This window comes from Malus domestica, chromosome 06, assembly GCF_042453785.1.
Source record: "Malus domestica chromosome 06, GDT2T_hap1".
In the NCBI taxonomy this organism is placed as follows: Eukaryota; Viridiplantae; Streptophyta; class Magnoliopsida; order Rosales; family Rosaceae; genus Malus; species Malus domestica.
Genome location: NC_091666.1, coordinates 18,815,600 through 18,885,819, shown reverse-complemented (window position 1 = coordinate 18,885,819; position 70,220 = coordinate 18,815,600). Strand labels below are relative to the sequence as shown.

Genomic DNA, 70,220 nt, shown 5'->3' with positions numbered 1-70,220 from the left:
GAATAGTAACATGATTGACTTTTTAGGGTAAAAATATGATTTTTCGTTAAAGTGAACAGTACCGGATGCTTTTCGTTAAAATTCTCTATTTTATAAGGACTCGCCTCCTCTTTCTATTCCCTTCCATCTTTCTCTCACATTTTTTATTTTATTCTCTTATTATAAAATATTAATATAAAATATTAATATTGTATAATCGTGACTGTTCAAATAAAAGAGAAAAAAAAAAAAAACAAAGAAAAAAAAAAAGAATCCTACTCCATTTTATAAAGGAATGGGAAACAAGTGACGTAAGGGGGAATCATTGGGGTGTGACTTTGGAATGATTGGTCCCTCCCCTAGGTATTTACTGTTTTACACCCCCGGATGGACTAGGGATTTGCTTCCTTTGGGGCTTCGGTCCAAACTTTGGTTTACAAACTTCTAGCAACCTGGAAGATCTTGTTAAGGGTATCTTGGCCCCAAGAGTTTCTAGTGCTCTCATACAAAACTTAATATTACGGGACGGTTTGGAAATACCTATTTAGAAAACACTTTTACTCATAAACGCTTTTCAGACAGACGTTAATGTGGAGTAAAAAATAATCTCAAAAATCATGAAGCTGACACGTGGATTAATTCTCAAGAAAGACAAGACTGCCCCTATTAAATGAGCAGAAAGCAATCTCATTCACCACTCGCAGCTGAGGTAAAGCATGCAGAGATCAATGATTGCTCAAGGCACCCCTCCTCGTGGGAAAAGTCAAAGGTATTTATGAAAGAATAATCCCTGATTCTTATCATAAATACATTCCTAATAAGAGAAAACATCTTTCAAGTAAGTAATTCTAATTCCATTTATTTAAAATATTTACCTAATTACTCCAAGATATTTATTTACACAAATATCTTGTAATTTTCTCACCCAAAATACCACATAGGGCCGACCACCCCTAAACCCTAGAGGGCCGGCCCATTTCCTCCTTTTTTTCCCTATAAATACACACTTTATTTCCAAAATTCTAACTTTAGCATCGGAGATTCTTCAGCCAAAGCGCCATTCTCCCCTAATTCATCGTGGCCGCGTGAGACTTTTGGCCTTAATCTTGCAGGTACTGATTCGTCAATCAAAGGAAGGCGAAATTTGCATCCATAAATTAGTGCTTTCATTGAGGGCTCTGGTTCGAAGACTCGAAGAAGACTCTTGCTTTCAACTTTTTTCCTTCATAGATCCACAACTACGATGGCAGGAAATTCATAAACTACAACCAATGGGACCCCTTATGTTGAGGGACATGGACCAACCGATTAAGATTGCAACTTGGCTCCATGTCGTCACTCTTCGAGGCTTACCACAATAAGGACGTCTCATTTGCCTTCTCTAGGAGGTACTGTGGCCATGCCAGTAGAGGTAGTTGCCGTTATAGTAGCCCATGGAGCAGCCTCCACTCAATGTGAAGAAACCTTAGGGCAGGAGGCCCATGGCGTAAGCAGCCAACAACCCTTAACCTATTACCTTCATTTGGAAGTGAGCTACACAGACTGAGGCAGTCCAAGCAGCACTAACCACAGCGTAAGTCTAACGTGGCTTCAGCTTAAGGCCAAGCAGGACGAAATGAGGTGGCCTAACACCCATAAGCCCAACTTGCTCCTGCAGCCCTCCAAACGGTCCAGCACGGTCCCATACTAATTCAACCAACCCAAATCTAGATTTTGATGCCAATGGTTGAACTAAAGGTATTTTTCACCTTACCTTACTGCCGATCTGACCCATCCTGGCTCAAGCTTTGCACCCGGAGTCCATATCATTTCCACTACTCAAGAATATGTCTACCGTCCCAACTCTTCTACTCCAAATGGTGAACAACACCTATCCCAACAGGTCGTCGAACTGACAAGCATTCTTGCGCAGCAGACTACCTTGGTGAATCAGCTCCTGCAGTGTGCCCTAGATGAGGTGTCTCAAAATAGAACAAGAGCGGGCGATGATGTTTCTCTCCAGTATCGTCTAGGTAAGCAGACCCTAAACCAGCCACGAACCGAAAGTTCTGACAGTGTACACTCCCGATTTGGCCCCCGAGATAGTGTATAGTTTCGTCTTAATGCACGGAGGAGCGTGCATTCTCGATTTGGCCCCCGGACAAGCATACATTCATGGTTGGGGCCACACTTCGATAATAAATATGGATAACTTTCCAGGTGAAAGGTTCATTTGTGGCTAAGCTTGTAAAGAGCATCATCCACCTCACATCGGAGTAGGCAACACGACGGACAGAGAGAAGCAGCTGCTCAATTTGGCTTAAGTTCAACTGGAAGCCTATGAGTAATCTGCTCGCCTACCAGGAACGTACCACATGCACTGTAATTACGGACGAGCCGAGCATAGGAAAAAGCAGCCGAGACCAGCAAGTCATAACAAGTGGCAACCGGAAGCCCCACTGCCCCGATAGAGGCAAATTCAAGAAAAAGTATAAAGGCTTCTAACTGAGTGATTACGCAGATTCCAATGCATTGAGACCACGAACAAGGCCCTTTGTGAAGACGTGGTACACATAGGCAGATCACCCTTTACGGACTAGATCGAGCAGACAGAGCCCCCCGCGTAAGTTCAAAACACTGCATTTCACTTTATTTAAAAGAGACAGAGACCCGAAAAGGCATTTGAAGCACTACCACAGCGTGATGATCCTCTACATAGCCAACGACGCTTTAATGTGCAAGATATTCACCACTACTTTGCAGGGCAAGGTGCAAGATTCGTTCCATACTATGCCTCCACAATCCATTTGGAGTTTTGACGAGCTTTCTGTAGTTTTCACTAAGGAGTGCTCATCCTACTGCTCGATTAAGAAAAAGTACAATAATCTTTTCAACATAAAAAAGAATCTGAATGAGTCACTTCGCGACTATCTGAAGAGGTTCAAGGCAAAGAAAGTGAAGATAGTCGACTGTAACGACTCGATCGCCAGTGCAGCCTTCCAAAAGGGACTCCCAACAGATTATCCCTTATTCAAAGAATTGATCATGAAAGAAGACCTAACTTTAGCAGACTCATTCGTTATAGCAAAGAAGTATGAGCTTTGGGATGATGATCAATGAGTAAGCAAAGCACCTAAGTAGCCTCAAAATGAGTCCAAGACAGCTCATAATAAGGTGGACAAGAAGCAGTCCAACGACCGAAGTAGGCAAGGGCCAAGCATAGAGACCGATCCTCAGCAAAAGGAGGTCAGGCTACCAAGAACTATACCAAGTTCTCGACCTTGATCAACCAGATCCTTCACAACCTCAAGAATGAGCCTTGGTTCAAGCTACCAAGATAATCCAAATGAGACACCTCCAAGCTTGATCACACAAGTACTACGTGTTCCACTAATGTCTTGGTCACATGACCATCAACTACTATACCTGGAGAGACTACCTAGATAAGCTGGTGAAAGAAGGTAAATGCGATAAATACCTGGACAAGCCAACTATGCGGCCTAAGAGGAACACATACGCAGACGAGAAGCCATCTGCTAAGACCATCAAAATCAACGACATCTTCGCCAAGTCCGAGTACTTGAGAGCCACAAACAACTCCAAGAAGAGGAAGATCTAGCAGGCTATAACAATCTTCCAAGTTTAGGCAGCCGACGCCAAACCTGGGCCCATCGTTGGTTTCACCGAGCAGGATACTAAGGGAGTTAACTTATCACATGACGATGCTCTGGTAGTGTCCGTTCAACTAGCACACGCTATAGTCGATAAAAGTGATGATGGATAACGGCAATTCAATAAATCTACTTGAGTTATCTGTCATTCAAAAGATGGGTCTGGAAAGCACGATAATACACCAAGCAGAGGTACTCACTGATTTCAATGTATACACCTCAACTGTTATTGGTAACATAACACTCGATGTGAGAACACCATTAGTAGTTTAAAAGTAAACGTTTATTATAGTCAACGACCCGTCTCCCTATAACGGGATTCTAGGAAGACCTTGGCCAGTGGAACTAGGCGCCGTAACCTGGGTCGAGTGCCAAAAAATCTGATTCTGCATCCTGGGAGGATATGTCAAAGAGATCAAGTCTAACCATATCACATCCCGACAATGCACAGTGAAAATGTTGAAGCAGTCAAAGAAGAAATATTTCACCCCCGTAGAAGCTATTGAGGTTCAAAAGGATAAGTTTGCTACCAAATAACAACCACAGCAAGCGGATCAAGATTATAATATTCAGAAGGACACACCGATAGAAGAAAAATGATGGAAGCTAGAAAATGACGTATGAATACATCATTATTGATCCCAAGTTACCGAAGAAAACAGCTAGAATCGACTCACAATTGAGCCCAGTCTCACTCAACTGTTTCCTTTCGTGCTCAACCAATCGATGCAAGCCATTTTTCAAGACCATCAAGAAGGCACAAATAGACAATCGGGACGACGGGTGCAAGAAAGCATTTCAAGACTTAGGCTTGGTTCTCATCACTCCAGACAACTTAATGCTCGAGCAGGCAATCACTTTAGGCTTCAAGGCATCAAACAATGAAGCAGAGTATGAGGCTTTATTAGCAGACCTCCGAATGGCGTAAAATCTGGCAGTCAAGAAGCTCGTGATCCATTCTGATTCTCAGCTCATTACTAGCCAGACTACCGGGAAGTATGCAGCAAAGCATCCAAAGATGGCATTATACCTCAAGAAGGTACGAAAGCATTTCAGGCATTTCAAACTTACACTCTCACATAAGTGCCACAGGCAGACAACACTCATACAAACGCCCTGGCAGCCTTAGGCTCTGCTTTGGACTAGCAGTTCAGACGCTCCATCCCGATCAACTATTTGGGAAAACCAAGCATAAAAGAAGAACCAGCATTCAAGGTGTTACAAGTTAATATAACCTCAAGTTAGCAAGATCCCATCATCGACTACCTAATCAATATGATACTTCCAGCAGAAAGATTGGAAGATAGGAAGCTCCAGATAAAGGAGACACGCTACTACATGTCTCCCCTTCTAGTGCTTCTCGATGAATTGAAAGTTTTAAGCTCGATCCACAAAGGCGTTTGTGGGAACCACTCAGGATGTTGATCCTTAGCACAGAAGGTCTTTAACATTGGCTACTACTAGCTTACCATGCATCAACACTGTCTGCCAGAGAGCTCCACCTACAGATAAGCCTATGGCCATTCATGCAGTAGGAATCAACTTGGTATGGTCCATGCCACTTGCTATTGAGGCAGGGGCATAATGACCGTAGCTACCGACTACTTCACCAAGTGGGTAAAAGCCGAGCCTATGACTACCACTACTTAATCAGACATAGAGCGCTTCATATGAAGGAACATCATCTTCTGGTTCAGCATCCTTCAATCTGCCATCACCGACAACGGTCAGCAATTCATGGGCAAAGACTTGGCGAAGTTCTTCCAGAAATATGGAATCAAGCAGCACATGTCCACGCCTAGATATCCTAAAGGCAATAGGCAGGTGGAGGCATTCAACAAGATAATTGTAGACTGTCTCAAGAAATCCCTCACAAACAAGCAGGGGAAGTAGCCAAACGAACTTCCCGGTGTCCTATGGGCATATCGCACAACCAAACAACGAGCAACCGGTGAATGCAAGAAAATCATCACCCATATTATAGCCTACTAGCAGTAGCTCCTCTTCAGCTACAACAAAAAGGCAAAGACAGTTTCAGCCTGAAGCTCTAGTCCTAAGAAAAACATTCATCATTGCCTAAAGAGAAGGCTACAAGAAGATGAATCCTATATGGGAAGGTCCATACAACGTCAGTAGAGCAGATGGCAAGGGTAACTACACCCTCACCACCATGAACGACAAAGAGATCAATAAGCAGTGGAATGCCTATAACTTGCAGAAGTATTACACATGAGCTCCCACTTCTCTTTAAGCCATGCTCGAACAAAATAAAGCTCGAAGACTTAAGCAACTCGATGAGCACTACCCTGCAAGCCGACGACTATCCAGTTATTACGCAGTTTCTACCTTTTAGCTAAGTTCCATATCCTTCTTCTCATTTTTTTTAATAAAGATTGTTGAAGTTATTCATCACTTGGCTCGATTGCGTATCTGTAACAAATGTATACTCTTTCTCTCATTGAAGATAGCGCCCAATCAGGGACCTATCGTAGGAATTGCGCCCCTTATGGACCAACCATGTTCTCCCCTATGAGAAGGTAGAACTACGCACTCCAAGTATGCAGACATGGATGGGTCGAGCTGCCCTGGTGTAACTAGAGCATGATGGTCTTTTTCAAGGCTTAGCTAAATTGAAGGATTTTAGGCCTTTGGTTTGATCTGCGAAGACTCGAGCCTTAGAGACAAAGGAGGCACATTGCGCAGCTCGCCCTTTGGATGGCTGCCCATGAAGATGGACCGCAGTTGAGCATCATTGATGTGACTAGCTGCTGGTAACCCCTGACTGAGCATTTTGTATGTGACCAACTAGCGATCTTTGTGTTACGAAATAGTATTTCATCTACCTGTTAGAGGAACATCCCTTTTGAGCATCCATGATGTGACCTGCTAGTATTCACAACTGAGCATCCCTGGTGCAATACATAGGTGATCTTTACGAGGATACGAAATTCTAGCTTTGGCTAAACACACGATATTCACACGGTTAAGCATCCTTAATGTGACCAGCTGGCGTAAGTAGTTGATCATCTTTTATGTGACCAACTAACATCTTTGCATATCCCTGGGAACTTAAAACCGCCGCCTATTCAACGAGTAGCCTACAGTTTCTAGAAGATCCCTAGGGACCTAAAACCGCTGCCAATTCAACGAGTAGCCTACATTTTCTAGAAGACTGCCTACGGTACACCCTTTAAGCAATTAGCCACATAAACCTATACAACCACACAATCTTGTGAAAGGTTAATAGGTTAACGCGCATATGCACTACCTAGCGTAGAACAACCCCTTGGGTTTACACTGATTCCTAAAATGTTGTGCTACTTGCTCGCAGCCTTACATAAAGTGCAATGTGTTCTTTCGAACCACTGTCCACAAAATTCCATAGAACCATGTACTTTTGATGGAATAGGGTAGCAAACTTCATGTCCCAGCAATCTTTAGTATGTTGTGATGTAGGCCACGTAACTCAAATGGTTGGAGAAATGATGACTAGCTAGGTAGCCAATGGACATTGTGGATGCAAATTTCTTCCTCCTTGTTCTTGGAAAAAATTGCACCTACAAAACAAATAACACATTTGGTCAAGGCCAAGAGCCTCACGCGCCCACGATGAATATGGGGCTTTGGCCGAAGAAACTCTTATGCCAAAGTTAAAATTTTGAGGAAAAAGTGTTTGGAGAATTTAGCAAAAGTGTTGAATTTAGGTTTTTAGAGAAAATGGGGTAGTACATATAAGGCATGGCTGGCCCCCTTTGGAGAGATGGTAACCGGCCCTTTGTGGCATTTTTGGGTGTAATTGGTAGTTAATTAGCCAATTAATAGATTTATTAGGTAATAAATCAATTAATTAGCTAATCAATATAATTTGAAATGAATGTTTTGGGGGTTACCTTGTTAAGAAGAATTGATGAGGTTGGATGAAATAGGTTTTGAATAAATACCTATTTTGGCACTTTTGACTTGATTGTGGGATGATTGTCCACTGCTCGTGCATAAGAATTCCAGTGTTCCTCAAGGGTAATTTTGTCCTTTTTACCCTAGAATCCACGTGTCGTCTCTTGATTATTTTTGTCTCCACAAATGCCCCCACACTTGTTAAGCTACTCGTAGAAAAGGGCAACAAGTGTAGAGATTTTCTTGCTTTAGGAAACTTAGGCTTGTTTCCTATTTTGATGTAGATTCCCTCTTTAATAGGAAATTAGATCATTCTAGAAAAAGGAAATAAATTTCTCTCAAAGCCTATTTAAGTCCACCTTAAGTGGGTTATTAAATCAACTTTGGAGAGCGATTTATTCTACCCTACAAGAGAGAGAGAGAGCTAGAGGATATTTGCTCCCCTTCCCTAGCAATCTTCTACACTTGCCCGTGCAAATGACCGTCTTTCGTTGGTTTCTTCGTCTTCTCCGCGCCACACCGAGGTAAGAAAAATTTAATTTTTCTCGTCTTCTTCTTTGATGGTGCTGTCATAGGGCAGCCATCGGAATGGGGTAGCACATCTGCTGGCAGGGGCCAGAAGTTGGCTCGACATAGGTCGATGAGGTGTTGTGGTAAGGGCCACTGCTTGAGCTGCTTAGTTTGGCTAAAACCAAAGGCAGCTTATGCGGCTGGGGCCGCTGATTGAGGCGCTGGGCTGCAGTGCTAGGTGAGCCACATGGCTCATGTCCTTTGGGCTCTTAGACTTGACGTGGGCCAGGCTGACAATTGAGAGAAATGAGAAGGTCGCGAGCCTTATAGGCTGCTAGAATGTTGGGCATATAGGCCTCTTGCCTACTGGAATGCCAGGTTGAGCTCCCCTGCTGAGTATTGTGAATGGCATTGGCTGGTTAATCCTCTTTGCCAGGAGAAAGGTGGGCTATTCCTAAAAAATGAGGTAAAAAGCTTCAAGGTGGATGCATTGGCTCGTTTGATCGTTGTCGTGGAGCTTACTATGAATGAAAATGGAAAGAAAAAATATTCCTCGCCTGCTCAAGAGATGTTGGTTGAGAACAAACTGAAGACTTCATCTGCTGCTCGTGAGGGTCTGTCTGCTGCCAAGAAGCCTGTGATTGACATGACTTTTTCCAATGGGAAGAAAAATAAGGCAGCTAAATCTGAGCTTGTGGTGCCTACCATGTCAAGAATGGCTAGTACGATTGCTGATAGGATTACTCAGCATAAAGGTCATATCATGCCCCAATGCTAAAGTCTGTACCAAGATGTTTGTTGGAAGCTCCTTTGGAGATGCTTGTTATTATGAAGAGCGATAAGGTGGATTCTATTGCTAAAGTGGCGTTAAGGCCTACTCTCTCTGTTGCTGAGACTGATTCACATATTGGGAAGGAGGAAACTGCTTGCATGAGCAGCTGTGAGAAATCCACTAAGCCTGCTTCTGGGGAGGTTGTTGGGATCTGTGTGCTTTTGAAACCAAATGGACATGCCAAGTTTATCAATGGTGTTAGAAAGGTTGTTTGCCCTTCCTTTGCGAAGCATACGACCCAATATAGAATGACTGCTCTGTTTGCTATGATGTAGATATAGCAAAAATGCCAATGAGGTGGCAAAGACTATGGCAGCTGAAGCTTATTCCTCGACCGAAGAGATCAAGAGGTTGAATTATGAGCTCGTTGCTTTGAAGAGGTCTAATATTTCTGCCCCCACTTCTCTATAGTTTGAGACCGCTCGCCAACAGATCGTTGACTTGAAGACTAGGCTTGACGCAATCCAAGTTAAGTATGAAAGTGCAGAGAATAAGATTGGATGTTACTACCTCAGATTCAAGATCTTGAGTTTGCAGTTTCTATGCTTCATTTTGCTGCTTATGCAAAGGATGAAGAGTCGATTGCTGCTTATAATCAAGTGATCCACTTCAAAAGAATCGTCAATAGGCTTAAACCCTAAGTGTTGGAACTTCAAGGTGTGCTGAAGATAAAAAAAAGTCTAAAGAAGGAAGTGGATGGGCTGCAGTCCATCTGTATTGGTTTGCTCGAGAAAAACAAGCAGCTGAAGGGTGAAAATGCTGGGTTAGAGGTTTCGAGACCTTCTCTATTTCTTCGGAATATTTGCTTGCTTTTACTTTTGAGGTTTCCATTGGTGAAGTAGTTGGAGAAATTAGTACCCAGGCTGGGGCAGCCGGGGGTGAAGCGCTGGATGATGTTGCAAGAGCGTCACAGCTGCTGAAGGTGCGGCGACCGAGTGGTCATGGGATGTTCAAGTTGCTGAAATGTAGTTTTCTAGGTAGCCTTTAGGATTTTCTTTGTTTTCATTATAGCTCTTGTTTTGCTTGAACTCTTTCGGCCTTTGCTAGTCGTTTATAGACATATTTCCTGCTCTTTTCTTCATCTTCGTTTCTTTTGTTCATGCCCTAACCTTTAGACTTTATAGACCAGTGCCAGGCGTGCTATTTTTCTATAAGCAGACAGGCCTGCGTAGCCTATGCAACCGTAGGCGCTGGTGTAGAACTTTGCAAAGTTATTAGTCATAGCGTTGGCATCTGGATGCCTTACTTACAGAAGCAGACAAGTCCGTGTAACCAATAGGCTATTAACCTTGGCTAGCAAGTATCACAACACTTTAGGACTTGGTGTAGGTTGTTCCGCGCTTGATAGAGGTGAAGTTTATTGACTACGTAGTAGTAGATAAAGCTTTATATATGCATGCTAGCTTGTATAAGTCTAGCGCAGGTTTACTGCTCGAATGGCAAGCCATAGGCAATCTTCCAGAAACTGTAGGCCATCTTAATGCACTCGGTAGCAACTTTAGGGTTCCAGGGCAACCGTCTATGAGGCGTACTGCGCAATGTGCCTCATCCGTCTTTGAGGCCCGGTTCCCGGTGGATTAGGCCAAAATACCCAAAATCCTTCAGTTAGCTAAGCCTTGAAAAAGACTTCTAGGAATCCCGGTGCAAGCCATCATGCATCTAGTTATACCAAGGCAGGCTGACTCATCCACATCTGGATATTCAGAGTGGAAAGTTTATCTTTCCGCCTTGGAGAGCAAACCCATATGGGTGTTAGGGAATTGGTTTACCCTCCCACACTGGAAAGCAATTAGTTTATCCTCTCGCACTGGAAAGCAGACCCAGTTGGGTGTTGGGGAATTGGTTTACCTTCTCGCACTGGAGAGCATGGTTGGTCCCTAAGGGGGGGCGCAATTCCTACGATGAAGTTGCAGTCTACTTTTGAAGTGCATGAGTGATTAGTTGTTGTAAGCATGTAGCCGAGCCATGTTGTAGATTACTTCTGAATTCCTCATTAAAAAACAAGTGAAACGAATGAGAACGTAGCCGTACGGTAAGAACTATATAACAACTGGATAATCCTCGACTTGTGAAGTGGTGCCCGTTGAGCTGCTTGAGTCTTCGAACTTTGATCTAGTGGGAGGTCACACATGGTACTTCTTCAAATTGTAGGTTTTCCATTGCTTTTCGATCTCTTTATCGTTCATAGTGGCGAAGGTGTAATTACCTTTATCGTATACTCTGTTGATCTTGTATGAACCTTTCTAGATGGGATCCATCTTTTTAGAGCCTTCTTTGTGGGCAGTGATGAATGCTTTACTTAGGTCTAGATCTTCGGGTTGGAACTACCAGATCTTGCCTTTTTTGTTGTAATTGGAGATAAGCAGCTACTGGTAGGCTGCGATGCAGGTGATAGTCTACTCGTGCTTCTTCTCTGCCAAATCTATGCTTGTGGCCATCTCCTTACTGTTCAGTTGCTCATTTTTTGGTGGTGTGATATGCCCATAAACATCTGGGGAGTTCGTCTAGTCATTTTCCCTTCTTGTTGGAAAGGGATTTCTTGAGGCAGTCGATGATCATCTTGTTGGATGCTTTAACTTGCCCATTACCTTAAGCATATCTCGGTGTGGACATGTGCTACTTTATGCTATACTTTTGGAAGAACTTCGCCAAATCTTAGTCCACAAACTGCTGGCCATTGTCGGTGACGATGGATTGAGGGAATTAAATCAACAAATGACGTTCCTCCATATGAAGCACTCTATGTCTGTCTGTGTTGTGGTTCCATAGGCTCTACTTCTACTCATTTGGTGAAGTAATCGGTTGTCATGATCGTCATGCATTTGCCCTTCGTAGCTAGCAGCATTTGCCTTACCAAGTCAATTGCCCACTGCATGAACAACCAAGGACTCATTTGCAGGTGTAATTTACTGGCAGGCAATGCTAGTACAAGCTTGTTGCATTGGCAGCGATCGTACTTTTGTACTAACTCCTTAACATCTTGGTGCATGGTTGTCCAGTAGTATCCTGCATTTAGAGCCTTATATGCTAAGGATTGGCCTCCAGAGTGATTTCCACAAACGCCTTCATGGATTGAGCTTAGAACCTTTAGGTCGTCGGGATGTGCTAGGCAGCGGAGATGCGGTCTAATATAGGATCTTCGGACGAGAATGTCCTTCCACATACAGCAGCGTGCTGCCTTTATTTAGAGCTTTCTAGACTCTAATCTTTCCATGGAGAGTGTGCCATTAACCAGGTAGTCTATAATGGAATATTGCTAGTTTGGAGTTGTACTAACCTATGACACCTCGATTGCTGGCTCCGCCTTTATGCTTGACTTGTCTAAATACTCCACCGAAATAGAGCATTTAAGTTGGTGGTCGAGGGTAGAGCCTAGGCCGGCTAATGCATTCGTGTGAGCATTATCTACCCACGGAACTTAAGTGAAGGTGTAAGTTTGAAACCCCTTAAATAGTATGGCTAGTGATTAACTGGGAATCAAAATGAATTGCGAGCTTTTTCACCTCCAAGTCTTTTGCCATTCGGATGTGCATCATACTCTGCTTCGTTGTTGAATGCTTTGAAGCCTAGAGTGATTGGCTTCTCTAGCATCGAACCATCTGGGGTGACAAGGACCACGTCTAGTCCCAAACCTTGGTAGTTGGATGCGTCGTCGACATGCAAATGCCAGAAGTCTCTATCGGTGGAGTAGGCGCTACTAGAGCGTGCTCGACTACCTCTAGGGTGTCGTTGGGCCGCTCTGTTTTGTCACCTAGGCTCGACGTTAAGGCGTAATATGGAGCGGTGGAGCCGTCGTTGGGTTACCTTGTTGCATTGTAAAGGCGTGGTAGGGAGCTGTGGCAGCAGGAGATGCTCAACTACCGGTATTAGGCCACTCTAGAGTTGAATTATGGAGTAAGGGTTGGCTGGGGCCGTATGACACGTATCAGGAGGTGGTGTTCAACTGCCGATGCATGTTGCTCCTATGTACAATCTTTTGGGGTGACAAGGATAAAACTTGCTTCCAAGTGTGTCTTTCTAGTGTTCGTCTGCCCTTGGTGTGCCTTTTGGGCCGAGTTGCTGCGTTTGTCAGAAAACTTTGCATCTGTCAATGTCTACACCTTTATCATCGTGAGTCTAAATTAAGCGGAATTATGCGTCATGAGGATGACTGCGTGCGTTTGAAAGTAAAACTTAAGCTTCTGGGTTGCAACAACTATCGCCAAAGTTAGCTTTTGAATTTCTGGTAGCATCAAGGAAAGCTTTTGAACTGTGAAATATAGGTAGTCGGGCCTCCAGCTCTTCTCGTATGATGGTAGAGCTTGTTGCTACTTTAGATATGGCTGTTTGTCCAATCAGACCTTGAATTCCTTTAGAGTGGTAGGGGACTTCATATTCAAGATCGCTCGGATTTGCCTTGAATTTGCATCGGCGAACCTCATCCTAAAGTGCATGCTTCTTTGCCATAGTGAAAAAGTTTTCCAGAGTTAGATCTTCTTTCTTGATCAATTCTCCGAACATCGGGTGGTCTGTTGGGAGTTCTTTTTGGAAGGCTGTTCTAGCTATCGAGTCGTTGCATCCAACTATCTTTGCTTTCTCTGCTTTGAACCTCTTCACATAGTCACGAAGCGACTCCTTTGGGTTCTTCTTGACGTTGAACAAGTGGTAGCAGTTTTTCATGATCGAGCGATAGGATGAATATTCTTTGGTAAAAATCAAAGAAAATTCGTCAAAACTCTAGATGGATTGTGGTGACAGGGTATAGAACCAATCTTGCGCCTCACCTTGTAAAGTGGTAGCAAATATCTTGCATATGAGATCGTCGTTGTTTTGATAGAGGATCATTATGCTTCAATAGTGCTTTAGGTGTCTCTCTAGGTCTCTATCCCTTTTGAAGGATGTGAAATGTGGCATGCTTTAGGTGTCTCTCTAGGTCTCTATCCCCTTCGATAGTGCCTCTTCAATGACCTCGTTGCGTTGGAAATCACGCAATCACTTGGTTAAGAGTCTCTCTACTTCTTCCTGAATTTGCCTTTGATAGGGTAACGGAACTCTCAGCTGCCTCCAGTCGTGACCTGCTGGTCTAGGCTGCTCTTCCATTTGTTTGGCTCGTCTATGCCGCGACTACGGTGCATGTGGTGTGTTCCTAACAGGCGAGCAAGTTCTTCACATGCTGCTAGTTAAACTTGAGCCAAATTTAGTAACTATTTCTCTTCATCTGTCATGCTGCCGATTTCGATATGAGGTGGAGGATGCTCCTTGCGGACCTAGTCGCGAATGAACATTTTTCCTAGAAGGTTTCTCATGTTGATTATCAGAGTGTGACCCCAACTGTGAGTATATGCTCGTTCGTGGGCTTGACTGAGAGTGCACGCTCATCTGCACTCTAAAACAGGAGTATACGCTATCTCGATGGCCTAATCAGGAGTGTACACTGCCCGAACGCTCGATTCGTGGCTGTCAAGTGGCTGCTTGCCGGGATGCTGCTGGAAAGGTTCTTCGTCTACCCTTGTCCTACTTTGGGACACCTCGTCTGGGGCACGTTGCATCTCGGTGTGCTGCAAGAGCTGATTCACCAAGGTCGTTTGTTGTGCAAAGGTGCTTGTCAATTCTATGACTTGTCGAGACAAGTCTTGTTCTCCATCTGGATTGGAAGAGCTTAGAATGAATACGTCTCTTTTAGCAATGGAAGTATGGTAGACTCTGTACGCAAGATTTGAGTTGGGAAATGTCTAATTAGCGGGGAGAAATATGGTGAAAATGCCCCCGGTTTAACCATAGGCCCGGAAATTTGAAGTCAAGATGGTTGACCTAATCTTGGACCGATTTGGGCTGCTTAGAAGGCCAGGAGAGCAAGATGGGTCGCAGGAGCAGACTGGGTCACGAAAGCAGGCTGGGCCACAAGAGCAGGCTGGGCCACAGGAGCAAGTTGGGCCGCTGGAGCAGACTAGGCAGCGGGAACAAGCTGGGCTGTGGGAACAAGTTAGGTCGTGGGAGCAGGCTGGGTCATGAGAGTAGGCTTCTCGGCGTGTAGTGCACGTGGGTGCGAGGCTAGGGCTTGGTTTGGCAACGCACTAGGCTCGCGTTAGATTTGGGCAGCACAAGCCTGCTCGGCTAGGGCTTGGGCCCTTGAAGGTTGAAATGGCATGGCTTGGGCTATGGCTTTGGAGCCATGGGTTTTGCCAAGGGTGGTTGCCGTTGTGGCCACCGTGGTGGTTGCCATGGTGGTGCCTTGTAAGGGTGCCGCTCCACTCACCGATACGTTGAGCTTTGTAGATCACCACGGTCCTAATCCTTAAACATTGGAATTTCCGTTTGTCGAGGTTTCTGAATCTCTTGCCATTGTACTTTTCTTTTACCTTTTATCAAAAAAAATTTAGAAATGAAAATTCCAAGAATAAGAACGTACGAAAAATCTACAAATAAGCAAAGAAACAAAAAACCTTAGATACGAGAGTCTTCTACGAGCGTGTGACTCAACTCTCAATGAAAGCACCATATTGTGGATTCAAATTTCTTCCTCCTTGTTCTTGGAAAAAATTGCACCTACAAAACAAATAACACATTTGGTCAAGGCCAAGAACCTCACGTGCCCACGATGAATGGGGGGGATTTGGCCGAAGAACCTCTGATGCCAAAGTTAGAATTTTGAGGGAAAAGTGTTTGGAGAATTTAGAGATTTTGGCAAAAGTGTAGAACTTAGGTTTTTGGAGAAAATGGGGTAGTGTATATAGGGCATGGCCGACCCTCTTTGGAGAGATGGTAACCGGCCCTTTGTGGCATTTTTTGGTGTAATTGGTAGTTAATTAGCCAATTAATAGATTAATTAGGTAATAAATCAATTAATTAGCTAATTAATATAATTTGAAATGAATGTTTTGGGGGTTACCTTGTGGAGAAGATTTGATGAGGATGGATGAAATAGGTTTTGAATAAATACCTATTTTGGGCACTTTTGACTTGATTGTGGGATGATTGTCCACTGCTCGCGAGTAGGAATTTTGGTGTTCCTCGAGGGTAATTTTTGTCATTTTTACCCTAGAATCCACGTGTCGTCTCTTGATTATTTTTGGCTTCATAGTCATGGGGCAACAACGTGAGATAAAGCTTAGCAGTTCAACACCCTAGAAGATCAAAGCTAACAACTGAGCAGTCACGCAAACTCACCTGCTTCTGTAAGTAAGGTGCTTGACTGCTAGTTCTCTGGTGAACAACTTCGCAAAGGTCCGAAGCCTAGATCGGCAGTCACATAGGTCATGCAAACCCGTATGCTTATTAAAAAGCAGCACGCTTCACTAACGACCTTGTGATTAATGATCTAGTGGACCATTGATACGAGATATACAACTACGGAGGTCATTTGGCCCTGCAAGTTAGAAGTTTCAAAAGATGACTTAGGCAAACGAAGATTCACACCCGACAACCCGAAGTTGGCACTTAAAGCAATGAAGATGGGCTTGACTACTTTGTTCAAAGCAGCCTGCTCGATTGTTCATTTTACGGTAAAATTTTGAAGTAAGGCAAAAAGACGAGGATGAAGTAAAGCGAAGAAAAACAGTTTATTAATTTCTAGCAAATTAGTAAACTGGCACGAAGGCCAATAGAGTTCAAGAAAAGGAAAAAACAAAGCAAGAAAGGAAAATAAAGTAAATCCTAAAGTCTCTAAAAAAGACTACTCATCAACAGCCGCATCGCCTCCCAACAACATCAACCTCCCGCACTTCATATACAGTCGCCCCATCCTGGGCAGCACTATCATCAACCGCCCTGGGCAACACTACCTTCGACCGTACTTGCCTTGGCAGCCTGATCCTCAGGTGCTCCACCAATAGCGCTCATGAAGGAAAAATTTAGCAGATCCTTGGAAGAAATAACAAAAAGCTTTAGGTCTTTATCAGAAAAGGTGTAGTCAAATGACATGCCAAGGAAATGAACTATGCAACCAAGCTTGTAGAAGTCAGCTTGACCTTGGGCAAGGACAACCTCAAGACTAGACTTCTCGCTCTTCAGCTGTTTATTCTCCTTAGTCAGGTCAGTACGAGCACTGCAACTCATCTAGTTCCTTCTTTAGGTTCTCATTAGCAGACAAAGCTCTTTGCAACTCCACTTCCTTAGACTCAAGTCTACTGACGGCCTTTTTGAGTCGAACAACGTCATTATGCATTGTGAGCAGATCTACATCCTTGGAATCATGGGCAAACCAAAATTCTAAAATGGCACGCTCAAGGCTATACACTAGCAACACTTGAACTTCAATCTCCTTCTCTGCAATGCCATACTTCCCCCGGATCGCGTCAAACTGAGTCTTCAAGTCACTGATCTCTTAGCGAGCAGTCTTAAATTATTGAGCAGTAGGGGCAGAGACAATAGATCCCTTCAAAAAGACAAGTTCAGACTCCAACTCTTTAATTTTCTCAGTAGCCAAGCAAGCTTTTGCTACCATGGCTGTCGCTATCTCCCTAGCAGCTTTGGCGTCATCCTGTTCTATACGCATTTACTCGGCTACCAAGATCACAGATTTCTGCATTATAACAAGTAAGGAACCCTTTCGTGAGTGAGTTTCACACCTCACGAAAAAACTGGAGTCGACAACCTTGCTTACGGCATCAACAAACTTGGCACATGCTTTTCCGTCCTCAACCAAATCAGGCTTCAACAGTGCACGAATCTCGAAAAACTCTCATAAGGCTAGTTTGGCAGGCTGTTCACGACTACTCATACAGACAGGCGCTTCCTTCTTAGCAGAAGGGGTCGGCCTTGGCACCACCTTGACTGTTAAATCACCATCATCACTCTTCGTCACTGCACACACTTCCAAAATCAGATCGAACTTGGTCACAGAATGCTGTCTTGGAATAAAACCAGGCACATAGGGGTAAGGCAGAATTCCTCCACTGAACAATCTTGTCAACAATTGTTCTAACAACCTTCAGAACAGCAGGCTTTATAGGCTCAGATCTAGCAGCCTCTTTCTTCCCCATGTAAGAAGTTAAGTCAATCATAAGCCTCTCATAAGTGGATGGACCCTCTCGAGCAGTAGAGGAAGTCCTCAGCTTTTTCTCCACCAATGGCTCTCTAGCAGGCGATGAAGATCTCTTTTTCGCCTTTACTTGCAACATGCTCCACAGTGGCAATTGGACGAGCAAACGCCTCACCCTTAATCCTCCTAATCTCTTCCAACGGGGGCAGCCCACCTTTCTCCCTACGAATAGGACTGAGCAGCCAATGCCACTCGCGATATTCAGCAAGGATCACCAAAGTGATGTGCACCTTCTTCATGTCTGGAAAAGTCTTGGGAGTTGAACAGAATCTTGAATCTACATAAACAGATGAAGACAAGTCAGAAGGTAGCTCAATAAAAGTATAAAGTAGCTTAGAGACTAAGCAGCTTACTTACCATCGATGAAAGCAGTCGAAACGCACAGCCCAAGTGAGGAGTCGGATTTCCTCTCTGCTGATCTCTAGGGTCTCTCTAGACCAGTCATGATCCCTTTTGCTCAAGTGATTGAATAGCCTATGGCGGGTCCTTAACTACCCAACACCATGATGTGGCCTATGTCAAAAAAGTACCAAAACTCGTTAGTAGTCAGGTCCAAGTCAATGAACCTGCTCAAGTTATGGAACACCACCATCACGCAAACCGCATTCGAAGAGCACTGAGCAGGAGCACACTTCATGGAGCAGATCATCTCTTGGAAGAATTGAGGCATGGGAAAGATGAATCCCAACACGAAGTAGTAGGGGTGAAACTTGATAGCTTTCCTAAATCTACACAGTTTGCGACTGCTACCATCTTTGGCCCGCTTCATGCAAACTCCAAACGAAATTGCATGCTTAAACATCTCGATGAATTCTTTGAACTGCTCATCGGAACCTACCTTAATATGAGCAGCCCTAAAGTAACCTAGCATACTTGTATATCCGCCCTAGCGATACAACAACGACATAAATTCATCACTCCTATGGCTCGAGGAAAACATGCTCGAAAATCCTACAACGTGCAAGGAAAAATTATTAGAAGGCTACTCGAAGAAGAAAAAAAAATAGAAAAAATGGCCGCAGACCCTAACGCCCCATGCCAGGCTCCACAGCCCAACCCTTACATACAGCAGCAAAGAGCCCATCATATGCTAGCTCCCATTTTTTTCGGCCTAGTAGGCCTTTGCAGCCCAATCCAACATGAATAGGGGCTGGCACCCCCGCTCCTCCCTCTGTCTCGCATCTCTCCCTTGCTGCACGGGCCCAAACCCAGAACCCAGTAATCTGAGAAGGCCCACGCCTTTCCCCTTCAGTCACACGAGCCCGTGCTTAGTGGCCCATAGCAAGCGCACCAGCTTGGCCCCCGCCAAGAAGTCCACGACTCAAACCGAGCCACCCCAGTCGTCGACCACAACATGTAGCAGCAGTGCCGCATCATGCTGCAACACACCATCCCAAGTTCTCGACCCTTGTTGAGCTAAAAATTCAAGCCCCAAGGCTTCGCATAATAAAAAAGAATGAGAAAATTAAAATTTTCTTATCTTGGAAAAGAAGAAAAGCAACTGAACTCATTGCACGGGCAAGCGAAGAAGATTGCTAAGGAAGGGAGAACAAATATCCTCTGGCTTTCTCTCTTTCTGTGAGGTTTTAATTGCACTCCAAATTTATTTAACCCCTACTTAATGTAGACTTAAATATGTTTTGGTGGCAATTACATTCCCTTTTCTAGAAGAATTTAAATTCCAAGTCAAAGAGGAGATCTACATCAAATTGGGACACAAACTCTGTTGCAGCTTTGGATTCCTACACCTTCTGCCATTTCCTACAAGCAGCGAAGCAGGTGTAGGGGCATTTGTGGAGTCAAAGATAATCCTATAAATCATGGAGTTGACACGTGAATTATTCTCCAAAAAGACAAGACTACCCCTATTAAATAAGCAGGGAGCAGTCTCATTCACCATGCGCAGCTGAGGTAGAGCAGGCAGAGATCAACAACTACTCAAGACACCCCTACCCGTAGGAAAAGTAAAGGTATTTATGATAGAATAATCCCTTATTCTTATCATAAATACATTCCTAATCAGATAAAACCTCTTTCAAGTAAGTAATTATAATCCCATTTATTTATGATATTTACCTAATTACTCTAAGATATTTATTTACATAAATATCTTGGAATTTTCTCACCCAAAATACAACATAGGGCCGGTCACCCCTAAACCAAGGTTCTAAAAAACGCTAGGCGGTAGCCGAGCGGCTAGCTAGCTCCTAGCGCTTAGGCAGCTAGGCGGGGTCTAGGTGGGTGCCTAGGCGGATTTAGGTAAATTTCTTGTATATCTTGTAAATAAGTGCATATTGACACTTACAAAAAATTATACTTGTATGAAATCTATGGATAAGATAATAAAAGAATGATAAAATGCAAAAAGAGTATCCAATAAATCCAAAATTTAAAAAACATTAAGCATATATGCCATATAAGTTATCTATATAAAGTGAGAAAGTGAAAAATGTGAAGTTTTCAAAAGATCAAGAAATTCTTCTCCCTATTTTAGGGTTTTAAAATAGAATAATAGAGATAAAATAGTAATTTAAGATATTTTAAAAGAAGAGATATAGTATTGGAATTTTTTAAAGATTTTTTAAATGGGAAGAGATAAAATCCCACCTGACGTCTTACCCCACATCTACAACCCCTCTTTCATATAACCAAAGAAGTCTCAACCCAACATAATGATGTAATATTAGAGAAAAGATTAAAGAAATCAATTCTATTATTTAATGATTAATGATAAGGCATAGTGGTGAACGAATTGTAAATACAGTAAAGTGGGTCTCTTTCTCACACATCTTCGTCCTCTCGCACATCTTCTTCTTCTTCTTCTTCAATCTGGGTTGTTTTCCATTTTCTCTTCCTCATCACTCACATATACTTCTTATATTTTTCTCCGTAAGTTCCCTTCTTCATTGAGTCTAGCATCCAGAGAGTTGATTTGCATATGCGAGTCTGCCTAAGACGAAAGGGCATGGAACAGAAGACCAGAGTTGCAGACGTGCTGACGATGGAAGAAGACCAGTATCAATCTGCCTAGATATGCCGCCTAGCGCCGCTTAGACCGTCTAGAGTGCCTAGCGAGCACCTAGCCGATCGCCTAGCTCCTCACTGATTTTGTAAACGATTTGCTTTAAATCGTATCGGACAACCATCGCTCAGCGCCTAGGTAGGCGCCTAAGTCGCTTTTTTTAACACTGCCCTAAACCCTAGAAGGCCGGTCCATCTGCTCCTTTTCTCCTATAAATACACACTTTATCTCCAAAATTCACAAGCTTTAGCTACCCCTAAAAAGGCTTTTTGCTACCCACAAAAGCTCAAACACATTCTTCTTAGAATTCTAAATTTGGCCTCGGAGATTCTTTGGCCAAAGCCCGCCTTCATTGTGAGCTCGTGATGCTTTTGGCCTTAATCTTAGGTGTTATTATTTTGCAGGTGCAGATTCATCAATCAAAGGAATGCGGAAATTTGCATCCATAGTCAAACTTTTAATAAAAATTTAAGGGTTAAACTCTGTTTACTACCCTCATGTTTCGTGGTTTTCAACATTTAGTACATCAAGTTTTTTTCGTCTCAGAGTCATACCTAAAGTGTTAATTTTGAGACAGTCTTATACATCCGTTAGTCAAACTGTTAAGTCTGCCATTAACTGATGACGTGGCACATATGTGGACAATGATTGGACGCCACGTGTCATTAAGGGGTCCACATGGACTTTTTTTTTTAGAGAAGGGGTTAAAAAAATTTCAAAAAAAAAAACCTCGTCTTCTATCTCCCCCAACCATCTGCACCTTCTCCCTCCCTCATCCCCCCGCAAACTCTCCCTCCCTTCTCTCTTCTGCAAAGACCCCTTCCTTCCCTTCTCTCTTCTACAACCTGCACTACCCTCCCTTCTCTCCCCATTCCTCCCTTAGCCTTCCATTCTCTCTTCTGCACTAACCCACCAAACCTTAGAAAATTAATTTGCAGACGAGGACGATTGAGGACCATTGGGATATCCATTATTAAAAAAATTAACTTTTCTGGGCATCCTGCCTTACCTTTCTCGACCTCATCCCTCCTTCTCCCTCCCTTCTCTTCCCTGCACCCACCTCCATACACACTCCCCCATCTACCCCGCTCCCTCTCTTCTCTTATCTGCACCCACCCAACCTCTGTACCATCTACCCATCTTCCAAATTCGAAATAAAAAAATGGCAAAAACCCAAGAACAACCAAATCTATGTAAATCGAAAAAGACAAACTCTTTCTGTTTCCTACCTGAAATGCTCTCAGTGTGGGCCTGCTCCCCTGAACCAAACCCCACCACAAAGGCAGCAACAAGAAATGAAGGAATGAAGGAATGAAGGAAAAAAAAGAAGTCTCTAGCTACAGCCTTTCAGCAATAGAGAGAAAGTTCACAAGAAATGAAGGAAAAAAAAAGGTAAAATTTGGGGTTGAAGAAACAAGGAAGAGAATATCTCTTCTGGGTTGTTTGATTTGTATTTTATTCAACGTCCATGGAGGTTCGATGGCAAGTCCATCTATCTCCTGTGATTCACTATCTTCGAAACGGTAATCTGCTACTGGATTCGTTGATCCACCGCCAACCGCGGTCGACCTTCAACAACGCCGACCCATTTGTGCGACGGCGAGGCCTGCCGCAGCTTCGAAACCCTTTTGCTTGCACTGTTTTCGACCAACTCGAAAGGGAAGAAAAGTGAGGGAGCGAGGGTTTCGAATACGGCAATGGGTTTGGGGGTTTCAAATACGGCGACGAGAAGGGAGGGAACGGGGTAGATAGGTAGATGGGTGCAGAGGTTGGGTAAAGGATGGATGGGTGCAAAAGAAAGAAGGGAGGGAGAAGGAGGGAAGGGGTCGGGAAGGGTAGGGCAGGATGCCCATAAAAGTTAACTGATGGGGTTGGGGAGGTAGAAGACGGGTGGGGTGGGGATTTTTTTTTTCTATGTTTTTGTATTTTTTTAATTTTTTTTAATATTGAAATGGGTCCATATTGACATGTGGCACTCATTTATTGTCCACGTGGGTGCCACGTCATTAGTTAACAGAAGTTCTAACGGAAAACTTAACGGATGTATGAAATTGTCCCAAAATTAAGACTTGAGGTATGACTCTGGGATGAAAAAAACTTCATGTAACAAATATTGAAAACGACAAAACTTCAAGGTAGTAAACAGAGATTAACCCAAAATTTAAGTTTTCTAAAGAATGCTAGATTGTTCATGTGCCATTAGGGTTTAGTTTAAAGGAGTTTTAATGAAAATGGCTCTCCAAACTCTTTATTAACCAAAAATCATATAATAATTTTATTTAATAAAAAGTGCTTAAACTTTAATAAAAACACTTAAATTTTAATGAAAATACAAAATATTTTAATACAATAAAAAAAATTGACACGCGGTTCCACACGTCAAATCACTCTCTCTTTCTCTCTTTCTCTCTTCATCTCTACCTCACTCCACCCATACAAATCATATTATTTAACTATATATCTCTCCTTTCACATATTCCTCCCATCAACTTTCTTTCTCCACTCTCCTTTCTCCGCACCCATCCACATCAACTTTGTCTATCATCCCTCCCTTCACCTATTCCCACTCTCTCATGTCACCATAAATAACATTTTTTTTATTATTTATCCACCCATCAGATCACTCTCTCTCTCTCTTTCTTCTCCTCCGTCCCTCACTCCACCTGTACAGATCATATTATTTAACTTTATTTCTCTCTCTTCTTTCACATATTCCCTTAACTTTCTCCTCTTTGTCTTATCATCTCTCATTTCACCTATCCCCACTCTCTCGTGTCACCATAAATAATATATTTTTTATTTTTTGTTTATTGTTTGTTTATTTGAATATTGTTTCATGATTCTTTTTTAGGACAAACTAAGTAGTAATATTACAAGACCAATAATGAAGTAATTTTTCATTTTTTAGTTTTATTAACTATGCTAATTTTAATTTCGAAATAGTGATTTTAACTTTAATTTGGATAAATTATTCAATTTGTTTCTTGGATAAGTTATTATGTGTCATGTCGTACAAACAATGACTATTTTTAGAACTGAAGATTGATTATTTCAAGAATTGAACACGAAATATTTTTAGGAAAACTAATGAAAAGGATTTCAAAACTTTAAATTTTATCCAAAAATCATCCAACAACTTTATTTAATGATAAACACAAAAGAAAGAAAAGAAAAAAATAAAAATAAAAATCCAACCAAAAGCGCATGCAAGGCGTGCACCAACCCGTGTTTAGTTTCAGAAATAGTGTAATTCCCATGTTCAGTTTTAGAAATAGTGATAATACTAGTGTTTAGTTTAAGAAATAGTGATAGTACTTGTATTCAATTTTTAGAAATAGTCAATATACAGTTCAGAAATAGTGTAGTACTTGTGTTTAGTTTTAGAAATAGTCAGTGTTCAAAGGTCAAATGCAGGGTTGGTTTTTTATTGTGTTACTATTTCTTCACTACAAATAATGCAAAAATGTTCTTTTATGTTAGAGAAAATTAGAATTCACGCATTCTCCAACATAACTTAGCATAGAATGCAAGACGTAAATTTGTACCTTCAGAAAATGTTTACCGTAAGACAAATATTTATATCTGTAAAGTAGGATGAGTTTTTGCTTTTGCAAGTACCATTTGTAGCATAATATCCAGAATAATATTTGGATCAAATGAACTCGAAAGATCCTTTAATAATCTTGAAAATAATGACCACATTCGGTGTCCATATAATTGAAAGGGACTTAGGAAATGAAAACACAAATATTTGTACTTAAAATAGTGCATTTATGTAAACTTTTTGTCCACTCTTATGACTTGATCACCACTCCAATCCAATGTATGGTTGCATCATCTACCTTACTCATCTATCATATCGAAAACAATCAAATACACAAGTTCAATCTCTTGGTGACATTATCATCTAAAATTAGAAATTGGTCTGGCTCAGTTTATGGAGCATAATATACAACACATCGGCACGACGTTAGGTCCTTAACCAGTCTTGGAGGCACAACAACACACAAAAGCAAGGCTTTTTCCCCCTCCTGGTGGAGAAAAGGAAAGCACATGCATACCGCTTACACTACAACCCAACCCAGTAGAAACTTCGCATCTCAGCATTCACGGGCCTCCCAATAGCTTCTTTAAATCCCGCTGCAAAATAATTATGTTAGCAGAAAGCTAGCATGATTACACAGATGGACAATACAACAAACATCAAGGGTAGCACAGCACAATTATATTTGAGAATCAAAGTTCGAACATCCAAGTTTTTACCTCAATACTAAGGGGGGGAGTGGTCGGGTAATAGCGATCAGAAACTTTCCCCTCCTTGTCAACTAGAAACTTGGTAAAATTCCATTGGATATCATCTCCAAAGAATCCCCATTTGCCTAACTTCAAGAACTTATACAAGGGACCAGCATTATCACCGTTTACTTCAATCTAACACAAGCGAGAGATGGTGAAATTACAAACCAAATTTCACATATTACAATACTCCATTCTCTCAGATGTAGAGGAAATGGCTCTGAGAGGAAATGGCCATGGGGAAGAAGATAACAAATTCTAAATTGCAAAAATTCTAAACTAATTTTAAAACTGCATGTAACAATATAGCAGTTAATTTGACTAGCCTATCATTATCTCAAATCTTGAAACTAAAACTTGTAATCTAAATATGGCAATGCCCTTCTCCATCGTTTTACAAAGAGAATAAATAATAGATAACCTTGTGGTTGAACCCTTTTGGCTGGCCTAAAAGTGCAATAGGTTTAACCGTGTAAGCTGTTTGAAAGTAGATACAAACTAATCTACAGCTGCTTGATTTACCTTGTCAAAAATTGGAAATTCAGATTTGAAACGAGTGCAGACAAACTCTTCAATCTCTTTATTACTTCCCGGTTCCTCATCACCAAACTGATTGCATGGAAACGCCAGTATCTCAAAGCCTGCATCAATTCCCGAGTATATCAGACAAAGGGGAAAAACAAAAGGGTAGAATTATATGTTGAATTAGTCATATTACATTGATCTTTCTCTTATTTATCTTTAAGAAAAAAGGACTTCTGTATTTTACACCAAGGAGTACTTGTTTCTATGATGAAAAAGAGACGGCCACTATTGGTTACCAAAACGATAGACGTATAAGAACATTTTGAGATCAAAATGCAAACCTTGTTCTTTATACTGTTGGTATAGTTGATTCAGTTCTGTGTAGTTTGAGTTGGTCAGTCCACTGCCACAATTAGTGAAAACCAGCAATGAATAGATACGTTTAGAAAGGAAAAACAAAAACGAAAAAAATATTTTCCCGTATTAGCCCTGAATAACATCACACCTTTAGAGAAAAACATTTCAAGCTTAATACTCAAGAGAAACATCCAATTGAATATGCAACGGGAGAAGGGCACCAAATGAATTTTGCAAGCAGCAATCAATCAGAACATGACAAGTGACTAACTGCGAGTATATATCTCCAATTAAGCTCTCTAAGTGTTTATATATGAAACTTATAGTTGTCGGGCGCAAAAAAGAAAGAACAAACAAAGTAAGGAGACGAGGAATAATACCATTTGGAAGCAACATTGATAACGAGTAGAACTTTTCCCTTGTACAAGCTAAGATCCACATCATTGTCCTTTGCATCCTATACAGACATAAACACAACTATCAAAACCAAGATTCACAAACAACAATTATTCATTAACCGAATTAATTCCGACATAGATTCAACGCAATAGCAACATTTATTTATTTATCTATCTTTTTCAGAAATAGTGGGGCAAGCCATGGTTATCCACTCCTTCCAGGCCCGAAGAGGCTACGTTTACAATATTTCCCCTTATTTTTCTTGGCAACCAACCAGAGTCCAGAGTCCAGACCAAGGAAAATTCCCAATTCTCGAAACAAGCCCAAAATAAGTAGTACCCAGAATTCAAAAATTCCTTTAAATTGATTAGTATTGCAAGAAAAGATGAAAACTTTGAACACAACCAGATGATTCCAACACTACCCATCTTCTAGTCATTATTTAAACAACAAATTTTTGAAGAATACAGAGTCTTTTTACATCGCAACCTAAAAATTGAGCAGAAAAAGCATAAACTAATTGAAGATATGCAATTATACATACATAGATGATATAGATAGGGAGTTACCTTGACAGTGAAGTCGTAAATTGTTTTTGGGTTCTCAGTTGCCTGGCTTGTCATCCTCTTCTGCTCTCAACTCTGAACAAACTGGAACACCTGAAGGTCCACAACGTTGAAAAATGCCTTTCTTTCCACATTCGATGTTCGAAGCTGACCTGTTAACAACATGTTAATGACGCTTTAGGCCCCCATGTCTCTCCTTGGGCCTTCGTCACAACCTTTCGGCTCGGGGTCGGTTATAGTCGTACATGAGTGGATAATCGTAACTTGCTATGATTTTTTCATTTTTGCATGTTCAAAGAAAAAAACATTGATTTTTGAATAACTCAGTGGTACGTATTGTACAGTGATTCATTTTTTACAGACATTTTATTTTTCCTTTTAATGAATTTTCTTCAGCCAAATGGAGATGGGTGGTGCAAGATCAAATGATTATGCAGAATGATTCATTTTTCACTGGGATTGTGTTTTTCCGTTTAATGAATTTTCTTTTAACCAGGTGGGGACGAGTGCGGCTAGACTAAATGATTATGTGGAGTGATTCATTTTTCAAGTGAAAAAGACAATATGATCCTAAGCCCTGGCCATAAATCATAAATATGTATCCGGCCAAGGTATGGTTGAGAGAGCTAGAAAGAGGGAGCACTTGGTGGAGAAATCTGCGACAAGGGGAAGCTTTGATTGAGCAATGGGGCAAGTCACGACTCGTGAGAGCGGTGAAAGCGCGCCGACAAGGGGCAGGGGAGCAGGCGCCACCACACAGGGTGACTCCGAGGGGCAAAGCCGCCGCCACAAGAGTCGATAACAAACGAAGCTTAAATGCATAAATTTCGAAAAAGGCCTCAAGTTCGAATATTAATTAACGTCCAAATTCGCATTGATATGACTGAATACTCGCAAATTCTGACTGTATCTGAAAGTAATCTTCCTTAAACATGAACAGAAATCAACAGAACGCAACCCTTACAAGATGCCAAATAATACAAATAGATGCATTCTTATTACAGTAAGTGCCTTTTATTCCTCTCATTTCTTCATATAGAGCTGCCCGTTCATGCGACCCCCAGCAGTTTCTTCACATCCTTCTGCAAAACAAGAAGCAAGACAACAAACCAGAAATTCGTTAACCTAATTCACTTTCTCAGTTCAGTGTAATTGTCATGAATGTATGTACGATTTCGCACCTCAATGCTAAGAGGAGAAGTTGTAGGGGCATAACGGTCAACGACTTTCCCTTCTTTGTCAACCAGGAACTTGGAGAAGTTCCACTTGATGCTGTCACCAAACAGTCCACCCTTGCTCGACTTCAAGAATTTGTAAATCGGAGCAGCATTGTCGCCATTCACATCCACCTAAAATTGGAAGAATGTAAGTCTCCAGCTCTAGTAAATGAACCAAAGGAAGACGCTTTCACTGCTAATATGACATCCTAAGGAACTCTTACCTTGTCAAAGATGGGATACTCAGCCTTGAAGCGAGTGCAGGCAAACTCTACAATCTCGTCATTTGTCCCTGGCTCCTGGGCTCCAAACTGGTTGCACGGGAATGCCAAGATTTCCAAACCTGCAAGTCCACAGAAGCAAGTGTGAGCTACAAGACTATTAAGTTTCTACGAAAACAGCCACGGGATGAAGTACAAACAGGCAAAAGGAAAGCAGACCTTGAGTTTTGTATTTCTCATACAACTGAGCCAACTCTGTGTAGTTTGAATTAGTCAAGCCACTGCATCAAGATCGGCAAAAAAATGCATCCCATTACATGAGAATATAACCATATTTATCAGATTTTCATTCCATTTGGTAAATATGTATGGATTGCACATAAAATCTCAGAAGAAGAAGGAAGATATAGTGTACCATTGCGACGCAACGTTAACGATCAGAAGGACCTTCCCTTTGTAGGTGCTGAGATCAACATCATTACCCTTGGCATCCTGAAAGTAAACGGATTTACACTATACGCATTCAATTCTCGGTTTGCGGATGAAGTTTAAACAACCTACAGCCCCTATAGCACATGTCACTTTTGCAACTCAATCCCATCAATTTTTGTTGGGTCAAATTTAAAATAACCCAAATTCATTTTCTATTATAAATAGTAAAGGCGATATTCTTCACTAATCTACTCTACGTGGTCGGGGTGGTTTGCACCCGGGACAAAGCGGATTGAAGAGGAAGGCCCTAGCTACAAGGGCCACCCACCAATGCGATCAGAACCCAGATTCTAACATGATAAATTAAACCCAAAATAGATTAAGGGGGTATTCAATTGAGAATGTGAGATATTTTAATGAATTTATAAATTCATGATTTTTATAGAGTTTAATTGATTTGTAGAGATTCATTATAAAATTTTGATTCAATTCTCAGAAAGATGTGAGATTTGTGGATACTTAAAATACATTACAAAATCTCTCAAATTTCTTCTGAATCCTCAACTTTCTCAAATTCTTTAAAATTAATTTTTAATTAAATATATCTAAAATGTTATAAACTTCTTTAAAATCTTAATTGAATACGTTTGGATTTCTAAAGATTTTAATAAATTATTTTAAAATTCTAATTAAATACATCTAGAATTTCAGAGAATCATATAAAATCCTAATTAAATCTCATAGATCATTAAAAGAATTAAAATCTCAATTAAATACACCCCATAAAGAACACACTTTTACATAAATTACCCGAATTCTAATAAAATAGGGGAAAGCCAAGTCAATCCCCCTAATCTCAACAATTTTTTTTTTTGGACAATCATAAATTTTGTTAGATCAGATGTTAGATTAGTCACCGACGAGGTTTGAATCCATACCGTCGTGCTTAACACATTTCCACTACCGGTAAAGTGCCTCTTGCCCCTAATTTCAACATTTAATTGAGAACTATACGCAAACCCCAGCTGCTAAACAAACAAAAATCCCCAATCCCAAATGGAAAATGAAATTGACGCAAAACTGTAAAAATAATCAAAATTCATGAAAAGACAACCTTGACAGTGAAATCGTGGATTGATTTACTCTCGGAATGGCCAGCCATTGTACGATTCAACAGCAAAGTAGACGCAACCGGGCTTGAAAACTCGACCTTGATCAACGGCGAAAACAGAGAAATCCGCGACGGTGGCAAAGGGGTCTGCAAGGAATCGGCCGAGAAGTGCTTTTGCAGAAGCTGAGAAGCAGATGAAGCGGCGACGGTGAGTTTTCGTCGGAAGAGATAACGAGTAGAATTGCAGATGCAGAGCATTTGGAGACCCAGAGCAGAGAATGGGCCTATATTTATAGCTGTGGACTGATGATCTGTGAGCGCACACGTGGAGGATATTGGGTTGACACGTAGGTGGTTTTGTATGCGCACACGTGGAGGTGTAAGGACAAAGCGTTTGGAAGTGGGGAAACGGCTGGGATTTTGCATCAGGGAATACGTCATGGGTTTCAATGGCCAGGTTTAGTTGGTTGTTGGACTTAAGTGTGCATGGTGTGAATGGTGTGAACTGTGTATGTTTCGATATTTGACATATTTTTTGTTCTCTCTTAATTGTTTTGTACTTTTGTGGTAATGCAAATTCTTATTTGTCTTTGATTCTTTACTTCTGGATTTAGTTTTTTCAGTGGGCCTCTTGAAAAGTTACAGTTTTCTTTATATATATTAAATGGATGTTGTGAAACTGATGTGATGTGTGCATGGAATGAAATAAATAAAACACAATATTTATGAGATTCGGTAAATGTGTTTACATCTTCAGGACAGCAGTAGTAAAAATAATAAAAATACAAAATAACTCTAATTATTTTCCAGTCTAGCTCACTGGTTTTTTTTTTCTTCTATCTCTTCTTTCTTTTCCTTTATTCTTCAATACTTTATATGCAAAAATCAAGACCTAACAAACCCATCATGTTTTTACCCATAAAAAAACCCCCTCATATGGGTTATTTTACTACATTAATGGGAACCATAGTCTTCAAGTGAATAATAAATTTTAATCATCTTTCAAATTCTTCATTCATACTACTTTTTCAGTGAGCATTCACACTGCTTTTATTGTCCCTGGTCTGAAGGAAACAAAAAATATTTTGCTTATGTAGCCAATGTCGCATACTCTTAGATGCTCCACCTGATTATAAAAAAGCTGGATTAACTACCTTGTCATCAGGCAGATGTGTGTCGATGCAATCTTTGAACTTCTCAAGTGAAGACTTTGGAAATATGTATTTTTTTTAACTGATACAAAGATGTAGCAACAAATGTTTGTTTTGTTGATCGTTGTAGAATCAATCTATTGTTGTTTTGTTGATCATTGTAGAATCAATCTATTTCTGTTAGAATTCCTTTGTCCCACATCGGCCAGAAGGCTTGAGAACAAGTCATTTATATAGAATTACCCCACTCTAACTAATACCGAGGCCTTTTGTATTAAAACCTCACACCTGACGAATTGACTAGGTGGCCAAGTGGGGACAGTATCGGTATTGTTGGAGTGGGCCCATGGCCCGTCTACCTGAAATTTAAGATGGTATCAGAGCCAGGGACGGGTCTGTACATCCACGTGAACGGGTGGGTCCCCTTTGGTCCTGCGCAAATGGGTGAGCCCCGACTTGGCTCCACATAGGCCAAGAGATGCCACGTGCATTGGCCCAGCGCGCATGGGTGAGGCCCGGCTTGGCTCCACTTGGTTGCCGATGTGTGGAACTCCACATGTGACCCATAAAATGGGATCTCACGTGCGGGGGAGTGTTAAAATTCCTTTGTCCCACATCGGGTAGAAGGCTTGAGAACAAGCCATTTATATAGAATTACCCCACTCTAACTAACACCGAAGCCTTTTGTATTAAAACCTCACACCCGACGGATTGAGTAGGTGGCCAAGTGGTGACAGTATCGGTGTCGTTGGAGAGGGCCCATGGCCCGTCTAAATGAAATTTATGAATTTCCATTTGTAAGGAGGATCTCAATGAGTTGAGCAAAGCAATTCTCAATTGTTGGCAAATATGGAATGAAAGAAATAATATGGTGGTTTTGGGGGCATCAATCCTATCCATACTCGCTGCCTTGCCATTGCAGCTAGTGTGGATTCTTTGTTCTTCACCGTTAATTGGAAACCAAATTGCAAGGTTGATGCTTCTTCTGAGCAGGTCATTCGATGGCAACCTCCTTGATCAGGACTATAAAGTTAAACTTTGATGATTCTTTCATTCTGAAGAGAGGTGTTGCTGCCTTCATGTTAAGGAATTCTGAGTAGGCCTGGCATTTTGAACCCAACCCGTTAACCCGACCCGACCCAACCCGTTAATATTTGTATTTGGGTGGATGCTTAACAGGTCGGGTCGTTAACGGGTGAACCCGTTAACAACCCGTTAAATAACGGGTCACTTTGGGTCAACCCGTTAGACCCGTTAACACCCGTTAGCACCCGTTAGTTGAGGATATTTTAGTAATTTTAGTAAAGTCTTAATAACAAAAAATAAACTTTATGCAAAAAAAAAATAATAATAATTGTTAATGGGAGTTAACGGGTGTTAACGGGTGAAACAGGTGATCCGTTAGCTTATCGGGTCGGGTTCGGATGACCCGTTAGCTTAACGGGTTGGGTTCGGATGACCCGTTAACTTAACGGGTCGGGTTCAACCCGACCAAAACCCAATAAACCCGACCCGTTTACAGGTCTAATTCTGAGTGTCGGGTTATTGGTGCTGGTGCCTTCAACCTAGACAGAGTAACTATTTCAGTGGCTGAAGCTATAGGTTTGAGGGAAGAATTAAGGTTTGCTAGACGTAAAGGGCTTCAAAACATTCTGGTGAAGGGAGATTCAAAGCTAATCATTTGTGCAATTCAAGCAAGATGAGATGTCTCTTAGAACCTAAATTCTATTATTGAGGATGTTCGTCGGATAGCCTCAAAGTTCAATCACATCGAATGAAACCATGTTTTCGAAGAAGCAAATTTTGTTGTGGATGATTAGCTCATCTAGGTCTTACTCTTGAAAACCCACATTTCTGGGATCATTGTCTCTCTTCTGTAGTGTTTAATGCCCTAAACTTTGATTGTTTGGGCATCAGTTGTTGTAGAGGTTTTTTTCTTTAATAAATTTCTTTTTCTTCATTACAAAATAAAAAAAAAAAAGGGGAATAGGGTGTGGTTTTGGGTCTTGCAGAAGGAGCTTAATGCTGATCGCCAATTAGTGACATCAATTACCCTATTAAATCAAAATGCTTATGCAATTCAAATTTTGAACTCTTCCATTATATGTACTTTTCTAAACGTAGTTGCTTCGTTTTCTTGAAACAATTGTTTGTTCAAGTTGGTGGGATTTTTTTGCTATAGATTAAACCCACCCACCACATTTACAACGAATTTGAGCGATAACTATATATGAGATTTGTAGGTGAATGGAGGCTCACTGGTTGTATTATGTTTCCACCTGCAACAAGACTTCCAATGCAAGTTTTACGAAACAACGACAGTATGTATCTAATCCCAAATTAATTTTTATTTTTTGGTTTTTTTCAATTTTTAAAGAATTAGGTTGTTTTGTAACGATAAAATGAACGATGGTGTTTTTTTTGTTAAATTTCTCTTTTGCAATTTGGGTTTTTTTTATATAATTCTATACTATCATGTGGTGGTTCATTGCACGACAATAGTTTGATTTAAAAAAAATTAAGAATAAAATGATGTGACAGTAATTACAAGTTAAATAAAAAATACATATTGTTTTTGTAGGACTCAAACATTCCTTTTCCCTCTCCACAATGCTTTGTTTATGAGCTCAAAAGTGAGACAAAAATAATGAAAGAACAAAAAAAAAAATTTGAATCATTAAATTTTGGCGCAAAACAAAGCGCATCGGCATTCTATGATTCATAACCGATCTCACTTAATGGGATAAGGGTTGGTTGTTGTTGTCTCCTCAAATTATACATTTAATTTCAATTTGGTCACCCTCTCCATGAGATTACTCATTGTGATGGAAAATGCATCCTCAAACTTTTCAAATTTTGCATTTGAATCCCCATACACCAAACCAGGCAACAATTCATACACTATAAACCTCCTCATATCATCCCTCTTCTCCTTTGAAATCTTCATCAACATCTCCACCACATTCACCTTCATTCCCCTCACTTCCTCTTGATCCACAAACACAGAATACTTTCCATGACCCTCCGGCAAATGCCACGGGTACTGGTAATACGCTGTGAAAGGATCAAAAAGCACGGGAATGCAGCCCGCTATCAGCGAATCAAACAGTGATTTTCTAGTAGGGCTGTCCCCTGGGGGCTGCAGGCAGAATTCAGACTCTAGGAAGAGGTCAATGACTGTCTCTGGCTGATCACATCCGCCCGAACCACAGTCAAGAAATCGGCATTGGTTTCCATTTTTGGAGGATGGATTGCACTGTTTGATTAGCATAGACCTTATGCTCTCAGCTTGACCAGGCCTTTCTGCACCAGCAAAGCCCACTAACTGTTTTCGGTGCGAGCTTAAAATTTTCCATTGCCATGCCATGATGTCGTCGTCTGAGCTGGGATGGAAGGATGTTGGGTGTGGGATTCCTATGTCATTTGGCTGCCATGGCTGCCTCTCAATCAAAAGCTTTACCGGGTTTTTCATTTGATCAATCTCCAAGAATCTGGTTCCCCAAGAGCGGTCCTTTCTCCGAAAATCCCATGAAATTTTTCCCAACACAATGACATGATCCTTGCGAGAATTCTTAGTCCATGATCTTTGTTTCTCAAGCCATGTTATGAGCTCCAAACTCAATGTGTCTTTCACGTCGCTGGAGACATTCTTGAAATGCCATCTCAGAATATCCAAACCGCCGTAAAATGGAATGTAGAAAAGCTTGGCTTCATCCTCATTATAAACCCTGCAAGGATGCTTCATAACCCTCTGATGAAAAATCGGCTCCAATGAGTACTGATGTGTCTGGTACCAACCGTTTCCGAATTTTGGAATTGGTTCTCCCATGGCTTCATTTTTGAAGTACTTGCAGAAGTCCATCCATGGAACCATGTCTCTGCACTGACCAATCAAGTCAAAATTAAACTTGGATGGCAAGTCATACACATATACTCCCCTCCCTTCGCACCCGGCTTGCTTCTTATCCGAAATCCATGATCTGTGCAGTCGCATCTGTTCTTCAACGTCCTTCTTTGCATTCGCAACCTGCTCTTCTCCGTCTTTGTTCTCGCCATTCCTCATAGTTACCGGTTCAGACTCATCTCGGATAACTTCAGCGGTCTCTCTCACCTTCTCACCATTGACAGTGGATTGAGGACTAGTGGAACCATTTCCGCGGTACAAAGGAGGCGATGAGGGAAGAGGTAGGTTCAAACTCTTGTCAAGAGTGTAGAGATAAATGGAACTATGATTGACGATCGGAATTGGGATTTCAAACTTGGGTTGGGTTTTACCAGCAAAAAGGCAGTAATGGTCGTTGAGCTTCCGGGAGGAAACACAAATGTGGACAATGTTGCCGGAGAAAATGGTGGCGGAGGAGGACCAGAGGTAGATAAGGAGAATGAAAAATGCAACCGGGACTCGAAAGAGAAATTTGAAAAGAAAAAGGAAACAGCTACAGGATTCTTTCGGGGCCGGTTGCATGGGGAGTTTTGGTTTTCGTTTCGACATGGAAACACCGACCATTGTGAGAAAGCTTGATGTTTGCACTTGCTCCGCCTCTGGTTTTAAGTTCTTGCAAGGGGAAGGTCGGATCCTGTTCTTTCATGGAAGCACGTTTGAGAAGTAGAATCTGATTTGGTTGCACGTTGGAATGCAATATTAGTTTTCTAGTACTTTTTTGTTTTGGTCAAACTGTTAAGTATTAGTTTTCTAGTACTTAATTCTTTGTATTTGTCATTGTTTTTTCTAATTAAAATAAAATATTTAGGTTTGCATTTGACTAAATTCCAACGATTATATAGCAAGAAAAAGTTTAAGGACGTGTACCGTACTTATCGAACTGGCTTAGATTTGAGCCAAATTGAGCAGGGCCGCCCTAAATTTTAATAACCTTTGTATATTAATTGTTTAAAAACGTGAACATAACTAACAAATCCGTCCTAGCGGAGTGGGAAGGCTCTGGTTCTTCCAGTTAACTAGCTCATATTTTTTGTCATAATAAATTAAAATCCTTAAAAGTCTGAAGACATAATCTTTAAAAAGCCCCCCATTTTCTTATATGATATCATTTAATCGTTTATTTTTTTGTCACTATTTAAAGGTCATCTACTATTTTAATTTCATTGGAAAATTATCTAGTCATCTATGTATATCATTTTCATAAGGATTCGACGTAACTAAGGAGTGCCGGCTGTCGACTACCTGACGCCCTCCCCCTCCTCCTTTATCCGGGCTTGGGACCGGCAATGTAAGATAAACTTACACAGGCGGAGTTAGTCATCTATGTATATCAAAAAGAAAATTATGGTGCAACTCTGCTCACATCCTTAAGTCATAGACACCACACCACACCATGCTTCATTCTTTTATTTTTTTATTTTTTTTTATTTTTTTTTTATTTTGACTTATATCAATTTATACACAATCAAAATATAAAAGAAAATATAGCAATCAAAATTTTAGACCATGTAAGGGCCGGCACTGATTGAGATTCCCACATCAGCTAGTGAAATGAGAATCTAGTCCTTTATAAGGAATGGTATCATACACTTATTGTCGAAGCCTTTTGGTGAAACTTCATACATGTTTCTCTTGGATGGTTAAAGTGGGGGAATGTCGGCTATACCAACTCATGTATGTGGGACCCATTGGTGTGCTTTTGCACAACAATTGGTATCAGAGCCCAACAAGGCTTTGTTGATTGATGATTGTCACGATCTTCGAAGTTGGAGAGCTACAACTGGTATCAGAGCCAAGCAACGCTCGGTGGATTGGTGAGTGTCACAATCTTTGAAGTTGGAGAGCTCATTTGGAATTTGGTTGCACGTGATCAAGGTGGAGCTCTATTTGAATTTGGATTGTGAGAAGTGTCTTTGAAGGTAGAGAGCTTATTTGGTGGATTGGTGACTGTCACGATCTTTGAAGTTGGAGAGCTCGTTTGGAATTAGGTTGCATGTAGTAAAGGTGAAGCTCTATTTGAATTTGGATCGTGAGACGTGTCTTTGAAATTAGAGCTCATATGGAATTTGATTGCATGTGGTCAAGGTGGATCTCCTTTATAAGAAATGGTACCACACACAATTGCCGAGGGTTTTTAGTAAAACCATATACCTGTTTCTCCCGGGTGGGTAAAGCGGGAGAAATATTGGCAATACCCGTTTCTCCCGGTGGTTTCTCCCGGATGGCTAAAGTGGATGGAATATCGGCAATACCTGTTCCTCCCGTTGGTGTGCTTCCGCACTACACATAAAGGCGGGATTAACGATCACTTTGAACTCAGCTCATTTAGAGATGTGATTTACAGTGTGATTAAAAATTGATATTCTTATTGAACACAAACCTTTATACAGCGGGACTAACGATCAGGTTGAATTCACAACGTTCAAATATGTGATTACAATGCGATCGAAAAATGATATTATCGTTAGTGTGTTTAGTAGACAAATAATAGAGAATGCAAGAATTTTCTTGAAATTTTATTTTACTTATTCATGTTCCCACATCATCTCACTAGTGACGGAAGGGAGGCAAGAAACAGGAAGAAGAACAACAATGTCAACAAACATTACGTTCGATGTTCAGCAATTAAAGTCAATAAAATGATCCCAGCAGCAACAAACATTTGAGCTTTACTTTACAACATACTGTCGGTCCTCGAAGGCAGCCTGCGGAAGAAATTGATGGGTGCGGATGGTAGCCTATTGCGAAATCTCGGATGCCTCATCATAAAGAACCCTGCCAATGCTGCCACTACCTGGAACGGTGTAACGTACATCACCAAGGCAGCTATGAGGCAGAATGTGACAAAAAGTGCTGAAGCGCGTGGATCGCGCCAGCTTAACAGTGCCTGAAACCGCTCCCCTTGGGTAGCTACATCACCAACAACAGTCTGAATTCTACCAGCTACGCTCCTTAGGCGATCATACCTCATTCTCACCAGCTCTGGGTTCTTGCTTGTTGGGAATGTGTCGAACTCCTCATCTAGCTCATCGGGGTGCACTAACTCGGCTTGTGAGATCTTTGTGTTCATGTGGGGAGGATATCTGGGCCTGTAGCGGAAGTTCCATATCCCTATCAGAAACATGTAAAGAAACACTGTGGGCAGAATTAATTCTGGGAAGCAAACAAGCATAAGGAAGAGAACATGAACAAGCACTGTTGTGATAGGATTCTTCCACATGCATATATCAGTAAACCATTTGCCTACAGCAAATACTCCTGAGAAAACCGTCATTAGCCTAAAGAAATTCGCTTTGCTCCGCCTCATACTCCAAAGATGCGAGTCCACATCAGACATGTATTCCACCACTTCCTTCCTAAGTGGTGGCTCCGCTCGGCCAAGCCTTGCTGCAACTATGTTGACAGCTTGGTGACGTAACATGTCAAGCTGCATAATGTTGAAGGGCCTCACATAATGCATCTTTGGCAGCAGTGGTTTTGAGTATACGAACATCATGTTTACAAAAGAAGTGCATGAAAACCGAATTGCCAAATGCAGCTCCCCCATCTTCTTAACACCAGTTGGGTGAAGAACCAGCAGGGGATAAGAGTGTGTGTATATACGTCCTGCTTCAAGTGTTGAGATACGAACACGAACCTTCCCAATCTTCAGGTCCTTGTTACCATGGGAATCCTTATCCCCGAGCTGACTGTTGTCGAATACACCTACAGTAAGAACTGTAGCAGGGTCAAATACTTCCCAAGTGTACTGCTCATTGTATTTTGGACTCAGGTTATCAACAAGGGTTCTTGTCCGGACCCATTTATGACCATACTTTGCCACACAGTAAGTATCTGATGTGCCCTTTTCATTGCGTGTTTTCATTGGGTGAAGCCCTGATGCATTCAAGATTCCGAGCTCTAGCACCCCAATTGATGGCCTCCAGAGCTGCTTTGCAGTAGGGCGTAAATCACTACTGTAATGAGTTGATTCATCAAGAACATGATAACCTCCATCAAGACAAACTCGAAGATGAAGGCGGCTTGAGAACTTGTCCCTTTTCAACTGATCTATGTCAACAGCAACTGGCTTTTCCAGATTAAACCATCGGGAATGGATCATACGATCATCAGCGCGCCTATCTACAGCATTCAGCGGTAATATGACCCTCCCAATGATTTCATCTCTTCCAGGGCCCACACGATCCTCAACTGAAATAATAAGATGATCTTCAAAGGGTTCAGAAGCAACAAACAAAAGATCTTCATTCCAAAGTGGGTTTAGATTCCGAGCCTGAAGTGTCTTCGTTTTCAAAACCTGGTTTCCAAGCTGTACCTTGACATATGATTCCGGAAAGCGATTCTTCTCTGCTGCAAAAAGGTCTTGTGCCTCGATAACATTGACACGCACATACCACAACCTCGGTGCATGATAGACCTTTGAACGTATTAGTGTGGAGGCAGCTGGTGTGCTATCAACAGGAGTAGCTGCATCAGAATGCCATGCATCAGAAAAGGCCTCATCTGCTTGCGTTCCAATCCAGACTGCGAGCATCAGTTCACTCTTAATCTTTTCTCCCTTCTTGTCCTCAAGCCGGTACCATTCTGGAGCCAGAGGACTATCTGGCGGGACTCTCATCGGCACCTCATTGATGTCGAATCTTACAAGCCCCACAAAATCATCTTTAATTAGATCCTTGTCCTTAATCACAACTTCTAATACAGATGCTTGCATTCGATCCTTTGAGAAGGCAAAAACCTGATTCCATGTAGGATTTTGCTGCTTCTCAAAGTGCTTTGTAATCCCTCTGTAGTTTCCAATTCTGACTTCAACATACGGATCAAGACTCCCTGTGACATCCATGGCAGGAAGCTCACGAGCCTTGACAACCCTTACGTATAAAAAATACATGCGTTCCACGAGATCATAGGTGCTTGCAGTCTTGTCTCCGTGAATAACACGGCCACCAACAACTCTTCCACCTCCAAGGTAAGGGCTAGTCTCTTTTAGTGCAAAATCAACCGGTTGTGATGATGCAGCAGAGTGCATGCGAACCAGCTTTGCAGGCTGCGGTTGTTCCTGTTTCATTTGATCAGCTTCATACTTGGGCACATAATGCTCATCCGGTGCAGAAGAAGCACGATGCTGATGTTGTTCGTCATGACTTGGATGAGGAAGATGATGAAAGCTGTGTCTGGTCCCAGCTCTCTCATTTCGCAAAGCGTTCATGACAGGATTTGGAACTCCTTCGGTGTGTCCATGAGCTGCACTTGGATCCGCATTTGCGAGGGATTCGGCATTAGGGACTGGAGTAGAAGACCTGATTGACGTGTCATCAGTAACATACACCTTGAGGCCAAGCTCTCCTCTTACACGGGAAAAGATGCCGCGCTTTTCCAAAGGGTAATGCAAGACAACAGCATCTGAATAGGGGACAAATGAGTTTCCAGTGAGGCTAATCTTTCCAAGGAAGGACCTGGAGTAGGTAGCTTTGACATTATTGTAGACATAGGCCTCTAGTGTAAGATAATGCAGGTTGGAAGGATCAGAAATGTTGAAATAGAAGCTCTCGTTCCAAACGGGGTTTAGATCCTTTTCTTTGATAGTGGTGCGGAACCTTTGACCATCAAAGTAAAGCTCCACAAAAGCATTGGATGAACCTTGCCCATCTTTAGGCAAAAGATTGTGCGCGCCAACTACATCTACCCCGAGCTTAAGATTGTTCATCATGGTAACGGAACAAAATAAAAAACTACAGGTACCTACAGAGAAAGGAACAATATAAGTTTAGACACTGATATAGATGTGTAATTGCAAGCACTGTACGAATAAAGCCAAGAAACCAAGATGTAAACTATCAAGTTTTCGGAACCAAAACGCTCAGCTTTTCGAAAGGCAGAATCTATGGCGCAAAAATAAGCAAACACACTCTGACAGAGTGTAGAAGATCTTGTTTTAACTGCTTCTGCATATTTTACTGGACTAAAAATTTTAATCACTGGCAGAAAGATTAAACTAAAACGATTTAATCAATCCCAAAACTCATTGTTGGCAATTAAAATCTGCTAACTTGCAAAATACAAAAAGTGGGAATTAAATTAAACAAGTCATATGGATTGGATTGGGAAAGCAACAAAGTCAGCAACTTTTTAGCACAAGCATGTGCACAAGTAGGATGTTAAACACAAATTAAATGAAGTAATTAAGCATAAAAAATAAAGCAACCCTAATGAGATCCAAAAAGCTCGCTTAATACACATGATCTTTTCATTGAATATTCTCCACCTAATCAGTCAGGAAAGTACAAAAAGTCTGTACAAAAAGTCTAACTGGGATTTGGGCTTTGTGAGATCTGTTTGGTGATCAAGAAAATGCAGGAAAATGTAACATTTTAATATAAGTCGAGATAATTAAATATTTGTAAAATGTGACGTGCATGGTTCAACTATTTTCCTTCCCTTTCTCAGCAACCAAACAGGATTACTGAGAAAACCCAGATTATATAACACAGAAGCAGAACAGCAAAATATAGAATGAAGGGGCCTAAAACTGAAAATGCAGGTAAAAATCTCTGACTTAATTTCTCACACATACATGCACTATGACAAACCAAAATAAAAATTCATTGAAAAAAAGAAGACAAGCAGAGAAGTAACAGTAGAAGTTAACAAAGCTAGAAGCTTTTTAATGCAACATGTAATACTAAGAGAGTGGAAATTTTGAGAGTTTATAACTTAATTACTTACGTGGTTTGAAGCTAAATGCAGCTGCTCTCAGATTTTAGCCATTTTCTTTCCAAGTCCTGAGAGAGGAAGGAAGAGGAGGACAATGCAGTAAGGTTTGATAGATTTTAGAGAGAGAGAGAGAGAGAGAGAGATGAAAGCGAAGTGGGATTTGCTTAGGTGTGAGTTATGTATTAAAAAAAAAGGAGAGTCTAAACCGTGGGTATCGGTACTTGTTTCTCTTCCCATTTTCTTCCCCTCTTTTTTTTTTTTTTTTTTTTTTTTTTTTTTCCTTCTGAAGCTCACTACTCTGTTTGTCCTTATTACTCTCTTCGGCTTCTCAGTTTGGTTTCACTCTTTAATGTTTCAAATTGGAGTAAATTATGATTTGACCCCCTCAACTATTATTCCAGTTAAATTTGACCCCCTAAATTTTTTTTTTGATAAACTAATCACCGAAACTCCTCGTCACATGTCCTGGTTATGTATTGTATGTTCGATGAGTTTTGGTAATGAGAAATATTAAGAGCACTCTCTCAAAGTGAGACTTTCTATGTATTATCTGTCACTTTACGATTTAACGATTTAACGCTAATTTTCATATCAACATCATAAAATATTGTACTAAAAACTTGAACTAACAAAGAGTACATAAAGAGCCCAATTTTTGGGAGAGTTTCATTCATGAAATTTGAACTTAAGACAGCCTCTAACAAAATAGAAATTGGACGTAGGTCACACAAAATAAGTTGTTATTGCCTATATTCATGTAATTTTCATGATTAAATCTCAACATTTCAACCATGTCACATTGCCACCCTCTTGCTCCTTTCTCATGAGTGGATAGCTCATATATCTATTAACAGTATGTAAATGATGATAAAACGGTCTGAGAGAGAAGAGTACTGCTACAGTTACTACATTTTTTATACTACATTTGTTCACTTCTTTAATAGAAGTAGAACTTACTGACACATGTGAATCTCATCTTTATTAAAAAAATAGTACAAATATGATATGTTAAATATGATAAGTTAGTATTTTTAGAGAAAAATATTGAGCGACTAAAAAAGAGAGGTAAATGGACGAAATGTATTTGCCAATTGATAAATTGTATGCAGAATGGCATACCATAACTTCATATTCATACATGCATCTAATATCACTGTACTTAATTGCATTAACTAGAATGCTACTGTATGTGGAACTTTTGATTTCTCTCTATCATCGATCATTTTTTATAGACACGCTTTTTTTTCTTCCAGTCTTTCTCCTTAGTAGAGGAGAGAGATGAAAAAGACACAAAATCGTGCAAGTTTTTCTCAATTGTCATCATCAACCTAAATATAAAGCAGGAAAAAAACTATTTTATCCAGATTTGTAACTCTCTCATGTTTCTTTAAAAATTACCAAATGACACAGTATGTGTAACATGAGAAACATTATTAAAAAAATGAGATAAACTATGATTATATCACATGATGAGTGCTAAAAGACATGACAAATTGGTGATATACACCCAATTACTTAAGCTAGCTAGTTCTTCTCCTAATTATAGTTGGACCTCTTGCCTTTGAGATTGATGTATTATGCATCCTTGTGGCACCATGCCACCATTGGTTAGGTTTGCTTAGCCAAACAGAAACAGAAAAGCATGGTGGAATGGGGAAGTGGTAAGTAGCTAAGTTACTAAAAGCTCTGACTTCCATGCTAGTCAATGGCACCCACATCTACTTCCACAGGCAGCTTGAACGTTCCCGATATTTCCATGCCCATACTGTCAGGTTCCTCGCAGATCGAGGCTCTTCATCATTGGTAGTCACTTACGAGAAATTTTTAGTTGTGACGGAAAAACAAGTGGTACATCACATGTCACTAAACAAATGGTAGGAAATTTTATTTTTTAATTTATTAACTTTTTAGCACACATATCCAACCATTTATTTAGTGGCACGTGATGTACCACCTCGTGTACCGATCACACTGAAAAATCTCTCGTCACTTAACAATCAATGTGAAGCAGTGGTTTCAATTTCTGGAAGACCGGTTGCCGGATGACTGCGTTGGACTGATACGACGTCGCAGTGTGTGAGTGTTGATCTGCCTTCAGCATCAGATAAGACAAAAGACTTATTACATAGCTATTTCGTTTTTAGCTTTTTTATTTTGACATGATCGCATTCATTGTTTCTGTTCCGCACCGTCATTCTTCACTCTTCTTCATTCTTAAAAAACAGGAAATTAGACTTAAACATTCGATTACTGTTGTCACCATGTGTTAAGAGAGCGTAGGATTTTGATCAAATTACTTATGAGGGTACGTTATTTGAGATTAGGTCAAGCTAATCAAAAATTGAGTTGAATTTTTTTATGATACAAATCACAGTGAGAAAAAGAGAGCGTAATCAAACTTAAGATCTTTAAATGAATATTAATAAGGAATAAAAAGCTAGGCATCTGGGTTGGGAGTGAATTTGTATGTTCAGATGTTTTCTTTTGAGTATAATTGAAAAAAATGTTGTTGGAGACATTTTAATTAATCAAACTCTCTTTAATTAATCAAAACCTTAATTCATTCCAATTTACCAGAACCAAAAAATAATAAAGGATACAACTTGGGCGTTGTTGGTAGTAGGCCTGACAAACGGGTCATGTCTGTCGTGTTTGTGTCATTTTCGTGTCACACCCGTTATCTTAATGGGTCATTAATAAGGTAAAGTGACCAGACCCGCTATGACCCTTTAAGAAAAATATATATTTTTTCTTAAATTTTCACATACCACACATTGCCACATAAATATTACTTCAAAACATTAAAACACATTTGTCGTTTAAGTACTATATTTACACTCGAAAATAAGAGCCTAATAAACAAACATTTATACACTACTAGTCTATTACAAAATATTAAATGTGCAAGGATATGCAAAATGAAAGAGTTTTTGTTTTCAAGGTTGTGAAGCCTTTCTCAAATGTTTAAACCTTGCCAATGGAACTCAAAGCTTGCATGTTATTCCTTTTACAAAATCCTCAATTTTCATCGATCATCATGACATAAGATTTTGTGATATCCACTAGTGTAAATATTTTAAATTGAAGATTGAATTCATTCATTGTACTCATATAGGGTCAAGGAGTGTAGCTATAAAAAATCATCAAAATCGGAGTTAAAATAACCATTAAATCGTGATTTTTCGTTGATAACCGTCGAAATTTTTTGTCCCATTACTTGATCTCTGAATGTTTGTTTTTTGCAACTTTTGGCATATGCGATCTCGAAATATATACAAACATGTTTGATGGTTGGATCGTTAAAACTAATTTCGTAGAATGTGTATCCCATCAAAACAATAGATTCACTAACACTTAAGAGTTTATTCATACTTTCATTAAGTATAACATAACCACTAGCGTAAATATTTTAAATTGAAGATCGAGTTCATTCATTGTATTCATACATGGTCAAGGAGTGTAGCTGTAAAAAATCATCAAATTCAGAGTTAAAATAACCGTTAAATTGTGATTTTTTGTTGATAACCATCGAAAAGTTTTGTCCCGTTACTTAATATCTGAATGTTTGTTTCTTGTGATTTTTAGCGTATGCGATCTCGAAGCATATACAAACAAGTTTGACGGTTGGATCGTTGAAATTAGTTTCGTAGAATGCGTATCCCATCAAAACAATAGATTCATTAACACTTAAGAGTTGATTCATACTTTCATTAAATATAACATAAGATTTTGTGATCCACTAGTGTAAATATTTTAAATTGAAGATTGAGTTCATTCTTTATATTCATATAGGGTCAAGGAGTGTAGCTGTAAAAAATCATCAAAATCGGAATTAAAATAACCGTAAATTGTGATTTTTTGTTGATAACCGTCGAAACGTTTTGTCCCGTTACTTGATCTCTGAATGTTTGTTTTTTGCAATTTTTGGCGTATGTGATCTCGAAGTATATACAAACATATTTGACGGTTGGATCGTTGAAACTAGTTTTGTAGAATATGTATCCCATCAAAATAATAGGTTCACTAACACTTAAAAGTTTATTCATACTTTCATTAAGTATAACATAAAATTTTGTGGTATCCACTAGTGTAAATATTTTAAATTGAAGATCGAGTTCATTCATTGTATTTGTATAGGGTCAAGGAGTGTAGCTGTAAAAAAATCATCAAAATCTAAGTTAAAATAACCGTTAAATTGTGATTTTTTGTTGATAACCGTCGAAAAGTTTTGTCTTGTTACTTGATCTTTGAATGTTTTTTTTTTTACGATTTTTGGCGTATGCGATCTTGAAGCTTATACAAACAAGTTTGACGGTTGGATCATTGAAATTAGTTTCATAGAATGCATATCCCATCAAAACGATAGATTCACTCACACTTAAGAGTTTATTCATAACACTAGTGTAAATATCTTAAATTGAAGATTGAATTAATTCATTGTATTCATATAGGGTCAAGGAGTGTAGCTGTAAAAAATCATCAAAATCGAAGTTAAAATAACCGTTAAATCGTGATTTTTCGTTGATAACCGTCGAAATTTTTTGTCCCGTTACTTGTTCTCTGAATGTTTGATTTTTGTGATTTTTGGCGTATGCGATCTTAAAGCATATACAAACAAGTTTGACGGTTGAATCTTTGAAATTAGTTTCGTATAATGCATATCCCATCAAAACGATAGATTCACTAACACTTAAAGTCTATTTATACTTTCATTAAGTATAACATAAGATTTTGTGGTATCTACTAGTGTAAATATTTTAAATTGAAGATCGAATTCATTCATTATATTCATATAGGGTCAAGGAGTGTAGCTGTAAAAAATCATCAAAATCGAAGTTAGAATAACCGTTAAATCTTGATTTTTCGTTTATAACCGTCAAAAAGTTTTGTCCTGTTACTTGATCTCTGAATGTTTTTTTTTTTTTAATTTTTGGCGTATGCGATCTCAAAGTATATACAAACATGTTTAAATGTTGGATCGTTGAAATTAGTTTCGTATAATGCGTATCTCATTAACACTTAATAGTTTATTCATACTTTCATTAAGTATAACATAAAATTTTATAGTATCCACTAGTGTAAATATTTTAAATTGAAAATCGAGTTCATTCATTGTATTCATATAGGGTCAAGGAGTGTAGCTGTAAAAAATCATCCAAATCGGAGTTAAAATAACTGTTAAATTGTGATTTTTCGTTGATAACCGTCGAAAAGTTTTGTCCTGTTACTTGATCTTTGAATGTTTTGTTTTTGCGATTTTTTGCTGATGTTATCTCGAAGTATATACAAACAAGTTTGACGGTTGGATCGTTGAAATTAGTTTTGTAGAATTCGTATCCCATCAAGTTCAATGATATATATATATATATATTTATTAAGTAGATTTAAATTTATTTATTTTGTACATATAACACTTAAGAAATTGAATGATATGTATATTTAATTTAATATAAATATAAATATATATTTAATATTTAATTTAATATATATATATATATAATTATTATAGTTTTTAGGGGTATAAAATTGTTAAATTAATATATACTAGCATTTGCCTACACACTTTGTGTATATGAATTTTTTAGAAAATGAGAAGGAGAGAGAGAGAGAGAAAACGTGGGGGAGTGGGAGATTTTTGGTTTTTTTTTTAATTTTATTTTTAATTTTAAATATTAGAGATATTTTAACATCATTTGTAGGTGAGATTTCAATAAAAAACAGTAAAATTTAGACTTGTGAAATTATATTATTGCCCATCATTTGTTTTGTGTGATAGAAGACTAAATTGTCTTTTCACCATCTTTTGGTTGACACAGAGGGTTTCATTAATTAGTAGAGATAATTATTATAGTATTTTTTTAGGGTTATAAAATTATAAAATTAATATTTTGCTTATCGTATATTGTGTTATTCATGTGTATACCCGAATCAACCCGTTATCTTACCATGTGTTTATTAGGTTACCCAATAACGACATGATTCGTTTTTGTGTCGACCTGAATACCTATTAATTTAGTATTGTGTCGTGTCGCAAATTATCGAGTCGTGTTAAAAATTGCTAAACCTAACGCAGACCAACCCAGTCCAACCCAACCCAATCCAGGTCCATCTACTTCATCCGGACGATCCCAATAATTGCCGCGAAGATATAAAACCGGATAAAGCTCAAGGCACAAAAGGTCAGAAGCTACAGAGTCACTCATAAAGCTGATCAACATCAAAATCCTTGACCCGTGGCATGACAAAGAATGAAGAGAAAATTCACCAAAAAGAAGAAATGAAGCTGAAAGTATACGTCGATAGATTGTCACAACCATCTCGTGCAATTTTAATCTTCCTCAAGTAATCCATACTTTCCTTTTTTTCTCTTGTTTCCAAATTTTAAGGTTTTTGTTGTTATTTCTATAATTAGATTGACAAATTTCCTAGTTTTTGAATCTGGGTTGTTGTTTTTGCGGTCTGATTTTTTACACGTTTCTTTTTTCCGTGTTGTGAAAGGGTAAATGGAATAGAGTTCGAGGAGATTAAGATGGACATATCCAAACGTCAACACTTGTCTCCTGAATTCAAAAGTATGTCTACATATGTTAATTTCGATTCAATTCAGGTTTATGTTTGGTGATCAGTGAATTTATTTTGTTTTTTCTATTTTCTGGACTAATAAATTGGTTATAAACTTATTTGGGTAAGTTTTTTCTTTTGGATGGAGATGATATTCTAATCTAATCTAAACTACGGGGATGGGGATTCGAACTTGGGTGCAGACGGGGTACGTGCCCTTAGTCGACTTGGCTACGTTTAAGTCCGCAAACTTATTTGGGACCCAATAGTTTTGAACTGATGTTTCTTATTGAATGATAACCATGTTGGTGAAAAATGGAAAAACAAGTACTTGTGGGACGTATATGACTTTCGAGTGTCCTCTCAGAGAAATCACTCAAGAAGATCATTGAATGATCGGGGTTAATTCGCAAGTGATGAAACAATATGTTTTAATCTTTTTACCATCATGTTTTTTATATTGCTAATGTGGTGTCCCACTGAAGCTTACAAGAAAAAGAGAGAAGGATTCTATGCTGGATGAGTGGGATGGTATCTGCTGAATGGCTCATGGTTTTTTGTTTTTTGTTTTGTTTTTTTTATATGATATGTAGAAATAAACCCTATGGGACAAGTTCCTGCTATTGCTGATGGGAGATTTAATCTCTTTGAAAGGTAATTAATTATATTTCGTGTTTTGTACACTGTAGTAACTATTTTAGGTTTTCTCTATTCAGTTTATTCATCCGTTCCTTCTTTTTGTCAGTCATGCAATTCTTGTTTATCTTGCTTGTGCATTTCCTGGAGTAGCAGATCATTGGTAAGTCTTGTTGCTTCCTTGTTGCCGTGAATTCTTTTGACATAAATGGCATGGGTTTGGTTATGTAATTTGGATATGGACATGCTCAATACTTTGCCTTGTGAGTTTGTATTCAATTTATTTTGATGAATTACAATACATACTGCTCTTAGACAAATGGAACTTACATTTTCTCGCACTTCAGATCATCTCTGAAGATCCAAAGAAAAGGAAGCACAAATAAAAGTCGTTTTTTTTGGAATTTCTTATTGTTTTCTTGTCAAAGTTCAGAATTTCTAATAATGTAGAGCAGAATTATAATTATGGCCAACAAAAGTTAGCAATGCAAGCTTGGTAATTATGATATTTTAGTTACTTTATCAATTATTAAGGACACACTTACATTAAACCAAAATATCATTTTCCAAGGAAATATCGTGGCATCTGGGTTCATGCAGCTTCTGTTTCAAAAGTGTTTCATACTCTCAAATGGTTTATCATTTTTATCTATAGTTCTGTAAATAACCTTTCCTTTTTGTGCTTTAAGGTATCCAGCTGACCTTTTCAGGAGAGCTAAAATCAACTCAGTATTGGATTGGCATCACTCTAACTTACGCCGTGGCGCAGGTCTCTATACTTGTCTACCAAATTATGCTTCTGATTTCTTTAGTCTGGTCGCATTTGATTCTGCTTTCTCCTTGCAGCTTGCAGTAAGAAAAGTTGTTAATAACTGTATATAGATGATTCTATTCTTCAGCGATTTAACTTCTTTCTATCTGATGAGCTGTTGCTAGGGAGATTTATTATATACCTATACAGTTATACATAAAAGAACCTATGTGTTATACATAAAAGAACCTATGTGCAGTGAGCCAGTGACTCAGGTAGAAATTTGTGAGTTTGAATTCAGTGATATATGACTGGTTAGTTTCAGGCCCCAGAAATGAAAAAAGCCTCAATTGTATAGTCTTTGTCAGTGGTATTTGGTTCTCATTGTTGAAAATATATGCACAAAATGTGGAAAGAAATAAGAATAATAATGATAATCATTTAGATTCAGCCATCCGCGAGTACCTGTACCTCGTTTTCTGTTAAACAGATTTGTATGTATTATTTTTCAACTTGCAGATGCACTACTTTCAGCCAGTTTAAATCTCAATGTATTTACTTTGTTGTTATTAAAGTGTTTGTTTAAATCACATGCATTCTTCCTATGGCAGTGATAGATATGTAGTTATGGTTCATGCTGCATTAGATTGCATTTTTCATTGGCTATTGAATTTTCACATACATACATCTGTCTTCAGTAGCGAGCAATATACCGTTGACACAATATAATTTTTGGTTATTCTTTGTTGTCATGTCGCCCTCAACAAGATACATATTTGAACAGTAAAGTACCTGCTTTGGTTTCCCCTTGTCTTATTTATTTTCCTTTGATGCATCTCTTTCAGCACCATACGTTCTAAATACTGTACTTGCACCCGTGCTTGGACTTCCATTGAATCCACAAGCAGCTGCTGAAGCTGAGAAACTTTTGTCCTCCTCTTTGTCAAAAATAGAGTCGATTTGGCTCCAAGGTAATGGAAAATTCTTGGTGGGTGGCCTCAAACCATCCATAGCAGATCTCAGCATGGTTTGTGAAATCATGCAACTTGAGGTAAATAGATGCGACTCATGCTTATAAATGTTGCTTTATGGGTCAATTTCATTTAAATAATTGGAATGGGTTTGTGGGTTCGGAAGGATTTTCTTCAACTTGTCATGTATAATGAACCAAATTCTACTGATGAAGTAAATAGGTAAAAAGTAGTACACGATGAGAGATGACGTATTAAAATTTACAGTTGATTGAAGCAATGGTTTCTTGGTGTGTTAATTATTTATGAAAAGTGGTAAAAAACGCGTCATCCTTCCACCTTTGACGTGTTCTTAGTCTGCTAAATTTTGAATGTTGCTCTATTTCTAGCTTACTATCTAGAAGGGAATCTATCAAGTCATTCTCCTTATATATTCAAGATTTCTATTGGCTTGAGATAAATAAAACCATACTATTGTTGTCTACTGGATTTGTTCCGTTCTATTGATGTTTTGTGACATCATGGGAATGATGTAATCTACTGAGCTAAACTGGCCATAGAAATTAGATACAGAAAATTATATAGGCAGTGCCTGTACCAACATCGTAAATTTATTGGGGAAACATTCAACTCTGCAAGTTTGAAATAACCTTACTCCACTCTATCGATGTTAGATTAACCAGTTGTGGTTCTGTCTGAAGATAGGATGAGCCCCTATGTGATCTCTACCGGATTTTTACTTTGGTTGTGGAAGAGGATCTATTGGTCCGGTCATTCTCTGTAGTAAAAGATTATACATTATAAAGAAAACAGCCTTCATTTGCGGATGACATCACGTGATATCTTAACGCTTCATTCTGTCTGTAGCTTGTAGATGAGAAGGACCGCAATCGTATACTTGGCCCGCACAAGAGAGTTCTACAGTGGATTGAGGATACTAAAAATGCGACCAGACCTCACTTCGATGAAGTACATGAAGTTCTCTTCAGGGCCAAAACAAGATTTCAAGAGCGGCGGTTGATGGGAGCAAGCAACAAGACCGATTCCAGCGATAGAGCAGCTGTGCGTTCAAAGATGTGATGTGATGTGAGAATCCATATATGTGATTCGAAGTGCTGTTAGAATAAGAATAATGGCCTTTTCGCGTGACTTGAGCCTGGCCGGCAACGTTAAATGTCAATGTATACTTTGACATGTGCAATGTTTTACTTCACTATCAAGTTAATAAGGGCTTGTTTGGTATTGTTGGAACTTCCGTTGAGCAATCTTCTGAACGTTTGCATGTCTTCTTGTATCGTGACAACTCTGTAACGTAAACAAATGGTCTACTCTCTTTCACTCTCCTTATCACAACTCTATTCAATGGGGCTAGAATGGTTATTTTTGTGTATTGAGTGTGAAAGTGGGGATCCTTGTTATATAGTAAAAGAGGTGAAATCTGAGTAGGGAACTTCCCATCATGTAATCCTACTCGAACAAGACTTTATCACCTAAACTTTAGATTCATATCTGATTAGGTATCACAATTGTTTTAGCTATAAAATCCTTATAACACACTCCTCTTATTAGTGTACAAGTATTATTGAAATCAATCTCTATAATCCTTAGTCTATATGAGATGTTACAACATACAAGTGTGCAACTCTAATATAGTCTTACATGGTAAACTTTTTTGGAAAAAGTGCTTTTAACAAAATTAAAAAAAAAAAAGTATAGTATCCGAGTGTTTTGTAAACTTTTATATAAATTGATGTAAATGTGTTAAATGACTAAAGGCAATATGATAGTGTTTGGGCCCAATTTTACCCTATCAGCCCAAGTGATCAAGGCTGTTAAATGAACAAAATTTTAAACCGTTGGATGATAAAGTGGTTGAAATAATTTTTAATTATTATTGAGAAATAATATTGTGATAATCATGATATTATCTCTTAATAATATATTAAATTATTTTAAACCTAATATTTATCTAAATCACAATTGAAGAAGGGATATTGGGATATGCGTGACATCAAATAGTGAAGCATGCAAATGATAGTCATAGAACTGCAAATGGACTAATGCATGCACGGATGGAGAAGCCTAGGTAGGCTTGGCTTTTGGTAGTGATGTGATAAGCCTAGGATTTGATGGTGGAGAGAGAAGCCTAGGTAAGCTAGGTCTTTGGTCATGATGGGATAAGCCTAGATAGTTTTTATATTTTGTTTGAAAAGTCAGCCAGCCTATGCCACGAATCAGATTTCATTCTGCGAGGTAGAGTTGTAGTCAGACTCTGCAACATTATATGACCGTGCAAGCCAAGTACTTCAGTCTTATAAATACAGATGCAATGGCAACGGAAAGGCCCCTCCAATTCAACACACAACTACCCTGCGCAAACTCTCTCAACAACTTTGAGATTTTTATTTTCTCTTTTTGCTGACACATCTTCCGTTGGCATCAACAGCACTGTGAAAGCAACCGGTGATATCTTCAGTCGGCATAGATAGCTCTGTCACCGTAGAATCATCCGATCTCGTAACATCTTCCGTTGGCATCAACAGCATTGCGGCGATAACGGTTGGTTACCTATCCAAGTCTTGGTCGAGAAGGGTTTCCAAAGCCTTATTGATTGAGGTTATCTCGTTAGCCTTCTTGGCGAAGCGAGGTGTTACAGCTTACTGAGCTCGGCGCATTGCACGCTGAGTTATTTTATGATTGGATACTCTCAAGTAGGATTTAGAGTTCGGCATTCAGATGGCCGAACCATGTTCACTATTAAGACTCATATCTGCTTTGAGTATTTGTGCCCTTACACTTTGGTGTCGATTCGGCGTGAGTTTACTCTGACGAATACCATCACAGTGATCGAATCCAACGACGACGATTCGTGAACTTCGTAAGAATAGTAGCCTTGTCTTCCGGTTCGAGAACCCAAGAGGCCGAGACGTGTTCCTTCCTCGGTCGCAATCGCAAGACGCATAAGTCAGTCACGCACCCAACGCAACATCAACAAATTTACTCCTCGGCCGAGCTTGGCCGACGAGTTGGCACGCCCTGCATTCACCGAAGGACGTAGTTAGCTTATAGATTACTCGGCCTGCGCGCCACATAGGCGTGGTAGTTTTTGGGATCAACAGATAGTTAAAGTGATATAATAATGGGGCTTTTAGATCCAGGTCAAAAAACATAGAGTATTTTTAGGAATGACTCCAGTTATTTAATTATATGTTTTTATTTCTTTTATACTGCTTTTATATTTTCTAAAAATATTAAAAATCAATTAAAATCTTTTAATATTATGCAGTTTTCAACTCCAAAATATCTAATTAATATCTTATAAACAAAAAAAAAAATTAATATACTAACATAAATCTATCTGCAAAACATTCTACCCTAACTCAAGTAGCAAAATATATGAATGTATATTATACCTATAAGTGAGATATGAAACCTAACTAAAAGATAGAAAAAGACATAATATACCTACAAGCAAGACACATTAATCTGTAACAGGTTGACTACAAAAAAGAATCTGTCATATAGGTAGATAAATACAATTAACCTGTGATATATGTTGATTATAAAAATTAAAAAAAAAAAATCTATAAATGGGTTAAAACAGGAGGAAGAACAAGAAATAACAAAAAAAATATATAAAAAGAGATAATCAAAGAGATAATTAGGAAGAAATTTGATTTTTACAATAAGTTTTTTTTTAAGAGATAATTATTGATAATTAGATAATTAAATTTAAAGAATTGGACTTATTTTAATAAATTAGACCATTCCTACTATTGGCTCAAAAAATTGGAGTTATATCAAGTTTCCCCTATAATAATTATCAAAGACAATAATGTAGGGTCAAAATTGTAATTTTAAGTAAATATATGAGGGTATTCTTGTCATTTAAAAATTTCATTAAATAGGCATTGATTACTATGCTTTGAAAAAAGGGAACTTTAACGAAAAACTTCTGGTACTGTTCACTTTAACGAAAAACCATATTTTTACACTAAAAATTCAATCCTGGTACTATTCACTTTACCCTTTATTTTGTTCTTATCGTTAAAACTCAAAGTTTTCAAACCCTTTTCATTAGTTTTCATTCGAAAAGAAACACTTTTTTAGAAGCATGACAAACCCTACTTTTGCTTTTCTACCGTCATTGACATCATATTTTGAAGGAAACACTTTTTTTTTTTTTTTTTTTGTCTAGATTAAGCTGTTTTTTTTAAAGCACCTTAATCTCGCTCAGTACTACAGTCTGGTGGTATTCCTCTTCATTTAGGAGTGAGAGGTCTTCAGTTCGAATCTCGTGGATGATGAATTCGATACTAAATTAGACTGCCCATAGTGTGGCTTAGCCGAACTCTTCCTCCCCCTAATGTAAAAATATCGATGTACTTAAAAAAAAAAAAAAAAAAAAAAAAGTACCATAATCTCAAACCCATGTTACTTTTTTTTTTGGAAATTACCCTCTTCTTTTAATGTCCTGAGGGTAATTAGTGCATGATAATTCATCGAAGGTGGAGTCTGCTATCACAATAATATACACCGGGAACCAAACTGTCGTCGTTCCAATTGAATCGAAACTAATATTTATTGTTCGATTCTTACTTCATGTATCTCAAGGACATCCAACTTCTTGGGTCTCTTGTAGTTCTTCAACAACAAAGAGCAGCAAACGACGCTAACAGAGGAGGCTGCCATTGCAGCTCCGGCAATCCATGGCGGTAATCTAAACCTGGTGGATGGAAAAAGGGCTCCCGCAGCTACTGGGATTCCGAGCACATTATATCCCAACGCCCAGATATAGTTCAAACGAATGCGAGAGAAGGTTTTCCTGGAAAGGTCAATGGCTGTTATCACATCTTCCAAGTTGCTCTTCATAAGAACAATGTCAGCTGCTTCAATAGCAATATCTGTGCCAGCACCAATTGCCATTCCTACATCTGCTGCCACAAGTGCCGGTGAGTCGTTGATCCCATCTCCCACCATTGCAACAACGTATCCCTCAGCCTGTGAATAAGAACATGAAGCTTATTGTCTCCGCAAAATTCTAAGACCAGCTGCATCTTATTGTAAAATGAAATGTAGTATAATTAACGACTGTGAAAGTGCACGACTCACCTGCAAATCCTTCACTTTCTCAGCTTTATGTTCGGGTTTGGCTTTTGCGATCACGGTTTCAATTTCAGTTTCCTTGGCAATGGAATTGGCTGTGCCCCAATTGTCACCTGTAACCATGATACTTTTAACTCCCATGGACTTGAGTATGGAAACGACTTCTTTGGCGCCGGGTTTCAGTGGATCGGATATGGCTACAACTCCTGCTACTTCCCTGTCTATAGCTATTACAATCCCGGTTTGAGCTAATGCTTCAGCTTCTGCTAGTGTAGCTTCAGCCTCCACCGGAATGGCAATGTTAGAATCCAGCATTAAACTCTCGTTGCCTACGATTATCTCCTTGCCCCGAACAACGGCCTTCAATCCTTGGCCAGTAATGGATGCAAAATTTTGTGCTTCGGGCCAGGAAGGATTGTCTTCACCTTCTCTAAATTTCTTAGCATACTCTACAATAGCCTTGGCTAGTGGATGCTCACTGTTGACCTAATATACACAAATACATTGAAGAGCATCATACTTCAAAGGGAGTTTGTTTACCGAACTTCCGTTCGACAAAAATTGGAAGCGATATTGAAATGCGTACCTCAGTTGCTGCAACAAGTTCATAAAATTCATGACGGAGCATATTATTGAAGATTTTTGTGTTTACAACCACTGGTTTCCCAACTGTGAGAGTCCCCGTCTTGTCGAAAACAATGCAGTTCACCTGCAGTACTCATATTACAGATCCATGAGAACTAAAAATGTGGAAAGAGGTCCTCTAGTTTAATGACAAAGTGCTAGATGAATATCACTTGCTAACCTTATGTGCGCTCTCTAATGCTTGGCCCCCTTTGATCAGTATACCTTGAGATGCACCAACTCCGGTACCAACCATAACGGCAGTAGGAGTTGCAAGGCCTAAGGCACAAGGGCAAGCTATGACCATGACTGAGATCCCGAACTGAAGCGCAAGCTCAAAACTGTCGATAGAAGATGGTATCCAAGAATGTGGGTAGCTATGGAACTTCCCTGATAAAAACCAGGCAAGCCACGTCGAAAATGAAAGAATGATAACCTGCAAATTTAGCTTACAAACTACAAAGTTATGCACAAACATAATACTAATCGAAATGCTTTCCAAATAATTTCGGAAAGATTTATTATGACCGAAAATTCATGTCAAATTAGTTGGTTACCGTTGGCACAAAGTATTTCGAAATGCAATCAGCAAACTTCTGTACAGGAGCTTTGGCCATTTGCGCAGATTCAACAAGTCGAACAATCTGCGAAAGAGCACTCTCGGATCCAACCCTTGTTGCCTTAATATGCAACACTCCATTATCATTCACAGTGCCTCCAATGACAGCATCACCCTTATTTTTACCCACCGGCCGCGCTTCTCCTGTTATCATGCTTTCATTCACATGGCTCTGCCCCCATACAACAAAACCATCACAGGCAACTTTAGCACCTGGAATGATTTTAATCACATCATTCTTTTGTATCAACCTACTATCAATTTCTTGTTCGTTTACCACGTTTCCATCCTCATCCAAACTCAGCAACGTTGCTGTCTCGGGTGCCAAGTTCATAAGCTTGGCAATGGCATCAGATGTCTTCCCCTTTGCCAAAACCTCTAGATACTTGCCTAACAAGATAAATGTAATAAGCATTGAGCTAGTCTCAAAGAAATCTGTACCCTTGAAATCTCTAGAGATTGCAGATCTTAAAACTATATAGACTGAATAGAAATAGGCTGCATTGGTTCCCAAGGCAATCAAAACATCCATATTAGCAGAACCGTTGCGCAACGCTTTGTATGATCCAATGTAGAACCTCCTGCCTATGATGAACTGCACTGGAGTGGACAGCTCCCACCTCAGAATCTGACCAACTGTCAACTTATTCACAATTCTAACATCAAGCGCCTTCTTAATTCCAGGGATATACATCAACACCATGGAGGTTAAAAACACGGGAATTGCGAAAAACAAACTCCATAAAAAGTATTTATAGTACTGCTTAACTTCCTCCTTTCTATGAATGTCTCTCCCCCCTTCAGGGTATATCATTGCTTTGAAATGCGCGGACCCTGATGACTCGATCACTTCAATGAAAGTTCTTGGTCCTATCACAGCTTGTTTATAAGAAACCGAAATTTTGTTGAGTTCGGGGAATGTCTCTATATCTTGAACCCCAGGAAGTGCTTCAAGGGATTTTGTTATTGCTCTAATGCTTTGTTCAGTCTTTATGCCGTCAACTTTGAGCTCAATCTTGCTTATGTCGTCCCCTAGACTAATAAGTTTCGCTTCAAATCCAGTGTTTTCGACGATTTCCAACAGCTGATTGTAGCTTACAACCTTTGGATCGTAATGAACTTCTGCTTCTTCAGTTGCTAAGGCCACTTGAGCTCTTTGTACACCATGAACTGCTTGGAGGGCAGATTCAACAGTGGAGGAGCAAGAGGTGCAAGTCATTCCATTTATGCTTATTCTGCATACTTGTCTTAATTTGCCATTAATTGTCTCCTCCTTGATCAATTTGGCTTCAAATCCCGCATCTTCAATAGTCTCGCATATTTTTTCCTCCTACATATGCATTGGAGTAATTAGCTCTATCACTTTATGAATTTTGGTGATGGACTGAACGATTTGTTGTACCAAATTTAATGAGCAGTAAAATGGGATCTTTAAATTCCTACTCAAAGGCCAAGTGGCAATGGGTGCAGACCCTGGATAACATTAATATATTAGAGAATATTTTAATTCTCCAAAGATTCGCACTCTAAACATAATACTTTTTAGTATTTTCAAAGCACACATTAGTATGCATGGTCGTCCAGTAATGGGTTTGATATCAACGACGAAGAATAAGTTAATAATTAATATACATTTAATCCTTTTAGTGTCAACCTTTATTATAAACACAATGATTGACCATGAACCTTTGGGTCACTTGCAAATAATGTATTTTTACTGCAGAAATTTCATAAATCAGAACTGTTTGATTTGTTAATCCTCATTAGAAGGTCATCCCTACAAATAATCATTCGAATCAAGCAGTCATTTAGCCCTCCAAATATATCAAAATAAATCGACGGTGTAAGTACCAAATAACATATTAATGATGAACCGTCTATTTGGTTCATATATTTGAATGACTAAACGATCTTCGATCCACACGATTTTTTTGTAAGGATAAGCTTTAAAAGAAATTGAACGGTTTCAATTATGATTTTTTTACAATAAAAATACGTTATTTGCAAGTGTGGTAATGAGTTATCCCTAATAAAGAATGCAAGTATTATTCCAGGAAAAAAAATTATCGGTATTAGTTACATGTAACACATCAACATTAATTGTTTATTTGCTATTTAAATTCGATGAGAACGATAGACACTGCATAAATTATAATATAAAAAATGGGCATTTAGATTTAGGTCCAAAAAATCGACATTTTATTAGATTAAGCTCAATTTGACCTTTTCTTCACTAGTATTTTTTAGAACAATTACACACATCCAAATTATAAGACTATATTTTAGAGAGAGATCAAGTTTTCATTTATTTATTTATTTCAGAGAGATAAAATTTATTCATGTGGCAGGTGATGTCATGATTTTTTTTTAATTGGTTTTGCATTTTCAGTTTCACTTAGCTATAAGATGTAGGGCTGGGCACGGGCCGGGCCCAATTTTGAAGGAACCGGAATGGACCGCAGCTTAAAATAAACTGGCCGGGCTGGAGCGGGTACACCATATTTTAAAACAGGAATCGGACCTAACCCGACCCGTTTGAAACGGACCGATTTGGTCCGAGTACACGGGTACCTGTTTTTTTTATTTTTTTTTTCTGGCATAGATTGAAACTTCCACTCCGCCGATCCCATCCCCTCGACTTCCAGCTCGACCAATAGCTCTACTTCAACGGCTTCAATGGTGTCTCCAACAACAGTAACACGAGCTTAAACGACATCGCATCAATCGAGCCCAACGACATGCTAAAGCTCACAAACAAACATTCTCAGAGTCCTTGGCCTGAATAAATTGATCCTCCATTTCAATTGACCAAACAAAAGTTCTCAAATTCCACAACTTTCTCCCAAATCACAAAAACACAAACAATCAGAAGATCAAAACTGAGAAAGGAGATATTGGGAGAGACAAAAACACAAACAATCAGAAGTACAAACACAAACTTTCTCGTATCTGAAGAGGTCGTATCGCTGCAAGGAGATCTTGGATCATTCACGAGCTTGAATCGAGCTCGAAGCCTCGAGACTGGAGGGATTTGAACAACAAGTAGTCTACTGGCGAGGAGTGGGCCAGAAATTGAAGAGTTGGGGTTAGGAAGGCGAGGACACCGACGAGCTTCAACATGGCTGGTTGGGTTTGGGGAGGGACTCCAGTGATAGTTGAGCTCGAGGAGACCCAAGAGGGGAGGATGGGTGGTGCCGTCGTGTGGGTGGAACTGTGGAGGGGAGGATGGGTGGTGCCGTCGTGTTGGTCGTGACGACAGAGGAGAAGATGACTGAGGGTTGGAGTCGAGGGAGTCAGAGGGACGAACGGCGTGGAGTGGACTCGGGAGGAAGGATGATTAGGGTAGAAACTAACGGTTGAGATTGGATGATAGTTTATCATTCAATCTCATCCGTCCATTGCAATTACAAATGGGTCGGTCTGGGTACCCGTTTTTCTACATTTCAAAGGCCCGGCCTGGCCCGTTTGGTTTCTCTTTTTTAAAATTAGGAACTGGCCAGTACCCGCCTCAAACCGTGATTACCCACCCCGACCCGCGATTCCTGTACCTGTTTGCCCACCCCTAATAAGATGAGTCTCAATCTCTTTATTTGTACTATTTCTTTCTCTCTCCTTTTTCTTCTTTGTCCATTTCTCTCTATTCCTTTCCTTCCTACCCGTCTCTCTCTCTCTCCTCCTACCTCTTCGTCGTCTTTCTCTCTCACATTTCTTCTTCACTCTTCTTGATCTCCCTTTTTTTTTATTTTTTATTTTATTTCATTTTTGTTCCCATGTTTTGTTTTTTCTTTTCTAAGAACAATTCGAATTTTAGATTTTAGGTTTTTTATTTTAGTATTTTTTGAAAGTATTTGATTTTGAGGTTTTGAGATGTATGAATTTTGAAATTGATATTGTAGAAGTGCATGAATTTTGAAACTAATAATGCAAAACTACTGAAATAGTTTTGTAGAAGTGCTAAAAATTTTGAAACTAATCTTGTAGAAGAGCTGAAATTTTTAAAACATATCTTGTTGGAGTGATGAAAATTTTGAAACTGACATTGCATAAATGATGGAATTTTGAAATTGATCTTGCAAAAAAGTTGGAATTTTGAGACTAATCTTGTAGAAATACTGGAATGTTGAAATAGATCTTGCAGACATGCTAAATTCGAAATTGGTCTTGCAGAAGTGCTGCAAATTTTGAAACTGATCTTGTAGAAATGCTAGAGTTTTAAAACTGATCTTGCAAAAGTGTTGGAATTGTGAATCTGGTGTTGCGAAGTGCTAAATTTTTTATAATAGATTTTGTAGAAGAGCAGAAAATTTTGAAACTGATCTTAAATGAAATGCTTTGCTGTTATTGCTCTCAAATGTTTAGTTTAGGATGATTAAAAATAGGATAATGCTAGGAAGAACAAAATTTTAAACTAAATTTGCATATCTAATGATATGTCAGTAATAAGAAACAAGCATATTAATTGATACTTACTTAATAATCCAATCATCTACAATCACACCATTTGGTTTTAAAAAAATTGTTCGTCCTAGTATTACCGTTAAAAATAAGGTTTTAGCCAAGTCCTCACATGAGGTTGATGTTTTAAATTTTTGGAATCCATTCTTTATATACTACATTAATTGGCTATAATCCTTTGAAATTTTGGCATTTTCATCAGATGAGGTTGTTTCTATTTTGGGTTGTAGGTCAGAATCACTGTTATAAAAAATCCCGCCTAGTGTTGCTTAGGCACTAGATGATTGACCACCACCCCGATTAATCTCTAGGCATTTTAAAATTAAGAAAGATCACCTAGACCTGCTTAGGAGCCCACCTAGACTGCCTAGGCGCCCACCTAACCCGCCCAGACCCGCCTAGGTACTCACCTTGGTTGCAGGTCTTACTTAGACAAAAAATAGATAACTTTCATTTTGCCTTTTATTTTTTTAATAAATTGTAAGAGACTTGTTGAATACTTAGATGAACGCACATTATATACTTGTTCCCCATGGTTTCATTATGTTCTAATACTATATAATCTATATGTTATTTTATTTTGTAGTTTATGTATCCTGAAGAAATTATGTATTTTTTAAGTATAAGCAAACACTTATTGTCTAGCCGCCTAAGTAGTAGGCCCCAACTTGCATGTGGTTCAAATTTGTGTTTGGTAAGAATTGAACATAAGACATTTCATTTACAAGTGAAGAGGAATACTACTAGATCTTAATACTAAGAGCATCTCCAGTTGAGTCCATACATAGGGACAACCACCGTATAAAATAGGTATAAAATAAATATATGGACAAAATGAATCTCCAATAGATCGGAAAGCGAGTCTCTAAAGTACATGGAATCATCGGATACATAGTGTATGTCATCACATATAGGGACTGTATAGGGACAATCTTGAGGGTGTGTTTACGCACCCATAATCGGAATGAAAATAAGGAATCCGATTCCAACTACGGATAACTCTTGTGTTTACTAAAATTTAGAGGAATCAACAACGTGTGGGACCCACACCAAAAATGGAATTCAATTCCTGAAATTAGAGGACTTGGACTCCCTCCATGGGTGAGGTATTTGGATTCCAGGATGGTGAAGGAATCGGGAATGCATTTCTTCTTTCCTATTATGCCCTCTTATGAAGAGGCTTTGCAGAGGCTTCGACACTGTTGACACAGCCGGCTCATCCTCGTGTGACGTTGGTTTGACGATTGGGACCTCGAAGTTCGGGGCCGTTGGCGATGTTGATGCTCATCTAGTCCTTGGCTCCGATTGCTTTCCAAAATATGTTTTGTAGGGTGGGAACTGGGAAGATGCATAGGCTAGGTTAAAATGTTAATTTTTTTTTTTTTTTGCGGGGTGGGAAATGCGAAGATGAATTTGGCTAGGTTCTTCAAATAGTACTTTCTTCTGCGGGTGGGAACTGGGAAGATGATATGGGAGAGTGGTGTTAGAGGATTGGGGTTAAAAGCAAGAACTGCCATGGCGATGCTGATGAGTTGGATGAGGACATTTTAAAATAGCTAATGAAAATGTGATTAAAAATAAATATAGATGAAATAAAAATAAAAATAAGGAACTAAAAGGTAGTTTAATAATTATATTGATTTCTATTCTGATTCAGGTGAACTAGTAAACAACTTATACGAACTCAATTTCATTTATACTCCAATTCCAGAACATTTAAGTAAACAATTTTAACAGTAATCCAATTTTGGCCCCTCGTTATTCCTATTCCTCCTCAATCTAATTCCTCCTATTTTGATTACGGTTACGTAAACGAGCCATGAGTGGAAAACGGGGCCACAATCTTAATTGAAGCTTTTAATGCTTTTAATTAATTAAAAAATGGATAGCACAAACAAAAAAATGTGCACCTTGAGTAGAAAACAGGACCCACAATCTTGATTGAAGAGTTAATGTTCTTGATGCTTTTAATTTTAATGTTTTTAATTAATTAAAAAAAGATTAACATAAGCAAAAAAATGTGCACCTAATCAAATTATCATGTAAAATCATAAAAACTTTAAATTTAGGGATTTTACTATAAGGACTCTACCATTGGAGGCAATATTCCTTTAGGGACACAAAAATCCCTTTAAGTCCTCAAATGAGTACTCAAAAGTGGAGTGAGAGTCCCTAAATAAGGGATTTCCATTAGAGATGCTCTAAGTGGCACAAGAAGGCTAGTTGAGATAAACAGAGGAAAATATTCTTATTATTAAAGAGACAAGGATCTAAAAGACGTTAGGCGTCAGTTGGGTGGCGGGCTAGGGTCTAGCGCCTAGGCAGACTAGGCAGATTTAAGTAAATCTATTATATTTTGTGTAAATAAGTGTCCGTTTATACTTAAAATATATATATATAATTTCATCGTAAACTACAAAATATAATGACTTATATATTATGAAGTATTAGAACATAATGAAAACATGGGGAACAAGCATATAATGTATGTTCATTTAAGTATTCAACAAATCTCTTACAATTTATTGAAAAAAAATAAAATACAAAATGAAAGTGATCTACTTTTTGTCCAAGTTAGTCACAACCTAGGCGGGTTTGGACGGGCTAGGCGGGTGCCTAGGCATGCACCTCAGTAGATCTAGACACCCTTTCTTAATTTTCAAACACCTAGGTATTAATCGGGATGGTGGCCAGCTGCCTAGCGCCTAGGTGGGGCCTAAGCGGCACTAGACGGGGATTTTTAGAACAATGATTATTAAAGAGATAAATATAAAAAAAGGAGATAATTATTATTAATAAAATAATCCTAAACTCAAGGGATATGATCTATTTTAATAAAATTGATTATTTTTAATAACAAAATTGTAAATCAAGTTTTTTATTAAAAAAATTGTTATTGTCACTCCAAAATCTAATTATGCACCCTAATTTTTTAATATTTAGGAAGAAAATATATTTTTTTGAAGATGGAAAAAAATATCTTATTAAAAGCGCACAACTAGATTTTTGAGGTGACAAAATTAGAATTTTTTTTTTAAATAAACGATATTATCTAAAAAAAAAAAATAGAGTTCTATATTAATAAAGAAACTTCTATTATGATTAAACTTGTACTAGTAGCTAGAAAATGATGTTATGCACAAAAGTCAGATTCACCTTCTGTATAATTCAAAATAAACTTTGTGGGTTAGAATCATGCTTCCCGTTAAATAAGGTCAGGCTAATTATTTAATAAATAGTTCAGTGCTTTCAAATCAAGATAATTCTGGTCAATTTGAAAAGGTAATACATGAGAAGGGAAACAAAAGTAGCTTTTGAAACCAAGTTAAGAAGAACACATATGATTGATTTTGGAACGAAGGGTCACCACTCTCCTCTCAGGTTGGTTGAGGTTTGGGGGCTCTTTGCCGGTTGCAACAGCTGCCAAGGTTGATTCTAAGTATTATTTTAGCTTTTTAAACATGGAGGATTTTACAGTTTCTGTGAACTTATTATATATTATGAGTAATAGTTAAAAATTACTCTCGAGGTCAATGAGTGAACCCAAAACTGCAGTCTCTCTGCTGTGTTAATTATTTGTTATGTGTAAATGGCAGATGAAAACTCGAATTTGAAACATTTTTTCAATATTAATTAAGCGCAATTATTCGTAAATGACTCACTATTCTTTGTTACCTTTTGCTTGATTTTAAAAGAAAATTGAATTCATAATATTTTAGAGGTAGAACAAGTATTTGAGTTTTTTTATACCACAATATTTTCTTTTGGGCGAAAGTAAAACGATACTGAAGGCGTGGTTTGCCAAAGCCGCAATATACAAACTCTATTTGGACACTCCCAATCCATGAAAGTCCAACTTTTCTTGCAATCAAGAGGAATAAAAGAGCAATCCAAAAAAGTAAGAACTTACAGTAACCAAGCTTGGATAGTAGAGAACATGGACTGAATTATTCAACACTTCAACGGCAGTCTCACGGATGCCCGGAAGCCGCTTGACCGCCTTTTCAATCGATCCAGCGCATGCAGAACATGTGATGCCAACCACAGAGAACAAGGCCTTCGCCTCAGAGCCATTTACATGCCTTGCTTCCGGCGATGTACCTTTCGGGTTCTTAGACATCGACGGATAGCACGGCCGGGGTGACATGTCACCCCAGCAGTCATTGCAAATGCAACCCATTCTAGCAAATTTAGTTATAGGGTTTTCTTTTCTGGGAAGTTGGTAAGCTATTTAAAGTTGGAGAGGAGGAGGAGGCACGAAGCATGCACTCTGGGAAAGTTGGATATATTGGGGTTTCTAAATACTTTCGGGTAGTGGAAATACGTGGGATGCGTGTCTGAAGTGAACAAGGAAACCGTAAAATTAGGTTTTAGTGGCAAATGGGGTCCTCCCGTGACTGGTTAGATTACCATTTATGTTGCTTCTTTTGTAACGGAAATTATATGGAAACATGGACACCACCCCATATGAGTAGTTAACCTTCGATTATTTAGTGTTGGCAATTGATATAGAAATTTGCACATTGTACTAAAAAAATCTGAGAAAATCAGTATATGATATTTGGAAGTTAATATTCTAGCAGCTTCAAACATTCATGTGTATGTATGTTTATTTATTTATTTATTTATTTTATCTTTTATGCTCAAAAGAAGAGAATTCATGGGTATGCATGCTCATTGTAATTCCTTATTAATTAGTTTAGTTATTAATTTAATTAAAGTCCTTATTAATCTAATTACCTTATGCAAATTGGAACATGGGATCTTTCTAATATTAAGAATTTCAAACTTGGTACCTTTTCAATATTAAGAATATTAAGAGAAGTAGCAACCCGTAGAAAATTTTAAATACAAGTGATATATACTTAGGAATGGAGAGTCGAACTCATAACCTCGAGTGACAGGGTTAATGATCTGCACTAACTACAAAGCTTGCTTAAGTTAATATTATTCAAGTACCTTAACTACAAAAAATTATCCTTTTCAGACGAAAATATTTTGTTGGGACAAATAAAGGTTTCGTTGCCTATAGTTTTGCCCCACGGACATTCTTGGGCAAAATCAGTCGGCCAAAGGTCGTCACTCAAACTTTTATTTGATGTATTTTAAAAATCCAATGGGCAAATTTGCCTGACGAAATTATCGACAACAGTTTCGTCGAGCCAAGTGCGTTGACAACTTGGCCAGACAAATATAACTTGCTCAGCGTATAGTATTTTCGTCAGTAAAACCCATCGTTGAGCTAGAATAGTATCCTTGACGACTAAAATTGTAGCCATTGCTCGACCAATTTTTCATAATTTTATCGGGCAAAGTTGTATTTTCTATATATTAAAAAAGGAAAAAAAAATAGGCAAGGTTTAAAAAAAAAATACATGCTAGACGAATGTATATGTCGGGCAACCTTTTATTTTTGTTTTTTTATTTTTTATAAATTGTTAATTTAAAATTATAATTTATTTTTAATTATATTAATCACAAAAAATATTCAATTTATAATAAAACTGAAATATTCGTACAATTTATTTAATTTATATTAGTTATAAAAGAATGATAGCTAGCACTACAGAAAAAAATATATGACGAAATGAAAACTCGTCTGCAAAAATTTGGACGACTGAGAGGATCATTGGTCAAGTTTCGTAGGGTCAAGATCGTCGCACATAGTTTAAACCGACTTACCCGACGAATACATTTGTCGTGTAGGAGCAAAATTATGCAATGGAGGTGATCTCAAACAACAAACTATACCTGGTCGTCATTTTATATTAAAACAATATAGTGAGAAAATCCGACGAACTATTTGTTGCGCAAAAAGAGTTTACGAGACGACATTTCCGTCGGGCAGGATAGTATGATATTAAAAGAAAATATAAATTTTGTGCTTCATTAATTAATTAAAAAATAATTGCAGATAAAAGATATTAAATATGAAGATTTATAAAATATATTGTAAAATTGAAACTAAATATATACAACCAAAAAAAAATTGTTCGTTCAAATATATTACTAAAAAAAAAAAAGGAATTGTAAACTATGGGAGGTCTTGGTCACTACTGGGGAGGCTTATCGGACGGCTACACAGGGGGCTCTTGGGATGATTACTAGGGTGGCTCTTGGGAAGGTGGCACAAGCTTAGGTGGCAACGATGCAATCGTAATGACAGAAGCTGATAAGCTCTGAGATACGACCATGAAGTACTAACGGACTAATTCCCTTTGATGTGCCAGGTCCTCCTCCATATGTTGAAGTCGAGAGTCAGTCTCGATCGTTGCAGTGGAACTTGACGAAGATCAAGACCCAACTTCCCCAACCGGACTGGCCCTGAGGTTGCGAAGTTCCTTGCCCTGCCTTCGGCCAACCCGATTCATCAGCACCTAGAGAGACACTTCTGGGTCGGGTGTTAGCTCCTCCACATGCATGTTAAGATGCTGCTGGGAGAGAGTGGCGAGGTACTCGTCCTTCTTCTATACCATTGAAGCCTACAAAAGAAAAAAGAATACAAAGTTAGTCAATTGGGATTTAAACCATAAATAGTAATTAAAAATAAAATAAAAAGTTATGTAAGAATATATACTTAGATAAATCTCATCTGCGATGTGGATGCAAATTTCTTCCTCCTTGATCTTGGACAAAATTGCACCTACAAAACAATTAACACCTTTGATTAAGGCCAAAAGCCTTACGCGCCCACAATGAATGGGGGGGACTTTGGCCGAAGAACCTTTGATGCCAAAGTTAGAATTTAGAGAGAAAAGTGTTTAGAGAGTTTTTGGAGTTTTGCAAGAGTGTGGACCTAGGTTTTTAGAGAAAAATGGATAGTATTTATAGGGCAAGGCTGGTCCCCTTTGGAGAAAAGGTGGCCGGCCTTTGGGATGCTTTTTGTGTGCATTTTGTGGTTTTAATCCACTAATTAGCCAATAACACATTTTTGGAATGAATATTTTGGAGGCCATGTAATTTATGTGGAATATTTTGTAAGTTATGGAATGATAGCTGATTGATTAGCTAAAAGAGGGAAAAAGAGGTAAAAAATATAGGGAGTTTTAACGAAAATCCCACGGTACTGTTCACTTTAACGAAAAACCATATTTTTACACTAAAAAGTCAAACCTGGTACTATTCACTTTACCCTTTATTTTGTCCTTATCATTAAAACTCAAAGTTTTCAAGCTATTTTTATTAGTTTTCCTAAAAATATATGGAATGAAATTGGTTTTGGGAGTTACCTTGTAAGAGGGATTTGATGAGATGGTTTTTGAATTTGTTACCTTTTTTGGGCACTTTTGACTTGATTGAGGGATGATTGTCCACTGCGTAGGAAATCCGATGTGCCTCAAGGGTAATTTTGTCATTTTCACAAAAAAATCCACGTGTCATCTTGTGATTATTTTTGGCTCCACAAATGCTCCCACACCTTTTGAGCTGCTCGCAAGAAAGGGTAACAGATGTAGAGATCTTCTTGCTTGAGGAAGCATAAGATTGTTTCCTATTTTGATGTTGATTCCCTCTTTAATTGGAAATTAGATCCTTCTAGGAAAGAGAAATAAATTTCTCTCAAAGCCTATTTAAGTCCACCTTAAGTGGGTTATTAAATCAACTTTGGAGAGCAATTTATTCTACCTTACAAGAGAGAGAGAGCTTAGAGGATATTTGTTTCCCCTTCTCTAGCAATCTGAAGGAAAAATTTTGTCCTAGCTAAGAACAAGTAAGAACATTTGAATACATATGCAAACTATTAACACTTTAAAGTAGGCATGCATTAAAAAACAATTCATAAAACCCATGACTTTCAAAGCCTAGTATATGGTGAACCAAAAGACTCTTTAACAACATTAAAGAGAATTAAAGATTTAGAGTTTCTTTACCCTTGAAGCTCATCCTTGTTTACACAAGAGATTCACCCAAGTGGAGGGCCTTCAAGTCATCTCCTAGCTCCTAGGATATTGCTTGTGATTTCCTTCTCCTTTTGTGCTCCTTTGGACTTTGTGGATGTAAGGAAAGGATCTCCAAAACACCAAAAGTTTGGTGTCTCTAAGTCTCCACACCAAGGGTTAAGTGTGAAGATGAAATGGATGACTTAGGGAAGAAGAGATTGCTAGATTAATCTCCCTAAGTGGCCGGCCTCTTTGTAGAGAGAAAGAGAGAAAATGTTTCACCTCTTTGCCTCAAAGAAAACCCTTATGAGAAATAAAGCTATAAAGTTGATTTTATACTTCATTTCAAGTGAGTGGCAAACTTGTAATTAATCCAAGTTTGCTACCCTCACCCTTATGGCCGGCCTTACCTTTGTTATTGGGCTAATTGCCCATTTTGTTTTAGTTGTCATACAACTTAAACATAATGGGCCTTGTGGACCAAAACGCTTTTGAGCCCCGAAGCCCAAAACCAACTTAAAAGCCCAATACGAACCTTTCGTAAAATTAATTAACTAATTAATTAATCTTGACCATTCTTCAATTAAACCATTTAATTGCATATCCATTTCATTTAATTTCTTCACTATCGCCCTTACTCGGTGTACGATCCATTAGGTTCCAATTAGCGAGGTAGTGGGCGATTGTTACTCTTAACGATCGATTGTGAATTGAAACCACATTTCAATTCTCCCTTAATGATTAGTGTTTGCTAATCATTTAGGGCTTCCACAAACCATGAG

At 38.9% G+C, this 70,220-nt stretch overlaps 7 protein-coding genes and 1 long non-coding RNA gene across 9 annotated transcripts; 3 read left to right on the top strand and 5 right to left on the bottom strand.

The window, feature by feature from the left end:
• The first annotated feature begins 2,661 nt into the window (after positions 1 to 2,661).
• LOC139196851 (uncharacterized) lies at positions 2,662 to 3,577 on the top strand. The gene is made up of 2 exons (XM_070823196.1): positions 2,662 to 3,050; positions 3,391 to 3,577. The coding sequence occupies exons 1-2, from the start codon at positions 2,662 to 2,664 to the stop codon at positions 3,575 to 3,577; spliced, it is 576 nt and encodes a 191-aa protein (XP_070679297.1).
• A 21,203-nt stretch (positions 3,578 to 24,780) lies between these two features.
• On the bottom strand, positions 24,781 to 27,315 carry LOC103446625 (probable phospholipid hydroperoxide glutathione peroxidase). Its single transcript, XM_008385761.4, has 6 exons — positions 27,053 to 27,315; positions 26,465 to 26,541; positions 26,069 to 26,130; positions 25,725 to 25,843; positions 25,170 to 25,337; positions 24,781 to 25,046 (listed from the first exon to the last, which is right to left on the bottom strand). Exons 1-6 carry the CDS (start codon positions 27,104 to 27,106, stop codon positions 25,014 to 25,016), a joined length of 513 nt encoding a protein of 170 aa, XP_008383983.3. The 5' UTR covers positions 27,107 to 27,315; the 3' UTR covers positions 24,781 to 25,013.
• A 251-nt stretch (positions 27,316 to 27,566) lies between these two features.
• On the top strand, positions 27,567 to 28,035 carry LOC139197198 (uncharacterized). Its single transcript, XR_011582336.1, has 2 exons — positions 27,567 to 27,743; positions 27,788 to 28,035. It is a non-coding gene; the product is annotated as an uncharacterized lncRNA (long non-coding RNA).
• LOC103446626 (probable phospholipid hydroperoxide glutathione peroxidase 6, mitochondrial) lies at positions 27,903 to 30,277 on the bottom strand. Its single transcript, NM_001293943.1, is given in 6 exon segments — positions 27,903 to 28,131; positions 28,231 to 28,398; positions 28,491 to 28,609; positions 28,707 to 28,768; positions 28,903 to 28,979; positions 30,034 to 30,277. Coding segments are annotated over 6 exon segments (507 nt in total). The 5' UTR covers positions 30,082 to 30,277; the 3' UTR covers positions 27,903 to 28,098.
• Positions 30,278 to 33,873: 3,596 nt separating this feature from the next.
• Positions 33,874 to 35,672, bottom strand: LOC103446662 (xyloglucan-specific galacturonosyltransferase 1-like). Its single transcript, XM_008385794.4, has one exon. It carries the CDS (start codon positions 35,644 to 35,646, stop codon positions 33,955 to 33,957), a length of 1,692 nt encoding a protein of 563 aa, XP_008384016.3. The 5' UTR covers positions 35,647 to 35,672; the 3' UTR covers positions 33,874 to 33,954.
• A 1,940-nt stretch (positions 35,673 to 37,612) lies between these two features.
• On the bottom strand, positions 37,613 to 41,991 carry LOC103446624 (multiple C2 domain and transmembrane region protein 7). The gene is made up of 2 exons (XM_017334846.3): positions 41,851 to 41,991; positions 37,613 to 40,866 (listed from the first exon to the last, which is right to left on the bottom strand). The coding sequence occupies exon 2, from the start codon at positions 40,832 to 40,834 to the stop codon at positions 37,799 to 37,801; it is 3,036 nt and encodes a 1,011-aa protein (XP_017190335.3). The 5' UTR covers positions 40,835 to 40,866; positions 41,851 to 41,991; the 3' UTR covers positions 37,613 to 37,798.
• Positions 41,992 to 47,919: 5,928 nt separating this feature from the next.
• LOC114825633 (glutathione S-transferase T1) lies at positions 47,920 to 52,008 on the top strand. Its single transcript, XM_029104641.2, has 7 exons — positions 47,920 to 48,180; positions 48,337 to 48,410; positions 48,993 to 49,053; positions 49,145 to 49,198; positions 49,725 to 49,804; positions 50,632 to 50,837; positions 51,625 to 52,008. The coding sequence occupies exons 1-7, from the start codon at positions 48,077 to 48,079 to the stop codon at positions 51,835 to 51,837; spliced, it is 792 nt and encodes a 263-aa protein (XP_028960474.1). The 5' UTR covers positions 47,920 to 48,076; the 3' UTR covers positions 51,838 to 52,008.
• Positions 52,009 to 55,216: 3,208 nt separating this feature from the next.
• Positions 55,217 to 65,929, bottom strand: LOC114825632 (probable copper-transporting ATPase HMA5). Of its 2 annotated transcripts, none has more exons than XM_070823501.1 (6): positions 65,472 to 65,929; positions 57,045 to 58,436; positions 56,669 to 56,935; positions 56,450 to 56,572; positions 55,870 to 56,349; positions 55,217 to 55,758 (listed from the first exon to the last, which is right to left on the bottom strand). In XM_070823501.1, exons 1-6 carry the CDS (start codon positions 65,739 to 65,741, stop codon positions 55,339 to 55,341), a joined length of 2,952 nt encoding a protein of 983 aa, XP_070679602.1. In that variant the 5' UTR covers positions 65,742 to 65,929; the 3' UTR covers positions 55,217 to 55,338. The 2 variants fall into 2 exon arrangements, with proteins under 2 accessions (XP_070679602.1, XP_028960473.2); XM_029104640.2 differs by having other exon boundaries at positions 56,669 to 56,923; positions 65,472 to 65,927.
• Positions 65,930 to 70,220: the final 4,291 nt, after the last annotated feature.

Coding starts and splice junctions, on each gene's coding strand:
- LOC103446624 (XM_017334846.3), bottom strand. CDS start 40,834: ATGATGAACAATCTTAAGCTCGGGGTAGATGTAGTTGGCGCGCACAAT.
- LOC103446625 (XM_008385761.4), bottom strand. CDS start 27,106: ATGACAAGCCAGGCAACTGAGAACCCAAAAACAATTTACGACTTCACT. Junction 26,542..27,052: donor TTTACGACTTCACTGTCAAG/GTAACTCCCTAT, acceptor ATGTCTGTATAG/GATGCAAAGGACAATGATGT. Junction 25,338..25,724: donor AATTTCCAATTTTTGACAAG/GTAAATCAAGCA, acceptor CGCTTGTGTTAG/ATTGAAGTAAACGGTGATAA.
- LOC139196851 (XM_070823196.1), top strand. CDS start 2,662: ATGATCCTCTACATAGCCAACGACGCTTTAATGTGCAAGATATTCACC. Junction 3,051..3,390: donor TCATTCGTTATAGCAAAGAA/GTATGAGCTTTG, acceptor CTATACCTGGAG/AGACTACCTAGATAAGCTGG.
- LOC114825632 (XM_070823501.1), bottom strand. CDS start 65,741: ATGGGTTGCATTTGCAATGACTGCTGGGGTGACATGTCACCCCGGCCG. Junction 58,437..65,471: donor ACTATCCAAGCTTGGTTACT/GTAAGTTCTTAC, acceptor ATGCATATGTAG/GAGGAAAAAATATGCGAGAC. Junction 55,759..55,869: donor AGAAAGTGAAGGATTTGCAG/GTGAGTCGTGCA, acceptor TCTTATTCACAG/GCTGAGGGATACGTTGTTGC.
- LOC103446662 (XM_008385794.4), bottom strand. CDS start 35,646: ATGCAACCGGCCCCGAAAGAATCCTGTAGCTGTTTCCTTTTTCTTTTC.
- LOC114825633 (XM_029104641.2), top strand. CDS start 48,077: ATGACAAAGAATGAAGAGAAAATTCACCAAAAAGAAGAAATGAAGCTG. Junction 49,054..49,144: donor AGATTTAATCTCTTTGAAAG/GTAATTAATTAT, acceptor TCTTTTTGTCAG/TCATGCAATTCTTGTTTATC. Junction 50,838..51,624: donor GTGAAATCATGCAACTTGAG/GTAAATAGATGC, acceptor TTCTGTCTGTAG/CTTGTAGATGAGAAGGACCG.